The following is a 69,626-nucleotide window of genomic DNA, read 5'->3' as shown; positions in this document are numbered from 1 at the left end:
CTTCAGAACAAAAAATATGCCCTTTCTCATACTGCAAGAAATCAATCAAGTAGGAATTAGAAACATAGAGAGAAGAGTTCAAGGTTTACAGACTGGCTTGAATGTCAGGGACAGTCGTCAGTCATTCAAAGTAGACAATCCCCACCTTGCACAAGGGTGGAAACACAAATATGCTACGCTGTACTATAAATAAATATATACGATTAAGAGCCATTGGTATTTTTAATAGTGTTCTCATCGGAATACTAGGGCCATCTAATCAACCAATCATATCTAATACATCTTGTAGGGCTAAAACATATCAATTAGATGACCTTAACCTTCATTGCAGATGAATGATTCATCTGACATTAACCAAAGAATTTAATACTATTCACAGAAAGACCAAAACTGATGAAATTGATTTTATAAAGATAAAATCAGACAAAAAATCCATGTATGAAAGAAAGTTCTACAAAATCCAAAGTTGCATTCTTAATATCTCTAGGACAATAAAAGGGATGAACACTAGTACAGTCCAGCATTTTAGACCTCTTCTTTATATGGGGCCATAAGGACCACCCAATTTGTGGGCACCGTCTAAGACACCTAGCAATGAAAACAAATCAATCAAATGGTCCTAACCCTCAAGTGCGAATGCATTATACATGTGACAAGCAATGTTTTAAAACGCGGAGGCATGACGTGAGGCGTTCCACTACCTAGAGGCGTGAGGTGTAAACCTCCTTAAGAGGAGGGGCGTTAGGAGGAGGATGAAGAGTAAGGGGGGATCTCATTTTTTCTTTATTTTTAATAAAAAACTTTTATATTAAGAAGAATAAAGATGCATAAAATTAGTTGAAAGGGGGGGTCTTGTCAAAGTGGAGGCGAGCGAGCTAGCCCCCCAGCCGAAGGGGCAGAGGGCAAACCACTTTCTTTCCCCTTATCTTTTCTTCCCTTCCCTTTCTCTCTCTTTTTTTTCTTCTCTTTCTTTTTCTTTCCCTTCCCTTTCTTTTCCTTTCTTTTCCTTTCCTTTTTTTTTCCGTCTTTTTATATAAGATGTGCATGAGGTGCATGAGGCATACGCCTCTAGCACGCCTCATGAAAAAAGCACAAGAGGCATATGCCTCTTGCACCTGAGGCATACGCTTCAAGGCGTTTTGGGCGCGCCTCGCCTGGAGGCCTCCAGGCGTACACCTCCCACGCCTTTTGAAACACTGGTGACAAGCCAAAGCCATATCGATTTATGGAAACATCTACAATCTACACTACACTGGTAGTTTTAGTTCACAGCCAAACTAAAGTCCATGTATATATGTAGATTGCACAAAATCTATACTTCCTATTAGAAGATACGAAATTTTCTTAGAACACAAAGGGATAGCACTCTTGTATTTGTAATAGCTACATAACCTGTCGTGCATATGGGGCCACTGGGACCTTTTGAATAGTAGATGCATCAAAAACATATTCTAGACCAGAAAATTGATAGATGAGATGACCCTAACCATCCAACAAAGGGAAATCCTATCTTGCATACTTCGGTTTTATTTAATAGGCATCTAATGAAACATTTCTAATTTGGGCTGGTATATTTGTAGCATGGTTCATTAACAAGAATGTGACCACAGATGTATGGCAGAAATCAGCTTTATTACAAATATGATATCATAAAATTAGCTTCCTCATAAGTGAACTGAGGAACATATTGACCGGGAAAAATGGCACAAACAAGACATACCGCTTCAAGCTTACCAAGAGCATTCTCTAACTTCTTACCAAGCTGATAATTTTCCTCTCTTAAGATTTCAATCTGAAAATATTAAACACATTGAGAAGACAAATGGTGCATTTGCATAAATAAACACAAGATGCAAAGCAAGACAATAGAAGAAAAATAACCTTCTTTTGAGAGTCTATGTACATTTCCTTGTACTTGCTCTTTCTAACCTCTGATCTGACTTCAGCCAAAAATGTGGTTTTAAACCAATCGGCTCCCTGCTTAGAGATGGAGAAAAATAGGATTTCATTAGCATTGCTTTGTAGTAAAAATTCAAGAAACAATGTTAATAGGAATAACCATTAACTACCTTGGACATCAATGCTTGATACATCTTATCATGTGATTCCAAAAGTTTGATAACATAATCAACTTTGTCCCCAAGGCTTTTCGCACCTAGGATGGCCTCTGTATTCTTTTCACACTCATGACCTTCTTCATCACTTTCACTGGCGTCTATGTTTTCAACCACAGGCTCAATATCCTGAGTTTGAGTAGGCAAGATTGTGTTCTGAATACGTTGAGATCGCCTTGGATTAGCCCTTCTGTAATTCAACATTTCCTTCCTCGAACTATTTGTCAGCTTGGTAAATTGGATGTCTGTTTTGGCTCCTTCCAGGGAAGGATTTGAGCATTCAGGTTCAGGCTAAAAATAACAAGATTTATATGGTTACTGAATCCATAAAAGAAAGAAGTGTGTCCCAAATTATGCATCACTAACAAGTAAAATGTCTGGTAATTTTAACAAGTAACAAAATCTTCAATCTATACAATCCCATAACAGTAATAACTCTTAAAAATCTCTGGTGATTTTAACAAGTAAAATATCGAAAACCAAAATAGAGTTTTAATAATCCGAAAAGGCTCCTCTAAATGGTTATCATGTCCTATCTTGATGCTTAACCAGAAACAGCCTTTGCGACGAGCAGATTATCTACAAAAATGAATAAGCACCTAGGTACTGGCAACCCCAGGTTCACATGAAGTAACTAAAGACATATCAAACTAATATATTCATGAGATATGACTACAATATAGGAAAAGAGGTGAGCATGCAAACCCCCCCATCCTCCCCAACAAAAGCCAAAAAATAAACATCAAACCGTACAGAAAACCAAAATAAACATATTTATGGTGGATAAAGCAAAGTTAGTGAAGGGTTGTGAGAAAAGTATTAACTGCAAAGAACACCTGATCATTTTGTAAGAGGTCTCCTATCACTGCCCCTTCCACTACTCGGGGCCCTTCAATGTTCTTCACAGCTGTTCCTCTGCCTTTCGGTCCTTTCCTACCCATCTTTCTTCTCTCTCTCTCTCCCTTTCTTTGAGATTCTCTGTACACAAGCACTCCCTGATTCTCAGACTCTCAGTCTCGAGACTCTCGACTAAACTAACTCAATCTCTCTATAATACGCACCCCTTGTTTCTCATCGGTCTCGACGAGTGGAAAACTGTTCCAGTTGCCATGCAAATGGGGTTTCTAAAAAAAAGGACCACTGGATAACAATTCAATGGAGTCAAATCGTATCCGTCCCTATCAGAATTAGGGATGATCATTTCAGCCCGGTCCGGCCCGAAAATTCTGGGCTTTGGCCTGAGTTTGTATTCAGGCCCTGCTATCAGACCCACAAATTTTGGGACCGGGTTTGGACTTAATATTTCAAGCCAGGCTTAGCTTACATATATTTAAACTTATACATTTAGTGTATAATATATATATATATATATATATTTGTTATTTTGCATTAAATTATATATTTTATATATAAATCTGACATATATAAATTATATTATATGTAATATTTTATATTTTATAATGTATAAAATAAGTTTATGTACATGTTATGCCATTTAATATAAAAGATTATAGATATGTAATGTTTTATATATGAAAGACATTGGCCCAAAATTAGGCCCAGCCCGCCCATGATCACCCCTAATCAGAATACTCAACATCGATGCTCTCCAAATTTTGATCATTAGATTGGAATCCAAGCTTCACGTACAAGCTATCAAAGTTGGGGTAAAAGATTTTACCCCAAATGTACTTTGAGCCTACAAATTCTGACCTCGGGCTGAACTATCATTCTCCCAAGATCTTATTAAACCTTATAGAAAAAAATAATAAACCAATGTTTTTAAAAACCGATTCAAAATCAGTTTCGATCGACCATATGGATCGGACGAATAGGGGTGCAAATGAATCAGATCATGATCCGATCCGATTCGATCTGAGATACTATCCTATTTGGTCAAATTCAGATCAAATAACATGATCCTATTAGAAATCGGATCAGATTTAGATCACTCCTATTCGATCTGATATATATTATATATTTATAAATATAAATATAAATATATAATACATATATATGTTATTTATTTATTTATAAATATATTATTTATATTATATTTTATAAATTTGTTATATTATTTTTTTATAAAAACATGTATATATATGATGAAAATAATTAAAAAAAATACTTGTATTTTTGTTTTTCCTTTATTTAAACTGGTATATTTTATTTTTCTTTTAATAATTTATTAATTCTTAAAGAAAATAAGTCAGATCAAATCAGATCCAAAGAACCAACTTACAAATAGGATTCGAATTCAAATTGAGACCTATCATATCCAATTGGATCTTCAGATTGGATTGGATTGTCAGATCAGATTCAGATATACCCTGTTTTGAATATGATCCAAATCATTTGCATCCCTACAAACGGATCAATCAATCATTATATTTTAAATTTTTTTAAAAAATTAAAATAAAAAATTTGCCTAAAGCTATTGTTCATAGCAGTGGCCCAAATTTTTGGGTTGGGCTTGGGTTTACCATACACCTGGCCCAACCCACCCAACTTGTACCCCTAATTGTTCTGATCAATAGCTCGATTGCTCGAATTAATGGGTCATTGACCAATTAGATGGTTTTTGGGAAAATAGTGATTTGGTGGTGAAACTGAAAAATTGGGATTTGCTCCTCATAGAGTGCTCTGAGAGCATATCTGGACTTGAAACGGAACTGGTACCCTGACCTCTTTCGGCTACTTTTCCAGATGTTGAGGCTAACAATTTTGTACATTCTGCTATCGATGGTCACAAAACTACAAGAATGAAATGTAATTTTGCTCTTTGTATTTTGTTTGGTTCATGTGATTGGAATGAGAAAATAGGAATATTCACTCGAGATTCCTATTTTCTCATGTTTGTTTTAGGCAAAAGAATGGGATATGACAAGAAGTAATTTTTCAAACTTTGGGACGCACGGTCTCATCAAATAAGTGTAACGCCACTAATAAACAAAAACAATGCAACGAGAGTGAAACCTTCATTTCCCACCACAATGGTCAGAACTCCGTTCACTGAAACCTTCATTCCCATTGAAAGTAGGGCTTCTGGTCGTCACTTTCATCCCCGTTTCACATCTTTTATAAACGTTTTCTTGTATTGCCTTCGCCTGAAAATACCACTCTTTCTCCTTCTAGTTGAGTTCAGATCCCCAAATGGTAAGGAGTAGGTCATAGTCTTCTTATTCTCTGACAAAGGTAACATTCTATATGTATTCCCTTTGTCTCATCCATCTTTTTTTTTGTATTTTTTTTATCAAGATCTCTTTTTTTCTTTTCATGTGTTTCAGGAGACCAAATCGGCCCCCCACAACGTCCCATAGCACATCTCGGCCATGTATTGGGAACATCTCCTGATGATAATCCTAAAAATGAGAATGTCATCATCCAGAGATGTTCCCAATACACAGCGGGGATGTGCTGTATGACGTTGTGGGGGGCAGATTTGAACTCGTGTTTCATTCACCTAACGACCAAGGAGTCTGAAGTTGTCTTCTTCATCCTCTGCAAAGGTCAGATCCATTGTCTTTGAAGTTGTCTTCTTCCCATGTCTTTTTCATCTGCTAACCCCTTGTTATTGTTGTTGTACATCTAAACCCCTTATTTTTTTGCTCTAAACCCATGTTTATTGTCTAGATCCGCTAAGCCGAAAGTGGTTTGCTACAGGTCTGACAAGTATTTAAATTTTTTCATGAGGTATTGGTCCTAGTGACGTAAATTTCTTTTCCATGTTCTCGGATCAACCAGCTCTCAGGTATGAAGTAAATTTCGTTCCTGTTCCCATGCATTTTTTGGTAAAAAAATTAATAAATCAGACTTTGCCCATTTTGATTAGTAGCCATTTGACCATTCGAATGCTCATTTTACTTGATAAGTAAGTCAAAAATCTGAAATGAATTCGATTGTAATAGCCATCGAATGTCCATTTTACTTGTATTGTGAAATTAAAGAATCCTGCAAAATTTTTTCAGCAACCAAACACTGAGAAACATATTTGATGGGATAACTAGTCTCAACAACCAAACACAGAGTCTTCCCATCCCATCCCTTCTCAACAACCAAACGGACCATTAGAACTCCATTTGGGAAGAGTGCAAATGTCAGTTCAGTGCATATATGCATTCTGTTTTGGTTCAGTTTTGCTGGTGTTTGGTAAAAATGCATTATGTACCAAAAGTGAGTTTTTTCACAAATTTCAAATCATGTTTGCACCCAAAATGAGAGAAAAAAAGGGTGTAAACTTTGCACTCAAAGTTGATCAATGTTAGAAAGATATATTTCAATCTCGGGATTTATGTTTACACCCAATATAATTAACTAAAAATTGTATGAGAAGAAAGTAATAACTAAACCATCTTTGCATTAATGCACTTTACATATTTGTATTTATAATCTATTTGCAATCTTCCCAAGTGGAGCAAGATTTCTACAGGAGCAGGAAGAGCCTTAATAATGAGACTTGAGGGAGCAAACATGATTGAGATTGATAGTGTTTGCATGGGCATGAGAATTTGCAATCTTCCTGTGGCTCTGTCCGATGCTCAACATGAAACCTTTGAGACGCTCCAACACAACTGAGATTAAGGTTTGATCGCCTTTGCCACATCTCTTCACAGCACTTAATGTCTAATAAACCAATTGCTTTGCCCCGTAGATCCTTCTAATATCTCATCCGGATCGTATTATCTGACCATCTGCATTTTCACAGTTTCACTTTACCGGCCGATGACCTATGAGTTGCACTAGTTAACTTGACATTGGCAACAAAATGGGGAAATTTTGGATTTCATAAAAATTTAACCAACGCATGATATCATATGCAAACGTTTCTTAACTAATTTACTAATGGAGTGGAGGTCTTTGCCCAATGACATCACCTGACAGGGAGAACATGTTGGCGCATGATAAACCCGAGACCTTCCAGTGATTTTTGAACATGTTAGTGTTTGGTGAAAAAGATAAAACAGGAAATGTGCTCTCCTTGACAAGGGACATTTTAGTCCAGTTTGAAAAATAAGGAGATGTTTCAGTATTTACAAGAAATCTCAAAGGAGATTGAAGTCTTTTACCCTAAGGGGGTGTTCTTTTTTTGGATTTTGAGAGGGGGAAAGTTTGTCAATGGGATTTGGCTCTAATTGACCAAGAAACCCATGTTCTTTTTCTAGATTTATGTGGGGACTAAGAAAATTTTATTTTCCTAAGTATCACTTACCCGAGGAAAATTGGTCAATGGAAATTTGGTTCTCATTGACAAAGAAACTCATGTTCTTTTTAAGTCACTTATTAAGGTAAGTGATACCCATATCCTAGGTGGGTAAATAATTTTCCCACTTAGAGGGAAAGTTGCCAACACTTGAATAGAACAAAAAATGCCTTTTTTAATAATAAATTTTTTATGCCTAAAATGGTCATTACCTTATTTACATGAAAAATAAAAGAAAATTGGTAAATGCACTTACTCAGATAAGTGTTTCCTGGTACCTGGATAAGTGCATTTACTCGAATAAATAACTTACCCGAAAACGAACAGGGCCTAAAAGTTAAATCAAAACATTTTATTAATATCATTAAATGCTAATATGTGGAAAGCCTTGTAGACTTTATACTATGAGAATGAATTATAACCACACAAACTCCCTTGTATTGGCATGTGTGCCACTTTATGATACCATTAAATGCTAAAACTATGATTCGTGGGTTCCATTGACCTTATCTCCCATGAAATGAAACACGAGGTTTCCCTATACCCTATTGATTTTTATAGGCTAATATAACCCTAATATCTTGTAGGAAAATCAATGATACCGGAAAGGCATGATAACGGAAGAGTTTTGACCAATCAAAACCCCCCATAAATTTTGATGAATACTCTTGATTGGTCATTTTTTTATGATACCAATTCATTGGCTATGTTTTTCTAGCATCATGTCTTTTTGATATCATAGTCGAATCCTATCATGTAATGTTAATGAATGTGACCATTACAATTTCCCTTGTATTGGCATGCGTTTCCCTTTATGACACTAAGTCCCACCAGGTCCCACAAAGTGAGAAGCCATGGTTTTTCACTTGCCATATCAAAGACAGTGATTTCTAGATAGTAGTAGGATCCATATAGAGGTGTAAGCAAGTTGAACCATTCGCGAGCTACTCAGGGCTCAAGCTTATCTCGTTGAATATTCAAACTTGATTCACAAATAACCAAGTTCAAGTTTTAACTTTCAGCATCCAACATCTGATTTAATCAAATTGGATGTAAGATTAAGTACCAGACTTTTGAAATCTGTTGACAGCCCTATGAAGTTTATTGGTTATATGCTTTTTTAAGGTATCAGATCTTTCCTGTATCATACTATTCCATAATCTATAATGCAAAAAAGACGTGGTACCAAAAGAGTTTTGACCAATGAAAACCCATCCATGAATTTTGATAAATAACACCTGATTAGCTACCACGTTTATGATTCCAATTGATTGGTCAGACATTTTTTTTTTGGATATCATATCTTAAACAAACTTGTGTAAAGCTTTGGCTATCTAACTACGATAACTATCATCATCAACAGGACTCTCCCATGGTAGCTCACCCAACAATGCATCCATCACTAAACTGTCACAACTCACAAGGTGTAAGATGATGGTGTTGGTGGTGGTCAGAAAATTTCCTCAATTTATTTTTGAACTATAAGTATATAAGTTGGAACTGCCAAGTTTCATTGGCTACAAGCTTCAACTTTCAACCAAGATTCAAAGTATCAGAGACTTTGGAAAAGATAATTTTAAGAGACATATTGCAACATATTTTAAATGCTAATGGATACAGTGGAAAAATTAAAATACACATGGATATGCTAGTAAACTTAAATAAATGCTAATGGAAGAATCAATATATGTATGTATATACCTTAAACCTCAGGGAGTCGATATAATTTGTGTTAATATTGATAAATACATTACAGAAATTTTAAGAATAAAATTTAACACTTATTAATAAACATCCACTAAGAAAAGAGAACTTAAAACTAAGAATTAAAATGCATACAATTATGACAAGCAATTAGAGTATGGAAAAATTAAAATATATAAGGATAATTTAAAAAGACAGAGTATAAGTATTGGGAACACAGAGTATTGAAAAGACAATTTTAAGACATAAAATGTTACGCTTTGGATGCACATGAACATAGTGAGAAAACTAAAATACATAAGGATACACTAGGAAAAGTAAAGTAATCATAAAACTTACATTAATGGCATTAAATTTGTCTTAGACGATGGCATTAATAATAATATAAATACGTAAAAAAAAGCACATACATTAAAAATTCATATGAACTTGAACCCAAAACACACATGGGAAATGTTGAAAAATGATATAACGACTAAAATATATATGTATGTGCTTATTCTTAGGGAGCCAGTATCATTATTGTTAATATTTATAAATATATGGATTTTTAATTTGAATTTGACTAGGAGTAAAAATGAGGGTTAGTGGGAATTAACGAGATAATAAAGAGTTAACAATGAGCAAATTTAAAATATCAATATATTTAAAGAAAGGAGAAAAATCCTTAAACCTCCCCTTAGTGTTTTTTTTGATTTATTTCCCAGAGATTTTCTTATGAATACGTTTAGAAAAATTCAGTAGCGTCGAGATCATAAAAGTTTTGACTTTAAATTAAATGGACCAAATGCCCCCTTTTTGATGGCGAACTAACACTGATTCAACCATTCAAGAAATAAGTAATTACAATTGTTTCCTCCCAGGCGGGGTGATGGAAAAAAGAAAATAAATAGTTTTTTTTTTTTTCACCCAATGCCCATTTTTACATGAATGTCCAATTCTTTTTTACAAACTATATGCCCATTTTGACTAACTTGTAAATGGTCACTAGAAGTAGAAGATCTACCTTCTCAAGTCAGAAGTGAGGCCACCCATGTAGCGTTTAGCAAATCTTATAGCACAACATGCGTCAAATGAAGTTTGGAAACTGAAACTAAGCTGCGAACCGAAGTAAAACACACCAGTTGGTCATGCTTGTTTCATGAGTCACAGCGCTGGCCCGCCCATTTCTTGCCCTGGAGCACAACACCTTGCTCCAAGCGGCGTGCATATTTTTCTTATATCCCCAGAAACAGAGACATCTCCATAAAGCACGCCAAAGAACTTTTACGTGTAGCTAACAGATTCGATAGATTTGTTTTTGGCTGCAAACATCAGAGACCGAGGATAGATAATAACCATATAACCGGTGGGGAAATGAGCAGCAAAATTTTCCCAAGTTAAAAAAAAAAAATGGTGAGATGAACCTCCTGTTAATTTAAGAACAACTTTTACAAGAATCAGTTCTACTGGTACTGGTTGTAGCAAAATCCACGAAAATTATCGACGTATTATCCTTTGTCCTCGAACTTCTTGCTTCATCCAAAATGAAATTAGCAACTTTTTCAGCAAAGTTATCCCCATCTGCAGAGTAATTATCTCTCATCTGTGCAGCTCGTACAAAAAAATTGATTTGTCAGAGTAGAACTGTCAAACGTTTCTCTTTTCTAGGCTTCATTGCAAAACTGGACAAGAGGGGCAGTACGGCTTACCTGAAAGACGAGCTGCATTGCCTTCTTAATGCTAATGACGTCCCATAAGCCATCGCTGCAGATTTATATAAATTGCAATGAATTCATAATTCTATAATGTTGATACAACAAAAAGTTAAAAAAACTATTTCTTTTTGTCATCAGTTAACTGGAAATGTTATGCAAAAGAAATCCAAGGTAAACAATCAAAGTTTACATGGTACAAATTCCTTGCTATAAAAGGTTTTGAACTGTGAGAAGTAGAAAAGAGCTGGAAAAAAATGGGACTATCCTTTCAGATTTTTGAATATCCTCATGGCATAAATTGCATGTGGCACAAGGGAAGATAAGCATCTTAATAATCCCAGACAAGTCCACTGAAATGGCAGACCCAAAAAACAAATGAATTGACTGATTGGTTTATAAAAATAACAAATTTGTCCACTCCTACCCCTAGCAGTGGCATTTGATTGATATTAGGTTGGAGCATTCTGAAGGTGCTAGGTACTAGTAAAGTCTCTCGCTGGTTGTAGCAGAGACTAAACTTGGGAACAAATCCCACCTTCACTGGGGTTTGGGGAGGGATACCCCTGTTGTAAAGCCCATTTACCTACCAAAAAAAATTGAGCATGGGGTAGGAAGTAGCCAATGAGACAACCGGATCATGAAATAGACCAAATGTGGAATAATGGGGAAATCACAAAGAGAAATTATGAATGGCACACACATCAAAAACATAAACAATGCATTGGAAGCAGAAGCACCTTGCCAATAGTGCAAACGCCTTGCTTGCTTTTTCTATATGTACAACTTGGCTGATGTAAGGCTCTGAAGTAAAGCGAAGATCCTGTTCTTTCAAGAATTTGTCACCAAGCATTCGGGCAAGGTTCATACCTGAAACCAAAGGAATCAAATGGAAAGGGTTAACAGATTATTGATTGACCAATTGTCAGTTTGCCACACCAGATAAAAGAACAAGAGGCATCACCACACAGCCGTGTTTCACCATCTCTCAATGGTTCTCCTGTCTCGTTCAGGCGGATCCGTTCAGATTTATTGGTTATTCTATGGTCTTCTGTCATCTTAATCTGTTTCCCACCAATACTGCTACAAATGGAATATCTTAATTAGTAAGGACATCATTCGAGTGAACACCATACAGTTGTAATAATGATAATCAGATATTGTAAATCCTAAAGACACTTTAAATCAAGGATACAAATAGGATACACACAGGAACTAGGCAGTTATAAATAATTTCCACTGAAGTGTTCCAGTTTCCAATTTTTCGTCATGAGAAAAATATATACACCCTCGTTGCCCATTCCAGCTTTTCTTGCTCCATGAAGTGGATAAATCTTAAAGGTAGTTAGACTTAACAGTTTATGAAACTACACGACTCCAATTTCCAACCAACTTGCAACTTGGGTCATGATTCCATGAGGGTGACCCTCACAGTACAACCCCAAAAGAAACAGTTTGGTTTGCCAAAGAGGGGGCATCATTTCAACATAAAGATCAAAATTCAATGGTCTTGAAAAGGGACCACCATACGAGTACCCTCATGGAATCATATTCCTTTCAATTTATGTTGACCAATTTTAGATGAAGATAGTCTTCAAACAATGACTGTCTACTCATAATTACACATGCACACATGCACCCACCAAGCCATACCTTACAAAACAAGCATCTTGAACACATACCTTACAAAACAAGCTGAATCCCCAACATTTGCACATTGAGCAAAGAAATCCTCAGGGCCATGAGCCCAGACCAAAAGCACAGTTGCAGTACAACCCTGAAAATAAGTGAATATTTACAAACTTGTACCATCATGAACTATTCAAGCAGAAAAAGAACTTGGAAAAATTGAGTAATATAGATACACTCTAAAATAAGTAGAACTAAAAGGGAGTACTGTAGTCGAGAAGCCAAACTCCTTTGACACCTCGTCTTTCAAATGCTCTTCAAGCTAGTACTGTAGTGATCTCTCCTACTAGCCAAAGGGAAGAGACTCTAATCCATTTGGGGAACATTTACAGGTTGATAAAATGGTGGTACAAAAAGCAAACCAGGAACTGCACAGGGTTGTGCTAGGGAAGGATGCATGTTTTTGCTTGACAACCAAAACAGGGTAAAGGTTTTCCTGGTGACTCTTCTCTTAACTTCAGTTAGCCTCTGCTATTGCAAAGGAAGCTGGTTCACAAGCAACCAAAGCATTTGTCCATCCCCCTGGTGTTCCTCCAGGTAGCCAGGTCCACTCAGTTTTGGGTACTGATGTTTACCCCTGCCTGTTTCAGGACTACCAGCTTTCTAGCTGCCAGCAGAAACCTAACTGCCTAGCACTGAGAAAGGAAATATGATAGAGGTTGGGAGGGAGAATGGTGTCAAGGGACTATAGATTAAGGACAGAGAATAATGTGAAAGAATTTGGCAGATGATCTGTAATTTCTTTGAAAAGTTAAAGCAGAAAGAAATGGGAGGAAGGTTAGAAACTGCTCCTGGGGTTGAAGACAGTGGAGTTGAAGAGTGTAGTGCTGAAAGTGAAGGAGAAGGGAGGGCAGAGGAAGAGACAGCAGAGCAATCTTTACCCATTTTTGCGTAAAAAATGGGGATCCATATTACAGAAACAATGAAGCCAAGGTGTTTGAAAGCAAAAATGAAAGGAGGGGAAGAAAAAGTTGTCAGACATGGAGAGAGAAACTAAAGAGAGATAGAGAGTGATGACGAGCTTAGTGCAAGAGGGGAAAGAAGGAAAGGAACTCATTAGAAGAGGATTGCAGCTAGGGTCTTTTTTTTGGAGAAAAGTTAACTGGTTTCATTAAGAAAAGATAGGAGTACACAAGAGGGTGTACAAAGGAAACAATACAAATAGAGGGCACACCCCTGAATTTTACACAGGAGGGATCTTATCACAGTACAGAACTTCTAAAAGAGCACCTATTTTTGCTAATCCATCTGCAAGAGCATTAAGTTCCCTTGGAATCCAGCACAGATTTGCGTTTGAAGCTGCCAGTAGATCCCTTGCCTCTTCCAGAAAGTGACTGAGTCTCCACGGCCCAGCTTCCTGTCTTCCTAGCCATTTTATAGTGTTAGCTAAGTCTCCCTCTATGGATAGGTTCTGAATGCCTAGACTGTTGATTAATCGGATTCCTGTAAGTGCAGCCATCACTTCTGCCTTTGTAGAGTCAGCTACTCCTATTGGCCCACTGTACACCCAGCAAGTGTTCCCATTTTCATCCCTTAATACTCCTCTGATACCAGCTGCTCCGGGAGAAAAGGAAAAACCAACATCCCTGTTTAGATCATTTATAGAGACTCCTTTGAACTTATCTGAGATGGAAGCCCACTGATTACAGAGATATGTAATGTGATAGCTCAGATCAGTCTTTGATTTGGCCTTATTCTCAAGCAGGTGGTTGTTCTTTTCTTCCCAAATTCCCCAAAGTAAAGCATGCAATACTATTTGCCAATACACCATACCTCTTTTACTCGATCTTTTGCCTTCCCATTGATGGAGCAAGTCCTGGAGGTGCATAGGAGCAACCCAGCTATACCCAGCTAGCTGTAGAAAATGGTTCCAAATGTCCCTAGTTTCCTGACAGTGGATGAAAAGATGATCAGTTGACTGCCCTTCTCTCAGGCAAAGGATGCAGACACGAGGGGAGATGAAAAGTCTGCCAAAATTCTTCTTTTGCAACAGCTCACAGGTGTTTATCCTATGCAGGCAGGCCTCCCAAACAAAGAAACACACTCTGGAGGGGATGTAGTTGCACCAGACCTTCTTGAAAGGGAAGTGACAGTCCTGCTCCTCTGCAACCAGAACCTTGAAGAAAGATTTGGAAGAGAACTGGCTTATGGGGTGGGGTTTCCAGACACGGGAGTCTAGGGAGGTGGGGGAGATGTAGACTTCTCTAATGGAAAGGAGGAGTTCAGTTAGCTCACTGATCTCTGAATCCCTTAAAGGTCTTCTGAGGCTCAAGTTTATGTTGTTCTCAGTGGGAGAAGAGGGGAAGCATTGGGAGATGGTTGCTTCTTTGTTTAGGGTAAGGTTAAAGAGTCTAGGGTAGGAAACTGCTGAGGTAGAGCTACCCCACCACAGATCAGTCCAGAATTTTATTCTAGTACCATTGCCCATTTTAAACCTTATGAGAGGAGAGAGGTTGTTATAAGTTGTGATGATACCTTTCCAAAGGCTTGATGAAGTTACAAGGTTTGAATGAAGGTCGCAGTCCCAACCATTGGTGTCCAATCCATACTTGTTGGTGATGACTGCAGCCCAAAGGAAGTTTGTCTCTGTAGGGAATCTCCATAGCCATTTTCCAAGTAGCGAAGTGTTCTTCTCTTTCAGGTGACCAATTTCCAGTCCTCCAGCCTCTTTAGAATTACAGGTCTGAGCCCAACTCACTAAATGACTTATTATCTCCCCTCCACCTTCCCAAAGGAAGTATCTTTGGAGTTTCTCAATCTGTGTTCTGATTTTGGCAGGAATCTGCAACACTGAGAAGAAATAGATGGGCAGGTTTGCAAGGGATGCCTTAATGAGTGTTAGTCTCCCTCCTTTTGATAGATAACAGTGTTTCCAAGTGGCTAGATTCTTTTCATATTTTTCCAACACCGGCTCCCAGAAACTTGGACATTTTGGGTTCCCACCCAAAGGCAAGCCTAGATAAGTTAGGGGAAGGTTTTCCACTTGGCAGTTCAGAATTTCCTTGAAACTTTCCAAGAGAGCTTCTTCGAATTGGTTGTCACTATACTATGTGTAGTTAACCCTGAACCCAGTGGCTAGTTCAAAACAGTTCAGAACCCTTTTCACATTTGCTATGTTCTCCAAATTAGCTTCTAGGAAGAGAATAATATTGCCTGTGAATTGGAGGTGGGAAATGTTGAGAGCACCTCTTCCTACTTCAAAACCTTCGATTAAATTTAGATTTTTTGCCTTATCTACGAGCTGGCTAAAAACATCCATCACTAGAGTAAAGAGAAACGGGGAAAGAGGTCATCCCTGTTTAGGGGTGCAAATGGATTGGATCATGATCCAATCCGATCCTATTTGGTTGAATTCGGATCACCCTTGGTCAGATCTTCGGATCAGACCCAATGATCCGATCAGAAAATTGATCAGATTCGGATCACCCCCCTATCCGATCTGATGTGGTATATATTTATAATATATATAGTACATATATATATGTTATTTATTTATTTATAAATTTTTTATATTATTTTTTATAAAAAATGTATATATATGATGAAAATAATTAAAAATATTTGTATTTTTTTGTTTTTTCTTTATTTAAATTGGTTTATTTTATTTTTTCTTTTAATAATTTATTATTTTTTAAAGAAAACAAGTTGGATCAAATCAGATCCGAAGATCCAATAGGATTCGAATTTAGATCGAGTCCTATTGGATCAGGCATGAATATTGTCGGATCGTATTCGAATATACCCTGATTCGAATCCAATCCGATCCGTTTGCATCCCTATCCCTGTTGAAGACCTCTGCTTGCTTTGAAGTAGCCTTTGGATTCTCTGTTCAAGAGGATTGAAAACCAGGTTGAGCTAATGCATCCTTTCATCCACTGTAACCATTTAGCACCAAAGCCCCTCAGTTTCAGAACTTGAAGGAGCCAACCCCAATCAACTTTGTTATATGCCTTTTCAAGATCTAGTTTGACAAGAATGCCCGACCTGCCACTCTTCCTTCTCTCTTTGACACTTTTCTTTGCTATAAGGATGTTGTCCACAATTTGTCTACCTTTCACAAAGGCAAACCGATTAGGGGGGACCAAATCTCCTAGGACTTCTGATCCTTTTTGCCAAATTTCCAAGATTTTGTACACACTCCCTACTAAGCTTATTGGCTTGAAATTCTTTACATCCAAGACACCTCCTTTCTTCGGGATGAGACAAATAAAGGTCGAGTTATTACCTTTATTTACAACAGCCGAAGAGTGAAACTCCTTAAAAACCTCCAGGAGATCATCTTTTACTATGTCCCAACATATCTGAAAGAAGAAGATAGAAAAACCATCTGGCCCGGGGGCTCTATCTCCATCCATGTCGAGTACTGCTTCCCTTATTTCTTGCTCCTGAAATTCTCCTTCAAGCCAGTTCCTCTTTTCTTCTATTAAGTAGTGTCTGTTATCTTGTCTGCATCTTCCACTTCCCTTTGGTCCACTTTAATTTTTGAGATATGGTTTTTCCTGCGCCTCCTGAAGCATAGTTGTAGAAGAATTTTGAATTATTTTCACCTTCCTCTAACCATTTGATCCCAGAGCTTTGTGTCCAAAAAATTTCTCTCCTAACAACATTTTCCTAGGTATATCTCGACTTCTCTTCTCCTCTTTCCTTCTCCATCCAAGATATATGCCTGTTCCTTTTGATCTAGATCCTCAAGCTCTGAGAGGAATAACACCTTTTTCCTCTACAAAGGATTTAAACTCTTCTTTCCCCTAGGATCTCAGTTTTCCTTTTAGGTATTTCAGCTTCTGCAGAAATCTGTGACCAACCCATCCTTCTACTGTATATTCCTCCCACCAGGAGGTCACTTTCTTGTGCAGGTCCACATTTTTTCCAACCTGAACGGGGATTTTATTTTCAGAACCTTATCTGTCCTCAGTACTAGTGGCCAGTGGTCTGAGGTACAATGAGGTCTGATTTCTTGAATGAGTTCTGGGAACTGTTCTGCCCAATCTGGAGATACTAGAAATCTGTCAAGTCTGCACCTTTTCAGATTTTCTTACATGTTTGACCAATTGAATTGGCCGTTGTAGAGGGGGAGGTCACAAAGGCTGTGTCTGGATATGAATTCTGGAGAATTCCCTCATGCTTCTAGTCATTGTTCTTCTGTTCGAGTTTTCTTGTGAGAATCTTGTGACATTTAAGTCACCCCCTAAAACCCAAGGAATATCGTCGTACTCTTGCAGAGAATCCAGCTCTTCCAAAAAGTTTTGCCTATCTGAAGGGTTGTTTGGTCTGTACACTATTGTCAGAATCCAATTGAACCATCAGATTTATTAGTGAACAAAACTGAGACTGTAAACTCTCCTTTATCTATCTCGATGCCCGTAACCTCCTCTTCGTTCCAGGCCAGGATGATTCCCCCTGAAGAGCCAACAGATGGGAGAACTGCCCATTTCTTTCCTTGGATTCCCCAAATTGCTCTTGGCAATTTTCTGTCAACCACTTCTTTCTTGGTTTTTTGCAAAATGACTATATCTGGCCTTTCTCTTCTTAAAGTATCCTTTACCAGACTTCTCTTAACCTGGCCTCCCAACCCCCTGACATTCCAACTTAATATCTTCATTGAGTTCCAGTCACTGATTTTCCCTTATCTGCCCTAAAACCTGAAGTTTTGTTGTCAGTTAATCGCCAATGGAGTCGCTTTAGTTCTCTTTTTGAGCTCTTTTCACCACTCTTCCTAGTGCCGGATTTCCATTTGCTGCCACTTCCCCTTTCTTTTCCCAGATTAAGAGAGGATTCCTTTTCTCTGCTTATCCCTAATTTTCTTGCCATGTCTAAAGTATCTTCATCCAGTTGCCCGTCTGTTCTGTGGTTGTCCGAAATGAGAGAGTCACTGTTCAGCATTGCTTGATGGTTTGGGTTTTCTCACGGTTCATGAAGATTATTTCATAGAATGTGAGAGCTTGGGCAGTGCGAGGAAGAGGGCAGTACTAAAGATCTTTTAAGAAAGGAGAAGCCCGATATTGTATTGATCCAAGAATTAAAACAGATGGATGTAGATAGAAAATGGGGGGATCAAGAGGGGATGGATGCGGAGAAGGGATTCAGAGTGGTTGGAAGATGGCATTCTGAGGTGACAATGGAAAACAAGTCATTCAAGTTGGAAGAGGAATAGACCAAAGATAGTTGTGCTCTGAAAATCAGAGAGAATAATAAGGTGACGATATTGGTGCCGGAGAAGGTCATTGTATGGGTGAAAGGGTTCATGGATGGAGCTATCAACTCGATTAAGGAGGAAGGGTGGAAGAACACCATGGCAGTTTCAGGAAAAACCTTTGTAATCGAAGTAAGGAGAAATATTAAGGGGTGGTTCATTTCTGTGACTGAGTTTTTTGGATTAAGGGGAAAGCAGATGATTTGCTTACCGGAAGGCTGGTTGGTCTTTGTGGAGGCGTTGCAGGCTTTCCTTGTGGCTGTGGAACGGAAGAAGAAAGATGAGAAGGTAGTTGTCCAGAACTCAAAAGCTAGTGACTGAAAGGTTCAGATGAAGGAGGTTATGGCTAAAACCAGTGGGAGTGTAGAGATGCATGGACCATCTGCTCCTGGTGTGGAGGTTGCCTGCTCCTCCGTACATCAGCGAATTTTGGTGGGTGATGGCACAGATTTTTGGAGGAAACGGCTGGTGCTTGTGGCTGATAGGAAGGATTGGCAGAAGGTTCTGGATATTGTAGCTAAGGAGGTAGATTCGGAAAACGAAGTCGGTTTGTTTCCATTTGCAGAGACGAAGGCGATTCTTGATGTAGGCGACTGGAAACTTTGTTTAAACACAGTGGTTGTGGATGGCAGCCTCCTTCAGCTTCAGAACGGGAGCCCTCTCTGCAACAAAGTGGAGGTGGAAGAAGGCTGCTTACGGCTGAAGTTGTTAGGCCTTCCTTCTATCTTTGGTGGGACTCTGTACTTGAACTTATTGCTCATTGCTTGGGTAGGGTGCTGATGGGAATCAACAAAAGAAATCTGGGGGCAGTCGAGATTCAGGTCGCCAGAATCAAGCTTGAAAATGTCCCAAGATCCCTTGATATCAGTTCTAATGGAGCTTGGGTCAACGTGTGGGTGGCGTCTGAACTAGAACAGGTGTGGTGGGGAAGAAGTCCAGAGGTTGAAGATGAAGCTGTGCTGGCTAGGTGGTGGACACATGGAGGAAGGTTAGTGGGAAAAGAAGTGAGTTTGCCAAAATAGCAATAAGCAGTAGGTGGGGGAAGTCTAGGCGACAAGTCAGCCACTTAAAGAAATTAATTCAACTTTTTTTGAAAAAAGCAAAAGCCGGGGGGTTGGCCGGTTCGGTTACTAAACCGAACACTATCTTTAGTGACCCACGTGACCACTTAAAATGTCACGTGGGTCGGGGTAAGGAGGTGGGATCTGGGCCGACAATAGACCGCCACTTGGTCTATCATCGTCTTCCTTGGGTAGTTTTGCTGGGGACAAGAAGCAGCCGCAGAAAAAGGATTCACAGGGGGAGTTGATGTGGTTGCGTCGGCGAGTTCGTGAAGATCCAAGCCCTATGAGATGTTCCGCCAAGAAACCAAACCCTAGATTCGAAAGAGAAAGGTGCGAAGAAGATGCTAGGGCGGACGAAGGATGGGTTCGTTGCAGGGAGATCAGTGAGGACTCGGACGTCAACTCAGTTAGCGGTTCAAGTCTGGGTAGTGTGAAGGACGAGGCAGGTTTTGAGCCTGCACTTGGCGGGCTTATTTCAGGGGGACATAGAAGAGGTGAGGAGATGCAGTCCAGGCGGCTCTGAAGGCTCGATCGGTGTAGTGGGGGGTCCTGGAACATTGGGAGTAAGTGAAACTGATGAACCTTATGGGAGTAGCCCTTCTTCAAGGCTTCAAATTGTGCAAGGCGCAACTAGTGCAGCAAATCAGGAAAACTTGAAGTAGAGCATGAATACATCTGCAAGGGGTAAACTTTGGGGAAAGAGGCCAGATTGCCAGATTAGCTAGAACTCCCAACCAACTTTAGGGGACAGCTAATTACCAACTTCCCAAACCAGTTCGGGAGGCTGTGAATCTATGCCCGGAGGCAACCCCACCACTTCACTTAATCCCAGGTAACCGAGTCAATTCAGTTTTTGCTACTGATGAGTCTTCTATGTCCTTTGTTCCAGACTCCGCTCCCATTCCAAGCTTTGCAGCCCCTGTATGTGAAGTCAGTGTTGAAGGTAGAGGCCTTAGTGTTGCGGAGAGGCTGATGAAGGATTAGGAGGGGGAGCCGTTAGGAAGGTACATAAATGAGAAGGTGTGGGAAATTATTGAAGGAGTTTTTAATGAGTTGGAACAAAACGTCTTGAGGGAGGGTATGACTGAGATCAGAAGGGAGGGGTCAAGAGGGAGTAGATTAGGAAAGGAGAGAAGAAATGAAGGAGAAATGGTACGGGGTGTGTTGGTGGAAGGAAACAAGAAAGAGGATTCAATTGCAGAATTTGTGGGGAAACTGGGTTGTAGATTGGAGAACTTGAACATCCTGAAAGGCGGCTTACAGAAGAGAAAGGAGGAGATCAAAGTGAAGAAAAGGAAACTGAGCAAAGTTGAGAGGTTGAGAAGGGATGTGGAAGGTGATAAAAAGTTTGGGGTGAAAAGAGATAGAAGAAAAGGGGGGAAGTAGTGGGCAGGTGAAGAAGGGACGTGAGAGAGACTTGCTAATGAAGATTCATAGCTGGAATGTGAGGGGTATAGGAAGTGCAAGGAAAAGAGTTACAATCAAAGAGATGTTAAAGCGGTTTGATCCTGACATTGTTTTAATATAGGAGTCCAAAAGAATGGATTTTGATGGCAGATGGGCTAGGAGTTTTTGGAGAGCAAGGGGGATCAATTGGGTGGCTGCCCCTTCATTGGGAGCCTCAGGGGGGATAGTTACATTGTGGAAGAAGGATGTGGTTGAAGGTGTGGAGGAGCTTATTAGGAAATATTCAGTTTCACTAAAGTTCAAGCAGCAAGCGAATGATTTCGAGTGGGTTTTGACAAATGTTTATGGTCCAAATGATTACAGAGAGATGAAGGATTTCTGGGAGGAACTAGCTAATGTCAGAGTACTTTGGGATGGGCCTTGGTGTGTGGGTGGGGATTTCAATGTGATTAGGTTCACGGAGGAAACCAGCATTAGCAATCAGAGGGTGACAACTAGTATGAGGAAGTTTAACCGGTTTGTGGATATTTTTGAACTCGAAGAGATTCCCTTAGCCCAAAATTCATTCACTTGGTCCAATCTCCAATCAAGTCCTATTTGCTCTAAGATGGATATGTTTCTTTTCTCTTTGGACTGGGAAGACCATTGGGGCAACCATGCATCTAGGGCTCTTCCTAGACTGACCTCGGATCATTGGTCAATTGTGTTATGCAAAGAGGAGAGAGGGAATGGAGGCCCTGCTCCTTTGAGGTTTGAGAATATGTGGTTACTCCATCCTGGTTTTAATGCAAGAATTAAGGATTGGTGGAGTGATTGTAACCTGGAATTCAGGAGATTAGAAGAAAGGAAAAGTACATTGATGGATCAAACTGAGTTCCTTGACTCGAAAGAAGAAAGGGGTGAGTTTGGAGAAGTAGACAAGGAACAAAGGAGGGGCTTGAGAAATCAGTTAGAGGAGTGCCAACTTAAGGAGGAAATAAATTGGAGGCAAAAATCTCACTGCAAGTGGCTGCAAGAGGGAGATAGAAATACTAGTTTTTTCATTCTATGGCAAATGGTAGGGGAAGGAAAAGCATGATCTCAAGACTAGAAGTGGATGGTGTTGCTCTAACACAACAGAATGAAATTGCAGGGGCATTTATTGGACGCTTTAAGTCCATTCTAAGAAGGCCAATCAGGAGGGGGATATGGCTTGAAGGTTCGGATTGGCCAAATGTAAGGGAGGATAACAGGTGGAGGTTGGAAAGAAGGTTTGAGCTAGATGAGATTATGGAGGCTGTGTTTTCTATGGACAGAACAAAAGCCCCAGGCTCGGATGGTTTTACAATGGCCTTCTATCAAGATTGTTGGGAGATCGTGAAAGGTGACCTTCTGCTAGTGTTTAAGGAATTTTATAGAAGAGGTGTGATCAACCCGGGGTTGAATTCCACTTTTCTAGCATTGGTCCCTAAGAAGAAAGATGCTTCCCATCCTAAGGACTTTAGACCAATCAGTTTGATAAACAGTTTGTATAAGATCATTGCAAAGGTTTTGTCTCTGAGGTTGAAGGAAGTATTGCCAACAATAATCTCTCCAAATCAAGGAGCTTTTATGAGTGGGAGACAGATTACTTATCAGATCCTGATTGCCAATGAAAGTGTGGAGAACTTCAGGAAGAACAGGAAGAAGGGTGTGGTTTGTAAGCTGGATTTGGAAAAGGCTTACAACTTGGTGGAGTGGTCATTCTTATTGAAAGTTATGTCCAATTTTGGGTTCGGGACTCGATGGTGTAATTGGATCTTGGGGTGTGTTTGGAACGTTCATTATTCTGTGCTAGTGAATGGGATAGTGGTGAGTTTCTTTTCGGCAGTTAGGGGAATAAGACAGGGTGACCCCCTTTCTCCTTTCCTATTCACTATGGTTGCCAATGTTCTGGGGAGGTTGATTCATAGAGCAGATTCTAGGGGACTTGTTAGAGGTTGGAGAATAGGGAGGGGGGATATTCCCCTTACCCACTTACAGTTTGCAAATGATACAATCCTGTGTTGTGAGGGTGGGAACCTGAATTGTATCAGGAAATTGAAGTTGTCAGTACAACTATTTGAACAAATGTCCAACTTAAAGGTGAATTTTGAAAAAAGTATTGTGGGTGTGAACTTGGAGGAGGGTGAGATCAGGGAAAGTGTAGAAATTCTGGGTTGTGAAGTCTCAAGTTGGCCATTGAATTATCAAGGGATGCCTTTGGGTGATAACCCAAAGAAGGAGAGTTTTTGGACTCCGATGGTGGAATGATTTGAAAAAAGACTTGCCTCTTGGATGAAGAATTATCTCCCCCTTGGTGGGAGGATTACACTGATTAAGGCTACTCTAGCTAATTTGCCCATTTACTTCCTCTCAGTGTTCAAAATTCCTACAAGGGTTTCTAATAGGTTGGAGAAGATGATGAGAGATTTCCTTTGGGAGCCGGGAGAAGATAAAAGAGACCATATGGTGAGCTGGGAGGTGGTGACCAGAAGTAAAATCCTTGGTGGATTGGGGTTGGGGAACATTAGAAAAAGGAATATGGCTCTTATGGAGAAATGGTTATGGAGGCTCCCAATAGAAAAGGAGAGACTATGGGCTAGAATTGTGGTGAGCATACATGGTATGGAGCAAAATGGATGGGATGTAGGGATCCAAGCAAGGACCACAAGAATGTCACTATGGAAAGCCATTCATGACTTGCTTCCTTCTTTCTCCCCTCTCATCAGGTATGATCTGAACTCTGGTACTTCCATAAAATTCTGGAAACAAACTTGGGTGGGGAATGCCCCTCTTAAGGATTTGTTTCCTTCTGTGTATGCCCTCTCTGATTTAAAAAATGAGCTCGTTTCTTCCTTTATTACCCCTTCGCCTTCCTCTTCTAGGTTTGATTGGAATTTGGGTTTGAGAAGAGTTGTGAGAGATACTGACTTGGGTTGTATCTCGAGCCTCCTAGGCATCCTCCTTGATAATGTTTTCTTGGATCCTTCTAAGTTGGATTCTAGAATTTGGACACCCACTCCCACTGGCTCATTTTCTTGTGCCTCTTTTTTCAAAGTCCTAAGTCAACCTCCTAGTCCTGTTGGCCCTCCCTTCCCGGTTAAGGAGGTTTGGTGCAGACCTACTCCCCCTAGAGTTGGTAGTTTTTGTTGGGAAACCTATCTAGAAAGAATCAACACTGGTGATTTGCTCCAAAAGAAGACCCAAGACTTGTTTATCCCCTTACTAGTGTGTTCTTTGTAAAAGTGGAGGGGGACCTCTGTTCGGATACTCCTTTCTCTTGCTGTCTCATACTCTTGGCCCTCGTTTCAACTGGATATGAAGAATGCTTTCCTAAATGGGGATCTGCAAGAAGTGTATATGGATCTTCCAGTTGGTTTTTATGATAATGTTGAAAAGGGAAAGGTATGCAAGCTGAGAAATGCCCTAATTGTTTTTGGCTACACTCAAACTCAATCTGATCACACCTTGTTTGTGAAGCGCATGGGATCTTTAGTGTCAATCCTAATTGTTTATGTGGATGATATTGTTGTCACTGGGAATGATCTTAGTAAGATTGATAGTCTGAAGAGGAACCTGCATAAGGAATTTGAGATTAAGGATCTTAGAGAACTGAGATACTTCTTAGGCATCGAAGTTGCAAGATCGAAACATGTAATTTTTATCTCTCAAAAGAAGTATGTCTTGGACCTTCTCCAAGAGACAGGGAAGCTTGGAACAAAGGCAGCTAGCACCCCCATTGATCAGAACCATAGAATCAGTGCATCAGAAGGTGAACCAGTAAAGGACCTTGGGAGATACCAAAGACTTGTGGGTCGGCTACTATACTTGTGTATGACAAGACCAGACATCTCCTATGTAGTAAGTGTAGTGAGTCAATACATGCATGCTCCACGAGACCAGCACTGGAAGGCGGTTGACAGGATCCTTGCTTATTTGAAGGGACATCCAAGCAGAGGCATATTGTTTACTGATCATGGACAGTTGAAGCTAGAGGCTTATACAGATGCGGATTGGGCAGGATGCCTTGATGACAGAAGATCAACTTCAGGAGTGTGCACCTAGTTGGGGGTAACCTAGTCTCATGGAAGAATAAAAAACAAACAGTTGTGGCAAGATCAAGTGCAGAAGCCGAATATAGGGCCATGGCACATGGAGTTTCAGAACTTCTCTAGATCCGTTCTCTGTTAGAAGAAATCGGTGTATAGGTAGAAGAACCTATGATGCTATACTGTGATAACCAGGCAACAATTAATATTACCCATAATCCAGTCCAGCATGACCGAACTAAGCACATTGAAGTAGATAGACATTTTATCAGAGAAATGGTGACTTCTGGAGAAGTTTGTCTTCCATACATTTCTAATCTGTAGCTTGCTGATGTTCTCACAAAAGGCATTGCAAAGAATAAGCTGGAGCATGATCTACGCAGGTTGGGAATGTGTGACATCTAATCCCAACTTGAGGGGGAGTGTTGAGTGGGGCCACCGATTTATGTTGTTGAGTGGGCTGATTTGTGTTTAGTTTATTTTCTTTTAAATTAAGAAGTTGTTGGGCCTTGGGCCCATTAGTTTTTATTTTTAAAAGGGTTGTAACTATTTAGTTTGAGTTGCCGCCCTACTAAGGGCATCTTTGTAATATCTCATACTTAAGTTAAATATAAATAGAATGAGGGGCTGGCGGCTAGGGTAATAATACACAATCCTAGTTGACCTTCTTCTCCTTCCTTCCCTTTTCTCTTTCTATTGCTGAAATCTACAACTTTCTCCTCTTCCTTTCACAAGAAGCTTGATCGAATCAGCAGATAGTGGTTTCTACTTTTTGGAAACAACTCGATCCCTCATGCATCACATGAATGTCCCCAAATTTTTTTGGAGTGATGCAGTGCTTACTTCTTGCTTCTTGATTAACCGGATGCCCATGTCTATCATTGATGGTCATTCTCCATTCACCACATTGTTTCCTACCTTGTCTCCCTTTCCTCTTTCTCCTCGGGTTTTTGGGTGTGTTTGCTTCGTTCATAATCAGGGGCCAGGAAAGGACAAGTTAGATGCACGATCTATTAAGTGCATCTTCCTTGTCTATTCCCGGACTCAGAAAGGGTATAAGTGTTATCATCCCAGCTCTCGACGTTCCTTTGCGTGTGCTGATGTTACCTTCTTTGAGTCTACTCCATTTTTCTAGGGGCCCGATGATGTTTCTTCCTCTTCATCACCTCCTCCCCTTCCTCTTCCAATTGTGGATTTTGTTCCTCTTGTTCCAGCTGTGACCAAGTCCTTGCCTCCGGTGCCACCACTCATTGAACGACCACTTATCCATCACGTGTATACACATCACCACATGTACCAGCTCCATCATTGTTGACAGATCTGATAGTTGTTCCCACACCAGCCCCAACCCTAGTATCTGATCTTGATCTTCCCATTGCCTTGCGGAAAGGTAAACGCAGTTGTACCCTTCATCCTATTTCTAATTATGTTCCACTGACTCACCTTTCCGCTTCCCATCGCCAGTTTATCCCTAAGGATGTCCAACAAGCCCTTGCCTTTCCAGGATGGTGCCATGCGATGGAAGAAGAACTCTTAGTTCTAGCCCACTATCATACATGGGAACTCACCACTGTTCCTCCTGGTAAGCAGGTTGTTGGTTGTAAGTTGGTTTATACGGTTAAATACTTACTTGATGGTAGTGTTGAGCGGCTGAAAGCTAGACTAGTTGCCAAAGGGTATTCCCAAACCTATGGTATTGATTACACTGAGATTTTCTCCCTGGTGGCTAAGATTGGTTTAGTCCGTGTTGTGGTTTTTCTTGCTGCGATGTATGATTGGCCCCTCTATCAACTTAATATCAAGAATGCCTTCTTGCATGGGGATTTGCTTGAAGAGGTCTATATGGAGCAACCATCGGGGTTTGTTGCTCAGGGGGAGGATGGTAAGGTGTGCCAACTACTAAAGGCCATTATTGGGCTTAAATAGTCTCCTTGAGCATGGTTTGGTAGATTTAGTGAGGTGGTAAAGAAGTTTGGTATGAAACAATGCCAAGTTGACCATTCAGTCTTCAATCATGACTCTTAAGCAAGGAAGATCCTATCGGTGGTGTATGTAGATGACATTGTCATTACCGGAAATGATAAAATGGCCATTGACAGGTTGACTTTTCTTCAGGAACATTTTCAAACAAAGGACCTTGGCAAATTGAAGTATTTCTTGGGGATAGAAGTAAGGTCTAAGCATGGAATTAACTTGTGTCAGAGGAAATATGTTCTTGATTCGCTTGAAGAAACATGTTTGTTAGGTGCTAAACCAGCTGAAACACCTATGGAATCAAACACTAAGTTGAGTAGTGATATGAGTGAAGTATTTGAAGACCCTGGTAGATACCGGCGGTTGGTAGGTAAACTGAACTACCTAACCATCACTTGGCTAGACATTTCATTCACAGTTAGTGTGGTAAGTCAGTTCATGCAGAAACCTCTGGTTCCACATTGGGATGCGATTCTAAAGGATTGTGAGGTATTTAAAGGGGGCTCCTGGTCATGGTTTGATATACAGAAGTGGTGGAAAACTTGAAATGGAAGGATATACTGATGCTGATTGGGCTGGTTCTATATCTGATAGGAGATCTACCATAGACTATTGTACTTTTCTTGGGGGTAATCTGGTGACATGGAAAAGCAAGAAGTAGACAGTTGTGGAAAGAAGCAGTGCAAAGGCAAAATATAAAGCTATGGCACATACTACTTGTGAATTAGTGTGGCTAAGGAACCTTCTACAGGAGATGGGATACACTGTTGATACTCCGATGAAGCTCTACTGTGACAATCAGGTTGCAAATCGTATTCCTCTAATCTGGTGTTTCATGAGAGAACCAAGCACATAGAGGTTGACTGTCACTTTGTTAGAGAGAAGGTGCTGAGTGGAGTGATAGACACTACATATGTCAGCACAGGGAACTATTACACATTTTTGTATGCCCTTAGCTTCAATCAAAATGATGTACTTTATGAATTTATTGTAAATGAATAAAAGTGCATATTTGATTCATGTTCCCTTGGTATGTTTCTGTTAATACCCTTAAACTGCACACTTAATGAGACTCGTGCTAGTTTTGAATGTTCACAGCCAGTGGGTCGGTCTAGGGAGACCTATCCTGACAAGGCTGACACTGTGGTGCCACCAAGTCGGTTGGGGTGGCTTGTCTCAGCTACCGGGGTGAGACCCTAGGCACATACAGTGTGGGATTAATTGAATCTTTGAACTGGACCAGATTTCCAGTATTGCCCTAGACCTTGGAGATTGATGGGCAAAACTGGAAAGTTACACCCGACCCCTATACTCGATTAGCACTAGGTGTCGGATTGGGCTGTCTTTGATGTACCAATCAGCGAGATCCTTAGCGGGGGTCAAAACCTGGGTATGTTGGGACAGTCTGAGAATTCATCTGAGTGGGTGATCATAGTGACAGGATCAGCCCCTTTGTCGGACAAAGGTAATGATCGGGGATGCACTCTCACTGATGGAAACCAAGACTGCCGGCAGCCGATTTCAATCGTTGAGATTTGTTTTGCAAAATATATTTTATATGAGATATGAAAGTATATATATTATGGTTTCGAAATGTTTGCAAATAGGTTTTAATTCCCGGGATCCATAAATGAGTGAGTGCAACACTGTTCCTTGCAGCCGAGGGAGAGGTCATCTCTTCTCGGGCAGTGTGTGATCATTATGGGCTGAGAGGTTAAGTGTAACACCATTGAGGATACTACCTGATGGGCTAATCTTGCATATGCCCACAGTCCCCGGGTGTTACAAGGTGGCTTGGCCCAGGGACCACTTAGGGTAAGTGTTGGGCCCATAGAACCCATCTGATGGGTTTCAGGGGGTGCATTGTCCATAACAGTGTATTCGGTCAGGCCTTGTAACAAAAGTTGGGCTGAACCCATGTGGCTGATGTGTAGATCAATGTTTGGGTCTCATGTCATACAAGGAAGCCCAACTGGGCAGCAGTTTGGAAGGCTTAATGAATACATAACCCTAAATGGGCCTTAAGCCCATTTCGAACTGGGCTAATTTGATTAGTCTTTAAGGGGTGAATTCTGAGATAAGATCAGTTGATAGGATTAGGCCCACACCCTATCCACTCAGAGAGTCCAAGATCTAAATGAGACTTAGATTAGGAAACTTCTTAATTAGATTAGGAGTTGGCTGATCTAATCTACAGATAAGATAAGGATTATCCCTTATCTTAAAGAGACTTCTAATCCATATATGATTTGGGTTAGCAACTCCTAATGGGATTAGGAGTTGATCCCTTTAAGTCTATAAAAGGAAGAGGGGGTGGCAGCCTTTAGACACATCATCCAACAGACTCAAGTCTTGTCTTCAGAGCTGAGATCACAGAGGAGAGAATTTTGCACCCTGCAAATTCTTTCTAGCCGCCTCCTTTCTGCAGCCGCCGCCGCCAATAGCAGTTCGATCTCCATTGCTTGGGAGAAATCAATATTGGATCTTGATTCCAATCTTTTGGAGAAAAGATTGGTAGGAGTTGTATTCACAAGCCATCCAGGTGATTCTTGGGAAGAATCAAGTTCTTAGGAAGGACACTGCTGATTCTGCTCCACCTTGCACTGCGCCATCTTCAATGGGAGCAGATTTTGGTTTCTACCTTCGGCGTGAACACCTCCATTGAGAGATACTATTTCTCTGTATCAGGTATTATCTCTCTCTCCTCCTTTTGGTTCAGATCTGGTTCAGTTTATGGTTCAAGAATGATCCTTGAAAATATGATTTTCTAAATAGGGAAATCGATTCCCAGTTGAAGGGAGAGAAAAATTTTGAAATTTGCCCCCTTTATTCCACAATCTTGGGCGTCCATATGATGAATTTCCTGTCCCTTCAGGAATCAGTTGGCAGATTTGTTTACTAAAGGATTGAGTCGGGGTAGAGTGGACTACATATGTAACAAGCTAGGATTATATGATATATACTCTCTAGCTTGAGAGGGAGTGTTAGTGTCGAGTATGTAGGGGTATTCCTGTCTTTGTGCTTATGGTTAGGTGTTGATGTGTAAGTTTATGTTAGATCTAATGCCCCTAACTTAAGTAGGGGCATATGTGACTTTTCCACAATATTTTAGTAATATAAAACAGATTTGGCCGAATGGGAGGGTTGACTTTTCTCTCATTCGAACCAGACCTTTTCCTCCTTGTCCTCTCTTCTACTCTTCTCCTTTCTCTCTTTCTCTCTTTCTCTCTTTTCCTTGACTGTTATTAGTCTAACAGGCAGACCAAACTCTAATAAAAAGAAAATTCATTCAAAGAAAAAAACAATTACAACCTAGACAAATGTTAAAGCAACACCTCCAAACAAAACAAAGGAGAAAACAAGGTGCCCAAAGACCAAAGGAAAATGACCCGAATACAATTTACAGCCCCAATCTCCCCTTGAAAATCCAAAAAGGAGCGAAAAACCATAATTTGAAACAAATCCTTGAGGATAAATTAGGCAAAGCCAAAGCGTCAACACAAAAAATTTCATCCAAACTCTCAACCATTTCCCTCTCACCTATAACCACTATAGACAACCTCCTCTCACTCTTCATCAACAAATTCTGCTTCCCTCCCTTCACCTTCCTCCCAAATCTCACCCCCTTCCCCAACTGCTTTCCTCTTGTTGTAATCCTCCCTCCTATTTTGTTCAAACAGTTCAATTACCTTCCCCCTACTCCCCAAACCAAAAAAGAAAAAAGAAAGAAAGATAGAAAAGAAAAGGCCAAGAGTCTTTCCAATTGGCACTTGTCTGTCCACCAGTCAATCAATACCCACTCCCCCTCTCAGTGATATTTTCCTTTGGAAGCTCTTCAACTCTACTCCCCACTATCTCCTCCCCCCCCCCCCCTCTCCTTTCCTCCTCGACCTCAACCTGAACTTCTGCTTCCATCAAGATCAACCAACATCCCTTCGATGGAATTGCAATGTTCACGAACACTTGACCCACCCAGAGATTGAAAGGGAGGTCCATGAGCTTCAATGAGATCGTATCATCTATGAAGTTCAAACAGTTGCAGCTTGGAAACCATTGCTCCACTAGGAGCTTCCAAGTTTGGACTGCATCCTAATAAGGATACTGGGTCAAATCTTTGGACCTATTCTCATCCTACACTATTGATGGTTTAAAAATAAATTGGAGGTTAGTGGATTCATCTTCTACAAGGAAAGAGAAATCATCAAACCCTGGACTCCGCCCTTGGAAAGCTTCACTAAACTTAATTATGACGGGAGCAGCCTCAATAACCCAGGCCCTTCAAGCACTGAGGGTCTTTAGGGATAAAGAAGGAAATAATAATAGTTATTTTCTCAGGTCCTATTGGTCTAGGAGATTCCATTAGAGCCAAACTGCTTGCTGTCCTGTGTGCGGCTCAAGTAGCAAAGAGTTAAATCTGGAAAGGTTGGCTGTTGGAAGGGATCCTCAAGTGGTGATTAGTTGGCTAAAGGATGTAAAGAAGGCAGCTTGGGTCTACTGAGAAGGGGTTAAGAAAGTCAAATGGTTATTAAGGAGAGCGACAGTAACTTTTGTAATCATTCATGGAGAGTGGGAGACGAGAGAGAGAGAGAGAGAAAGAGAAAGAGAAGAAAAGGGAGATACGATTGAGAGGGGAAAAAGATATTGCTGGCTGCCACCAGTTCTCTATTTATATTAACTTAATAAAAAGAATAGAAATTACAAGTATGCCCCTGGCAGCACACCCTATAACCAAACTAATAAGGAAAAAAGGACAAGTAACTAACTGGCAGTATCTTAAGAAGTCAGCCTACTAACAACAACTATAAAGTAACAATTAAATAAACCTTACAACACTCCCCCTCAAGTTGGGTTGAATATGTTTACCATGCCCGACTTGTCACATAACTCATTGTGCCGTGAGTATGGAAGCCCCTTTGTGAGGACATCAGCAAGTTGTTCCTTGGAGTTGACATAAGAGATGCAAATTTCCCTTTTTTCCAATTTTTCCCTTATGAAGTGTTTGTCCACCTCAATGTGCTTGGTCCTCTCATGTAGGACAGGGTTGCTGGCGATGTTTATTGCAGCCTTGTTGTCACAGTAAAGAGACATAGGAGTATGTCTCTTGACCTTGTTTTCCCTAGAAGAATCTTTAGCCAAAGGACTTCAGCCACCCCATGTGCCATAGCTCTATATTCAGCTCCAGCACCTGACCTTGCTACCACACTTTGTTTCTTGCTCTTCCAGGTTACTAGATTTTCTCCCACAAATGTGCAATACCCACTTGTGGAATTTCTGTCATCCACAACTCCTGTCCAATCAGCATCTGTAAAGACTTCCACCTTTAGGTGATTGTGTTTACTGAATAGTAGACCTGTTCCGGGATATTTCTTCAAGTATCTAAGAACTTTCTCCGCTGCCTCCATGTGTGGTTTCTTGGGAGAGTGCATGAGCTGGCTTAGGACCTCAACGGAATAGGCAATGTCTGGACGGGTCATGGGCAAATAAATCAGCTTTCCCACTAACCTTTGGAACTGTTTCACATCTTTCAGAGGTTCACCAACATAGTCACCTAAATTGTGGTCAACATCCATGGGAGTATCTGTCGGCCTTGCACCTAATTTGCCTGTATCCTGTAATAGATTAAGGGTGTATTTCCTTTGAGAGAAAATGATACCCTTTTCTGAGTGGGCACCTTCAATCCCAAAGAAATACTTCAGAGGACCTACATCTTTCACTTCAAATTTAGATGCAAGGAATTGTTTCAATTTTTGTATCTCTGAGCTCCAACTTCCTGCAATGATGATATCATCCACATACACTATCAATACAACAACCTGTTCCTGACATCTCTTCACAACTATTTCGTTTGCCTTGTGCTTAACCGTGAATACCCATTTACACCCCACGGGGTCTTTCCCCTTTGGAAGATCCACTAATTCCCACGTTTGATTTTTGTGAAGAGCATTAATCTCCTCCTTCATGGCATCTGTCCATTCAGGGCATTTTAAGGCTTCTGCAACATTTTTGGGAACAATGATGCAATCAACTACAAATAGGAAGGCTCGATATGAGGGGGAAATGTGATCATAGGAGACAAAATGGGTAATGGGGTGTTTGGTAGTGCATGACCTGACTCCCTTTCGTTACCGACACCATTAGACTCCCAGGAGGTAAGTCCACTCCCTTTCGTTGAGCAATAGGAATGTCAAGGTCATCCACAGTAGGAGTAGGGTTAGGGAGTGGACTTACCTCCTGGGAGTCTAATGGTGTCGGTTGCTCATTGTTTGGCTGATCCACATCTCTATCACATCGCTGATCTCTACAACGTGTACGTTGGAAGACACGAAAGGGAGCAAGGTCCGGAATAGAAGGAAGAGATACCTGAACCTGCTTCTCGTCTTCCACACTACTACTCTCCCCTTGAGGAGAAGCAGGGAAGAATGGCTCAGACTCAAAGAAGGACACATCCATAGACACAAAAAACTTACGACTAACGGGATCAAAGCACCGATACCCTTTTTGAGAGGAGGGATACCCCAGAAAGACACAAGGAATGGACCGAGGGTCTAACTTACCTCGAGGTGGAGACAAATCATGGACAAAGGCACGATAACCAAAGACTCATGGGAATGGAAAATAAAGGAGACTAAGGGTACAATAACTTATGAGGGGCCATGTAGTTCAGCACTTTGGAGGGCATGCGATTGATGACATAAGCAGTTGCAAGTATAGCATTCACCCAAAAACTTTTTGGAACATTCATATGTAGCATCATCCCGCGAGCTACCTCAAGGAGGTGCCTATTTTTTTTTGTCTGCAACACCATTTTGTTGTGGTGTTCCGGCGCATGAGCTCCTATGAATAGATCCATGGGAGACAAAGAACTCATTGAGCTCCCCATGGAAGTATTCTTTTGCATTGTCGGATTAGAAGATCTGTATTTCAACATGGAACTGCATAAATACCATCCTCTGGAAGTCTTTCACAATCTTTGGAACTTCGTCTCTATTACGCATAGGAATTACCCATGTATAGCGAGAGTAATCATCGATCAATGTGATAAAGTACTTATATCCGCCCTCAGAGATTACATTGGTAGGCCCCCATACATCAGAATACACAACATGAAAATGAACATTTGATCTTTTATTACTTGAGTGAAAAGTTGTTCTACATTGTTTGCTCAACTGACACGTTTGACACTGGAACTCTGACACTGAACATGACTTAAATAAAACCGAAAACAAAGACTTTATTATTTTGAAAGAAACATGACCTAAACGACTATGCCACAAAAAAATTTGACTCTTATTTGACTGACTATGTGACTCTGAGGATGATACCGAGAGACCAGCTTTGTTGTTGAGAATGTAAAGACTATCCACTAGGCTCCCTCTACCAATCGTCCTCCCAGTAGTTAGGTCCTGAAAAACACATGAGTCAGCAAAAAAGGTTACACTACAGTTTAAAGAGCTTGTAGTGCTACTAATTGAAAGCAAATTTATAGGAAGTTGAGGGACATGCAATACACAATTCAGGTTAAGGCCATGGGGAAGAGATATTGATCATTGTCCTGCAATGGAGGAAAAAGAACCATCCGCAAGTCTCACACTATCCCTTCCTAACAAAAGGCTATAAGTCTGAAACAAGTTCGACTTACCGGTCATGTTGTTTGAGGCCCCTGAGTCAATGATCCAAGGGGAATCCGTGGGAGTGACATGGAATGCAGAAGTCGTATTACCTGAATTAGATGCAAATGAAGTAGAGGGAGTACCAGTTACTGAGTTGTCCATTTGTCGCAAAGCCCTACCATAAGATTCCAAGTGCTCTCTGAAGAAATTCATTATATCTTCCTTGGGGTCAGACTTAATAGAGTGGTCCCGGGTACTACCAGCAACCTGAGTATCATGGGTTGCCACATGTGTTGGATTCTGTGTTGTGTTCATCTTCTTCTGACCTTGACTTTTACCCTGTTCTTGATTCTTCACTACCCACTTGGGTTTCCCATGGATGTCCCAACAAGTGTCGCATGTATGCCGTGAACATCGACAGTGGGTACAGAACAACTTATCTTTATCATCAGTCTTCTTAGTGTCACTTTTCATCCCTATGGAGTTATTATTCATTGCAGCCAAAGAAACTTGTTCCCCCTCAGCTGTAACCATCACTTCGCCTACTTTCTTCCGATTGAACAAGGGAGTATACCTCGTGAACCATCGGCAACTCTTTGCTTCCTAGGATCTGAACCCTCAACGGTTCATATGCAGGGTTCAGTCCCAACAAGAAGGCAAACACACGTTGCTGAGAGATCAGCTTCCTGTAGGCCTTAGCATCATCATCATGTTTCCACTCTATAGTCTGATAATGATCCAATTCTTTCCATATGGAGGTAAGGGCTGAATAATATGAAGACAAACTACGGTTTCCCTATTTACAGGTTGAAGATTCATCTTGTAACTGGTAAACCTTGGCATAATGCCTTTGCTCAAAATAGGTAGTTTTGGCCTGTTCCCATATCTCACTAGCGGTGTCTGCCCACATAAAGTTCTTCACATCAGGTTCCATGGCTGCAAGGAGCCAAGACATCACCATACTGTTTTCTTGGTCCCACCTATCATGTTCAGTTGTCTCACCCTTGGGTTCTTTCACCCTTCCATTAATGTAACCAGCTTTACCCCTTGCCATTACATAGAGTTTTACGCTTTTAGCCCACTCCAGGTAGTTCAAGCCATTTAAAGGGGTAATTGGCCTGGGAAAAATCATGTTTTCACCTCCCATACCAGCTGTGTTGTGGGTTGGTGTAACCCCCGACGAGGTTGATTCATAATTCGCCATAGGATACTGCTAAAAAACAGTCCAAACACCACACAACTACACAACAGCCACAAACAGAATACCAACCCTCAAGGAATTTACTTCTAGGATGTGAGGAAGAGAACAAGACACTGCTGAAATCAACTCTAAGATGGTTCAGTCATTAAACCAGCCCGGTAATCAGTTCAACACAACCAAGGCAGACATTACTATCAGTCCGACTGCAACTCATACAGTCTAACAATCCAACATCCAAACAAATATATAAAACCAAGGAATAAGCCCCTCATACCATTGGCCCAAGGAAGACAAAAAACAAGAGCACACCTGTCCAACACCTGTACGAAGGTGCCAACCTGAAATCGACTTCACAGCATCAAACAGAGAAGTAAGGGAGTCTTTATCAGCATCGCCCTTCTCCGACTAGGGTTTCCTTGGTATTACGACCAAGGAAAAAACACAAGAAATGCCGCCAGAAATCTGCTAGGGTTTCCACCAGTAACCTACTAGGGTTTCTCTATCTTCCACATCCAAGAATTTAAAGAAGGAAACCTTGCTCAAAACAAGAGGGATCATAGGTCTTTTACAACCCAAAAAACCTGCTCTGATACCATGTAATCATTCATGGAGAGTGGGAGATGAGAGAGAAAGAGAAGAAAAGGGAGACACGATTGAGAGGGGAAAATGATACTGCTGGCTGCCGCCAGTTCTCTATTTATATTAACTTAATAAAAAGAATAGGAATTACAAGTATGCCCCTGGCAGCACACCCTAGAACCAAATAAGAAAAAAAGGACAAGTAACTAGCTGACAGTATCTTAAGAAGTCAGCCTACTAACAACAACTATAAAGTAACAATTAAATAAACCTTACAACAACTTTTCAATGGGTTCCAAGGAAGGCAAATGGGCTAGCAGATTCTCTAGCTAGGCAAGGGGTTGTTAGGGAACAATTGTATTGGGCTCATCTGTTATTCTGTACTCTTTGGGGTAACCTTACCCCTTTTATTCCTCTTTGTACACTATTGTTTATATCAATGAAACGACCCATCATTAACTCTTAAAAAAACAGAATATATGCAATATCTATCATAAAAAAAATAAAAAATAAAAAAAAAAAACAGAACATATGCAATGTAGATTCAATTACAATGATAACGGGTGTGGAAATCTAGGTACAATTAGGATTGGAGACCAAGAGATATCTCAATCTGAACTGAACTCTTTCATTAGTTTGGTGAGATAATCCCTAACAAGGGAGCGATTGAGGAGGATGTTGCCTACAGAATTAGAGCAGAATAGGTAAAGGAGTGCATCTAGATTCCCATGTGAGAGGAGAATACCACTCAGGCTAAGAGAAAACTTTTATAAAATGATTATAACGCCATCAATATTGATGCAGGGCATCAACCTGTGCTGCCCCAAAATAATCAAATCCCAAGCAGGACACAAGTTGGTTCTTTAAACAGTGGGACCACCCCATCGTGTGGCTAAGGTGTATTCTACCAGCCCTAAGGCATCCTTGTTAGTTCAGCCAAGTGGACCCCATGTTATATTTGGTTTTATTTTTAAAAAGACTTCCAGGTGTCAATTTAAGATTCTTATTATAAGAGTTATTTTGTCAGTTCAGGATTCTTCTTATAAGCGTTGTTGTCAGGTTAGAATTCTTATCACAAGAGTTATTTTCAGTTTAGGACTTGGGAGTCTTTCTAATATTGGTTTTGTTGTTTTTCATGTCTATGGTATGGTCTATTTAAGACAGCTATAACAGATTATATGGCCATTTTTTGGGGTAGGAATAAGACTATTAATTTATTTATCTTTTTCTACTCTTCTCTTTCACTGTTTTCCTGCACAAAACCAGAGGATACCAGCCCTGTTTTCTGTCAGTTTTTTCAGACCCTAGCAGATTCAATACAACTAGAACTCGGCCCCTTCTTTTGTAAACAAGTATTCAAGGGACTGCTTTCATGGACTGTACAGTAGGTTACTCATTGACCCTGCCTGTTACACCTTAAAACAGTAGCTACATCTGATAGCTTGCACTAAGAGTCCATTTCGTTTGCAGTTGTAATCAGAATTGGAAATGGATCGGTCTATTCCCTCCACCTGTTTGGTTCAGACCGGAATCGCAAATTGGATGGAGAGTTTCTGAGCAGCCACGAAATGGAGAGGGGAGCTATAGGTCAAAGTCAAAAAGTTTATATTCGGAGACTGCAGAAACAATGGGCTGATATCATTGAAGGTCAGGGAAGAGAAGAAGGCCACTGTCTTCCTCATTGGTGATGCAACAGAATGGTTAAAAGGTTTTTTAGATGGAGCAATCTATTCAGTAAAGAAGGAAGGTTGGAAAAGTCATCTACTACTCAAATGGAAGAGTTACTTAGCTGAACTAAGATGTAACGGAAAGGGTTGGTTTGTTGTAGCCACAGAATGGTTCGGTAACGGAAAAAAGCAGATGCTCTGCATCCCAGAGGGGAAGGAAAACGAAGGATGGAAAATTTTCACATCAAAGCTCCAAGAATATTTGGTCAACACAAAAGCACATAACACAACCAAATATTTGGAAATGGAAGAAGGTACAGAGAAGAGTGGGGAAAAAGGAAGGTGGAAAGTCAAAAGATTGATGCGAGACAGAATGGAGTCACAAAGACTGATGAAGACGTAAGGTTTGCAAGCAATGGTAGATTGGCGATGTGGGTAGAAGGCTTTAAAGATAACTTTAAAAACCTTTGGATGCTAACAGCATAGCGGAAGATACAAGACTGGCAAAGCCTGGGAGAAGAAGTTAAGGAAGTGTTGAAGGTCACAGGAGCTGTGATGGTTTTCCCATTTGGTGACAAAAAAAAAAACTCTGCTTGATTTCCAACAACAACCAAAAGAAGTTGCAGCAATATCAATTGAAACGACGCAGAGCTTGGTGCTAGTCAGTTGTTGGTCTCCCAGTTGTAACGAAAAGTTGGTGGAGCCAACAAGCTGAATAAATTTAAGGATTCTAGGGCTACCATTTCATCTTTGGTCAGAGGATATCCTCACTAAAATTTCTAAGATGAGCGGGGGAGAAATGGAGCCGTACAGCTTTTCAGATCTCCGGGCAGTTAAGGTGCAATTGGTAGGAGCGGTTCCAGAATCAATCCCATGACTAATAGAGATCCAATCTGCAGGTGTCTGGTACAAAGTCTGGATCACCTCCTCCATTGAAGCACAGTGGTGGTCAGAGGGAGGAGAAGGTGGAGAAGATGATGCTGATGTGGAAAGCGAGTGGACAGGTGTTAGCTTGGTAGGGGAGCAGAAGAAAAGCATGAAGTATTTCACAGATTTGGAAAAGCAATTATCTGGGCAAGAAAAAGAAGCAGATAGGCCCCCTGAGTGTGGCATCAAATCAAGAAAACAGGGAGCTAATCCTACGGCCAGCATCAGAAGCTTTGCCCAAGTGGCTGCGTGTGGCAGTGAACAAAGATCAATAGTCCCTCAGTCGGTGGAACCTTCAATAAAAAGTATTAATCAAAATTTTTTGAATATAAGAGCAAGTCAAGGTCAAGTATGGCCCAGGACCAGCCTGGCTCACTCAGGTTGCTCTTGGGTGATAAAAAGGACCTAGTAGTGCATGAGTATTCAAGTAACCATGTGACCTCAAAGAAGGGGGGGCAAGTTAGCAGACCAATTTCGTGGTCTATCATCTTCCAGCTCGTCCCCTCCTGTTTGGTTGACGAAGAAACAGGTCTCAGGGGAGCAGAAATAATCCCTACAGTGCAAGATTCGAGTGTAACCACTGGCGACAGACCGAGTCCTAGGCATTCTAGGGATAATGTTGTGGAGGAATGAGGTAGTAGAGGGCAAAGAGGAATTGATAGGCAGATTCACGATCTCAATTAAATTCCGACAGGTGGAGGATGATTTTGAATGGGTCTTGACAAATGTCTATGGACCAATGAGTATAGGGAAAGAAATGAGATGTGGGAAGAATTAAGTGACATAAGAATATTATGGGAGGGACTGTGGCGTATTGGAGGAGATATTAATGTGATAAGATTCACAGAAACAAATAATTGGAGACAGAGAATCAGTACTAGCAAGAGGAAGTTTAACCAATTTATCAATACCTTTGAGCTTAGGGAAATCCCTCTAACACACCACAGCTCTACTTGGTCCAACATGCAACTAAACCCAATCTGCTCTAAGCTAGATAGATTCCTATTTGCCTTGGACTGGGAAGAGGATTGGGGAGGGTGAGTGTCCTGAGCATTACCTAAAGTCACCTCTGACCATTGGCCTATTACTATCTTTAAGGAAGAGAGTTTTGGCCTAGAACCTGCACCTTTTAGATTTGAGAACATGTGGTTCTCCCACCCTGGGTTTCTAAAAAAAGTGGAGGAATGGTGGAAAGAAAGCAAACCTAGAGCCAAATGGAAAGGAATGAGTGTCCATAGGAAGTTATGGATGCTGAAAGGAAAAATAAAATAAAAGGAGTGGAACTTGGTGGAGTTTGGGAGAATAAAGGAAAGGAAACAGGAAGTGATTGATAGAATTGAAGGGATAGATGAGAAGGAAACTCAAGGCATTCTGAAGGAGAGAGATAGAGGACAAAGACGGGAGTCAAAAAAAGCAGTTGGAAGACACTTTGAACAAGGAAGAAGCCAACTGAACACAAAAACCCCGATACAAATGGATTAGAGAAGGTGACAAAATTTTTTTCATGCCTTACCTACCTAATGGGAGAAGAATTTTATTTCCAAATTGGAAATTGGAGGTGAGGTTATTGAGGATCAAAGAGAGATTCCAAGAACCTTTGCAGAGCATTTGAGTTGTGTATCAAAGACCCCAAGGTACTAGAAGGTGGATAGAAAGGATGTTTGAGCTGGAAGAGATCAAGGGGGCAGTTTTTTCTATTGGCATATCAAAAGCCCTAGGGCCAGATGGATTCACCATGGCATTCTATCTGGACTGTGGGGACATATTAAAAGAAGACCTAAAGGAAGTTTTTAATGAATTTTTTGACTGAGTAGTAATAAATCCAAGTATGAATGCCACCTTCATTGCATTGGTGCCAAAAAAGAGTGGAGTTATTCATCCAAAGGACTTCAGACCCATAAGCTTGGCGAATAGTTTGTATAAAATCATAGCTAAGGTGTTATGAGGATAAAAAAAAAGTGCTCCCATCCATCATTTCCTCCAACCAAGGGGCCTTTTTTCAAAATAGACAAATTACAGATCAAGTATTAATAGCAAATGGATGCCTTGAAGAAATGAAGAGATCTGGAAGAAAGGGCCTAGTCTGCAAACTAGACCTGGAGAAAGCCTATGATCTAGTGGATTGGTCCTTTCTATTGGAGGATTTTAGTCACTTTGGTTTTGGGGAGAGTTGGTGCTAATGGGTTTGGGGTTGTATCCAAACATGTCATTACTCAGTGCTCATAAATGGATTAGTGGTGGACTTTTTTGAAGCAAAGTGTGGTATCAGGCAAGGAGATCCCCTTTCTCCCTTTCTATTAACCTCATTGTAGATGTGTTGAGTAGATTAATAATCAAAGGGGAGGCTAGACAACTAGTGAGAAGTTGAAGAGTGGGGAGGGATAGGGTGCCAATTACCCATTTACAATTTGCTGATGACACCTTATTGTTTTGTGAAGGGGATGACTTGATCTGGATTAGGAACCTAAAGCAAAAAAGTGTAGCTCTTTGCAATGTCTCTCAATATCCAATTTAAAAGTGAATTTCGAGAAGAGCTGATAGAGAGTTAGAAGTTTGTGCTGAAATCTTGGGGTGCAATGTCTCTCAATGGCCTCTAAGCTACCTAGGATTACCTATAGGAGCCAACCCAAAAGACTCAAGCTTTTGGAATCTAGTCATAGAAAAGGTATCAAAGAAGCTTGGTTGTTGGAAAAAGGGCTACATTTCCTTAGAGATGTGATTCAGACCAATAAAATTAGCAGAAATATTTAGATTAGAGCAGAAAGAAGGAAGGAAGAAGAGGAATACATCAAGAAGAAGAAGGAAAAATGGAGAAGAAAGGAGAAAGAAAGGAGGAGTTCGATAATCTCCTCTTTCCCCTACTCTAATCTTTTATTAAACTTACTTAAGTTACATAATTTACAAGGAGGCCCTTAAGTAGGCGTCCACATCAACAACACACTTATAAACAAAACAGAAGCTAAATGCCCATAAAGAAAGAAGGCCCAATAAGAAAACATAACAAGAAGAAACTAATAAGAATGACACTAAAGGACTAGGGCCCATTCAGCCTAGTCTCTCTACACTCCCCCTCAAGTTGAGCATAGATATCAATCATGCCCAGCTTACTTATAATAGTGAACCAACCTTCCTTTAGGAACACCTTTTGTCAAAACATCAGCCAACTATTCTTCAGAAGCAACAAATGGTAGGCAGACTTCTCTTGAGGCAACTCTCTCTCATAAAAAATGCCTGTCAATTTCAATGTACTTAGTTCTGTCATGTTGAACAGAACTATGTGCAATGTTGATAGCAGCCTAGTTGTCACAATATAACATCATTGACTTCTCAGAGTCTACAGCCAGTTCTTCTAAAAGTGATCTCAACCACAAAAGTTCAGAAACTCCATGTGCCATTGCCTTGTACTCCGCTACAACTGAGGATCTTGCCACTACAGACTGCTTCTTACTCCTCCATGATACAATGTTCCCTGCTACCATAGCACAATAACCTAAAGTAGACCTCCTATCATCAATACATCCGGCTCAGCCAGCATCGCAGCTGACTTCATAAGAGAAGTCCATTACCCGAGCTGGGTAGCCAACCCCGTTCTGGTGAAGAAGGCTAACGGCAAGTGGCGCATGTGTGTTGACTACACCAACCTAAACCGAGCTTGCCCAAAAGATTGTTTCCCGCTCTCCAGAATCGATTGCTTGGTGGACGCAACATCAAAGCACGAGTTGTTAAGTTTCTTAGATGCCTATTCGGGCTATAACCAAATCAAGATGGACCTGACGGACGAAGAAAAGATTGCCTTCATCACAGAGTTCGGTCTATACTGTTACAAGGTTATGCCCTTCGGGTTGAAAAACGCAGGGGCAACCTTTCAAAGGCTTGTAAATAAATTGTTCGAGCCATTAATTGGCAGAAAAGTAGAATGTTATGTAGACAACATGGTCGTCAAAACCCAATTTTCGCATGAATTAATTCAAGATTTGCATTCTGTTTTTGAAATTTTGCGTAAGTTTAATATGAAGTTGAATCCAAACAAGTGTCTTCGGTGTTACCTCGGGTAAATTCCTAGGGTACATCGTTAACCGGCGCGGCATTGAGGCCAACTCGGATAAGATTAAGGCCATCTTAGATCTAAGACCACCCCGGAAGTTGAAGGAGGTCTAGAGGTTGAATGGCCGCATAGCCGCCCTAAGCCGATCAGCAGCTACTAAATGTGTATCTATGGGAGAATGCATAAACTGGTTAATTACACTAACTACATAGGAAATATCTGGTCAAGTCATACAAAGGTATAATAACTTCCCTTAGCAGGCAACAATTCACCCTTAGTAGCTAACAACTTATGATTTAGGTCTATAGGAGTAGAAGCAGGTCGGGTACCCAGTTTACCAGTATCTGCAAGAAGATCAAGAACATACTTCCGTTGAGAAATGAAGAGACCATCCTTAGATCTGGCAACTTCAATTCCCAAGAAATATCAAAGTTCCCCCAAGTCTTTAATTTCAAACTCAGTGTTAAGAAAACTTTTGAGATGAACAACTTCCTGGGTGTCATTACCAGTAACCACAATATCATTAACATAGACAATCAGAAGGATCACTAAGGAATTTCTCCTCTTAACAAACAAGGTATAATCCGACTGAGTCTGTGTGTACCCAAAAGCAACAAGAGCAGCCCAAAATCTGTCAAACCAGACTCGAGGAGATTGCTTAAGGCCATAAAGGGACTTCTTCAGTTTACAAACATTTCCTTACATCTCCTTCTCATACACCCGTGGAGGTAAAGACATATAAACCTCTTCATGTAGGTCCCCGTTCAAAAAAGCATTCTTTACATCAAACTGATGAAGAGGCCAATAAAAAGCAGTAGCTAAAGAGAGCAAAACTCGAACTGAAATCATCTTGGCTATTGGGGCAAAAGTTTCTAGGTAGTCAATACCATACATCTAAGTATACCCTTTAGCAACCAAACATGCCTTATATCTCTCAACAGTACCATCAGAATGATAATTAATAGTGAACACCCACTTACAGCCAACCGGTTCCTTTCCCTTAGGCAAATCTACAATTTCCCAAGTATTGTTCTTATGCAAAGCATCTAGTTCGGTCATCATAGCATCCCTCCATTCTGGTTTGGACAAGGCTTCTGGAACAGATCTGGGAGTCACATGTGTGGAAATAGAGGCAAGGAAGGAATAGTAGGAAGGGGAAAGAAGTTTGTAGGATAGGTGTTTGAAAATGCAATGATGTACATTTTCATTTACCTTTGTAAAAGGCAACAAGGAGATTAAGGTCAGGGAAGGTATCCGAAGTGGTAGAAGATGGCTGACCTGTTACCTCAGTAGTGATAGGAGGAGCAAGAGGCACATCTAAAAGCGTGGAAACGGCTTGCATGTCTCTGAGTCTTTGTCTCTGGTACCACCTTTGGATAATATGATGGGAAGGAAATGTGGGAGGATGAGCAGGAGGAAGGGGGGAGCAGGAACATGAGAAGAATAGTCAATAGAGGACTCAATTGGGGAAGATTCCATAGAAGATTCAATGGGAATTGGAAGAGGAACAGATGGTGACAATGCAAACAACTCCTTTGAATGCTCCCCCTCAGGAGAAGTACCAAAGAAAGGAACTGGCTCTTTAAATGTGACATCTCTGGAAACAAAGCGAGTGCCACGAACCGGATCAAAACAACAATACCCCTTATGTGTGGAGGCATATCCCAAAAAGACACTTGTGTGCTTTAGACTCAAACTTATGTCTTTGATGACTGTGAACATGAACATAGCAAGTGCACCCAAACACTCTGAGAGGAAGAGAGAAGAGATCCTCATTTGGGAAAAGCAAGCTAAAGGGAGTTTTAAACCCAAGAACCCGGGAAGGCATTCGGTTTATCAAGTATGTAGCTGTAAGGACAGCATTCCCCCCAAAATTAACAGCAACATGGGAAGCAAAAAGGAGACTCCTTGCAACCTCAACCACATGTTTGTTCTTCCTTTCCGCCACTCCATTTTGTTGAGGAGTGTAGGAACAGGAATTCTAATGAATAACTCCAGACGTATCAAAGTAGGAGGAAAGACTCTTCTCAAAATATTCCTTTGCATTATCAGATTGGAATATTTGGATCTGAGTGTTAAACTGAGTAAGTATAAATTCATGAAATTTTTGTACAATATTTGGTACTTCATCCCGGGATTTCATGAGGTGAATCTAGGTGTAACGAGAGAAATCATCAATGAAATGAATGAAATATTTGTAACCCCCCATAGTAGGTAAATGATATGGCCCCCACACATCAGAGAGCACAATATGGAAAGGAGAAACATATCTTTTATTACTTACTAAAAAAGATTGTCTACAATGTTTTGCAAGTTCACATGACTCACAATGAAGACTCGATAGGGATATTCCCTTAAACATTTCTGAAAACAAATGACTCAAAGCAGAAAAAGACAAATGACCAAATCTGAAATGACATATCATGACTCTATCAATTGACTCTGATAAAACAAACTCCAAAGCTACTGCAAGGACAGAGGATAATACAAGTGAGTAATCTTCTCTCTACCCGAGAGAAGCTGGTATGAACAAAAAAGGTTGGGTAAGCTAGTTATATGGTCTGATGCAACAAAATCAATAATCCAAGGAATTCTACGATTACCTGAGGTTGTAGCATGATTTGTAGAAGCACGAATACCTGAATGGGCAAAGGCAGATGTAGAGGGGGTGCCTGAGGAGGAAGATGCAATAGTAGACTCCAAGTGATGTATCAACTTCCCATATTTCTCAATTTCTACCTTCACTGTTGCCAATTGTTCCATAGCAGATTTTTCTTCACTTTCAGATATTGTAGAAACATTTGCATTCTTGGGCTTTCTAGATTGACCACCCTTTTTAAAATTGTTGTTGTTCCAAAACCTTTCTGGAAGAAGATCTGGATGAAGTTTCCAACAAGAATCCTTCGTATGTTTCAGCTTCTTGCAATATTCACATATCACCTCCTTTTTTTCATTTACCCCCTTTGGTTTTAATCCAGCATGTGCAAAATGTTCTAGGGGAGGTGGGGTCTGTAGTTGTACCTGTCTCCTACTCTCTTCACTGCTCACCATAGAGTATGCCTGAAAAAGTGACACTTTATCCTTGGCCAGAATATTTTTCCTTGTAATTTCAAATTCAGGATTAAGTCCTGTAAGGAATTCAAACACTCTTTCTTTCCACAAATTTTCTGAAAATTTCTGCATCTTTGGTGCTTTCCCATATGAATGCTTCCATAACACCTATCTCCTACCATAGTGACTTCAACATCAAATAGTAGACAACCACACTCTTTTCCCCCTGTTTTAAAATTTTCACATCATTCTTCAGTTTGTAGGCCCTTGCAACATTTAATTTCTGAGAGTGTGTTTCTATAACATTATCCTAAATCTCCTTGGTAAAGTCATCCACAGATAATGTTGACTTATGTGGGGCTACATAGAATTTACCAACCACCCAATAACTGTATAGTTATCCTGCATCCATTTCTCACATGTAGGATCAGTCTCTTCCGGCATCACCTTACTACCCGTGAGAAACCCCAGTTTACCTCTACTACAGACATGGATCTTAATAGGTTGTGCCCAAGCAAGGTAATTTGTTCCATCAAGTTTAATTGTAGTCACTCCTGTCAAAATGGAATCTACGGGACCAACCCCCGACACCAGGATCTGCTTCATCTCACTTCCAGATCGCTCCATCAATCAAACGAAAATCAAAAAACAATGTTTTCAACCTTTATAGACCTAACTAAGGTCAGTCAAACACTCAAAAGTCCCAAAACTAGGGTTTCACTGTACCTGGCCTCCGGGGAGAAAGAGAGAAGTGGTAGCCACTCAAACCAAAGCAATCCAAACCACTTCTAACTGCAACCACCCACTTTTGGAGATGAAAAGAAACCCTTCAATCCTTGACCGCCACACCCAAACAGCCTCTTCAACTCGTAACTGGAAACTCTCTAGTCAGCTAGGGTTTTGGGGAAAAAAATCTGCAATCCCACTTTCTTGGCAATCTTCGGCCAGCTTCTGACTCTCCAAACCCTCTACCAACTAGGCAAACAAGATCTATGATTGATCAGCAATTTATCTCTCCATACACCTTTCGATTAGAAAAAAAGTGTATGAGAAAAAAAGGAGAAAACAAAGGAGGACCTGCTCTGATACCAAAGTAGAGTAGAAAGAAGGAAGAAGAGGAAGACAACAAGAAGAAGAAGGAAAAATAGAGAAGAGAGGAGAAAGAAAAGAGGAGTTCAATAATCTCCTCTTTCCCCTACTCTAATCTTTTATTAAACTTAAGTTACATAATTTACAAGGAGGCCCTTAAGTAGGCATCCACATCAGCAATACACTTAAAAACAAAACAGAAGCTAAAGGCCCATAAAGAAAGAAGTCCCAATATGAAAACATGACAAGAAGGAACCAATAAGAATGACACTAAAGGACTAGAGCCCATTCGGCCCAGTCTCTCTACACTTAGGAGGTAGGATCACCCTAATAAAATTGACCCTAGCAAACCTCCTTGTGTATTATATGTCAGTCTTTAAGATGGCAGAGGGAGTAAGTAGGAGCATTGAGAAATTAATAAGGGATTTGTTTATGGGAGCTGGGGGGGTAGGGATCATTTGGTGTGTTGGGAGATAGTCAATAGAGATAAAAAGCATAGGGGTCTTGGAATAGGAAATATCCAAAAAAGGAATTTATCTCTACAAGGGAAGTGGTTATGGAGAATGCCCAAATAAAGAGACAAATTATGGGCAAAGGTGGTGGTGAGTATACATGGGCTCTTGGACAATGGATGGGATGCTGGTTCACTGCATGGGGCTACCAGAGCCTCCTCTTGTAAGGTATGATTTCAATTCTGGTAAACTAATCAAATTTTGGGATCAGGTCTGGTGTGGGATCAGGTCTGGTTTTGATTGGAACCTTGGCTTTAGAAGGAGAATAAGAGATTCAGAATTAATAGTGTGCTCTCTTTGCTCCAAACCCTTGAAGGAATTTTCCTTGACCCTGATAAGCCTGACGAAAGAATTTGGACACCTTCCTCTTCGGGTCTCTTCTCTTGTAACTCTTTCTTCAAAGCTTTAACCCAACCTTCCCTTAGTTCCCTCCAATTGTTTCCTGTTATGGAGGTGTGGTGCAAGCCTACCCCACCTAGGGTTGCGACTTTTTGTTGAGAAGTTGTTCATGAAAGAATAAATACTTTTGATTGGCTACAAAAGAAGAGGAAAAAGTGGTGACTTTCCCCATATTGGTGTATTCTCTTCAAGACTAACAGTGAGACTTGCTTTCATTTGTTTATTACCTGTCCTTTTGTTGTTGGCATTTGGAAATGGCTTTTCTCCTTATTTGAATGCAGGTGGACTCCTCCGGCTGATATCAAAAGCCTCTTTGGTCCAACCTCCTGTCCTTGGCCAAGGAAGATAGACAAAATCATGTGGAAGAGTGCTAGGGCGGAAATAATTTGGGCAGTGTGGGAAGAAAGAAATGCAAGAATTTTTAGAGATAAGGAAAGAACAAAAGAGGTCTTAATTGAATCGATAATGATTAGGCTCACTAGCTGAAATCCTTAGAAAGCTTATCACATACTTCCTTAATTCTTTTGATGATATTATTAGAAAATGGAAGGAGGTGGTGGACTCAAATGTCAAAAAACAGCTTGTTATTCCCACCTGGTCCCCTCCTGAAAGAGATTTATCAAGCTTAACTTTGACAGAAGTAGTATAGGAAACCCAGATGCATCAGGAATTGGAGGTGTACTCAGGGATGAGGAGGGTAAAGTGCTTGCAATTTTCTCAGGCCTAGCAGGCGATGGTGATTCACTACGAGTGGAAGTGATGGCAGTTATGGAAGGGGTGCACAGGGCTCGACTCACGAATGTTAGAAAGCTAATCATCGAAGGGGATTCCAAACTGGTAATGGCTTGGCTACTAGATGAGGAAAGCAGGATGTGCAAATACAACAATGAGAAGAAAAAATTCAAGTGGATTGCAAAGGACATGGAACTAAGAACACTTTGGGAGAAAAGAACTGCAAATTCAATGGCTGAAGCATTGGCGAAACAATGGGTAGGGAGAAACCAAATTTTTTGGGCACAGATGCAATTGTTGATTGATATTTAAAGGGGAGAGATAAGAGGGTTGTCTCTCACCGACTTTCTCTTGTACATTATCCTTTAATTTGAATGAAGTTAACAGTCATTGATAAAAAAAATGGCTGAAATGGGATTCTCATTCCCAAGGGAGGAGGAGGGAATGACCATTCCCTCAAATGGGTGAATGCCATTCCACCAGGAATGGGGATCGGATTCTGTTTCCACCCAACCAAATGGTTGGAATCAGAGTGTCCCATTCTGGTTCTGATTCCATACCCTATTCCCACGAACCAAATGAACCCTAAATATTGAGATGGATGAGTGGGAAAACTAGAAGCATAGGATCGAAGATAGACTTATCCAAAGGAACTTGGGAGTAGCTGCAATATGCTGTAAAAAAAGAGAAAGTATACTAAGATGATTTGGACACATGCAGAGAAGACCATCTAGAGCATGGCAGCATGAGTGAGAAGAAGTGATCTGTTAGAAGTTGATGATCTTGAGCATGGCAGCATGAGTGAGAAGAAGTGATATGTTAGAAGTTGATGGTCTTGAGCATGGCAGCATGAGTGAGAAGAAGTGATCTATTAAAAGTTGAAGGGTCTAGAAGAGCTGGGGGCAGACCGAAAAGGGACATGGGATTTAGTAGTGAGAAATTATTCAAAGGCCTATAATTTAACAATTTATATGGCACCAAACAGAGTAGAATGGAAGGAGAGGATTCATGTAGCAAACCCCATATAGTTGGGACAAGGCTTAGTTGAGTTGAGAAGCCAAAGACTTAGTCCTAGGGATTTTCTTAGCAGTAATCAGAAGAGTGACAATCCAAGTAGGCCAAGAGCTTAAAAATGCTCTGCAGCAACACGTTTATGGAGGTCCAAAGAACAACATAATTTGGGATCGTCTCAGAAACAAGCAATGGAATGTGATATTACATATGAAATAAATATGTAAGAGGTCCAGGTAAGATTAAGGTGGCCTTTGGATCATAAGTAGGTTTATGGTAAGTTACTTGTAAATATGTAATTTATCAAATAAATTACTTATCTTCTTTTACTTGGTCTAATTTACTTAAGCTTACTTATCAAAGCTGTTTTATATATGGAAAATCAATTGCAATTTTTTACTCATGATCGATTGATATCAGTAGAAAAATTATTTATCTGTTGCAAAGCAAACACCTCCAAAGTAACAAGTAAGAAACATTTCAAATTGACAGTTGCTCATCTTCATGGCTGCAAATAAATGTCTACAACCTTGAATAGTAAACTAGCTTAACAGTCAAATGTGAAGGAAAGAGAATTTTGGTTTTTCTCTCAATAAGAGAATTTTGATTAATTAATCATCAACATAATATGTTGCACAACATAACCAAGATAGCAGAATGCAACCACAAGAAAAACACCTAAAAAAATGGTTTACATGGGTGTGGAATTCTCATATTCTTTTATTTCATAAATTCATAAAAGCCACAGTATTTAAGAAACCAATCTTTGCCTCTTTGGGGAAAATCAATATGCTGCATTGAATATATAATATTAATTCCTTACAAAAAAATGTATCAACATTTTCAAGCAAGAACAGTTTGCATCCTAGAAAATATAGAGGAGAAAATCTCACTACATACATGAAAGGAAGTGATATAAAATAACAAGTTAGGTTCAAGAACACCGATTTTCAGCAACATGACCTTGCTCGGAGGATATTCTATCTAACAAAATTAATCAGCATACTAAAGAGGACTCAGACAATTAAATACTTGCAAAATGGAAATCACATCTTGTATCATGTCTTTTGACATTCAACGCTGCCTAGAAAATAATAGTATATACAGGGTTAGAATGTGCATACATTTTTTTTAAAAGGTAAGGTAAATTTTATTAAAAGCAAAAAAGAGGGTATACAAGTTGTATAGAATATGCATACAATAATGAAAAAGGGAGAAAAGGTGAAGGCCAGATGCATACATGGTGGCAACCAGGCAAAGCAAACTCCATAGAAAAGAAAGAAGATTGAAGATAGAGGTTAACTTGAAAGCAGGACACATGCTATGCATGCATAAAATTAATAATTCAATTTAAATCATCTAGGGATACATTTACACCCAAACAAGGCTTAGATGATGATAATGATAACGATGATACATTTACACCCAAACAAGAAAGAAATGACAGGGGAAAACCTCATACTGATGATTCATAGATGCTTCTGTTTGACAAAATGCATCTCTAAGAACATCTGAAGCATCACATAGGGAAAGAACCTTCTGTCTTTTTTCGGAAACTGACAAGATATTGGCGACCATCTCAGGAAAAATTCTGCAAAATAAAATAATGAAGCCATTACTAATCTAGAAAAACCTAAAACCAGATAGTATTTAAGGATAGGAAAAGCAAAGATAAGGAATGAGAAAGAAGATGACCTCTTTAAAGGATACGAACCAGCAATTAACTTTTTAAAAATGAAAGATAAAACGTCAAACAATAATATTTGGTGCACAGTTTAGGATGAAATGGATGCACTTTGGATATTTAAAGTTTCTCATCTCAAAATATTCCATAAAACAATTAATGCAAAGGGAAAGAATCCATATATTAGTATATTTACATTTCCGTATAGGTATGACATAAGAATTCATTCCTGAACATTATGCTCCAACAAGAACCAGTTTCAAGGCTTTAGAGTTGGCTTACCTTGGAACCTTTCAGATATAATGGATGGAACACTTAAAGATGTTCTCAATAAATATAATATTGAGGACACTTAAAGATGTTCTCAATATTTCATCTGAACTGAGGACACTTAAAGATGTTCTCAATAAATATAATATTTCAGGTGGTCAAGAAACATATCCTTCCAATCAATAGGTATATTTATTCTGCTCAAGTAATTTAAGGTTAATCATATAAATAATGTTTTAATCATGTCAAGGACATATAAGAGTGAAATTCACGTATAGGGCAGCAGTGTGCTCGTCATTGTGGGAAGAAAAAAATTCATGTATTTTTTTAGACAAGGAAAGAACCCTGCAAAAATTGTTGGACCTAATCCTTTTAAGGGCTGCCCACTGGCTGAAATTTTTGGAGTTGTTTTCAGACTTTCCTGTGGATGACTTGCTAAGAAACTGGAAAGAGATTGTTTCCACTGCTAGCTGCAAGAGGACTCTTTGTCCCTCTTGGTCCCCTCCCCCCTCGGGTTTCATTAAGTTGAACTTTGATGCCAGTAAGGAATCCAGGACCCTCGGGGATTGGAGGAGTTCTCAGGAATGAGGAAGGGGTTGTTATTACTCTATTTTCTGGCCCTATTGGAGAAGGTGACTCTCTTAGGGCTGAGATCCTAGCAGCGCTTGAAGGAATTCGAAGAGCAAAGGAGTTAAATGTCAGCCGATTGATCCTGGAAAGTGATTCAAAGGTGGTGGTTAATTGGTTGAAGAAAGAGGACAGTGGTTTGTGGAACTTCAACAATGAAAAGAAGCAGCTCTTATGGATGTGTAGGGACATTGAGATCCAATACAGCTGGGTGAAGAGGAGTGCCAACTCATTTGCGGATGGGTTGGCCAAGCAAGGGGTGAATAGGGAGTCTGTATTTTGGGCTAGTTTTTTACTTTTTCTCTCTGTATTCTCTTTGTATTCTGTATTTGGGGAGCTAAGATATTCTATCTCCCCTCTTGTATACATACTCCCTCTTTTCTCTTAATTTAATGAAGCTGGTGTTATTGACTAAAAAAAAGCCATATAAGAGTGAAAACCTTGAAAAAAAGTTAACTTTTTCTCAAAAAAAAAAGGAGTGAAAACCTAGAAATCCTTCAACACATTTGGCACAAACTATACATAAAGCTAGAACCTCAACTCATTAATTCACAATATAACATATATTCCAATGCCTTAAGAAGGGAATACAAGGAAAAGAAGACAAACAAATAGACATCTATACTCCTGATGGCAGAAAGCAAACATCAGATTTTTAAGTTTTATGGAATGAATTTTATTAGTCCTAACAAAGTAGCATGCTTGGAAAAGAAAAATACTTGCTAGCCGCCTTGGAAGCTTCAGCTCCACCATGCCCATCACAGATGCCAAACAGTCCAAACTGCAATACAAATTTCCATATGATTAGCTCTTTAAGAAAGATGCATATCTACACAATAAAAGCCATTGAACATTTAGACCTGTTCAACTCCTGGAAGAGGCCATTGGTAATAGCAAACATCTTCCATAGGAAGCTTCCTTCCTCCTCGACGCAAGGCCATGGAATCAGATGCTACACCAACTCCAAATGGGATTTGACATTCCACAAGTGGAGAAATTTCAACCTGCAAAAATGAATATGAATGAGCCTACAGTAGACTAGCATGAAAATGAAAGTACTTAGAGCAAATGTAGCATCTAAAAATGGTGAAGACATCAACATCTATGTTAAGTAGCATAGTTCACTCCACATAACATAATAAAATCAGAACTGGATAAGGGCCCTAATCAATCACATAACTGATGAAACCAAAGAAGGATTACATGCAAAATTAGACTTACGGACAGATACCTTAGAAGCAAGAGGTTTTAAAATAAGGACTAAAGCAGAAAATATGCAATGGAAATTAATGACAATAGGAGTGGAAATCAGGGTACACTTAGGGTTGAAGACCAAGAGATATCTCAGTGTGACTTCTTCCTTTACCTTGGTTCAATAATCCATAACAATAGACCTCTATTTTGGACAAAATCCTTACCATCAATCACTTGGTGTACAGAGGGATGGATCTTGCCAATGTTTGCTGCCTATTTGGGGCTTTAGAATAATTTTTTACCCACATTTTCATTCATTCTGATTTCGCAACTCAGGTCTGGTCACATTTTTTACAGCTGTTCCATAGGAAACAGATTACACTGGCTGATACAACACCTTGTTTGCCGCATGGAAGGCCCGGGGAATTGAGTACTAAGACATAATGGAACTCCCTCCCCTTTGCTTTTCGTTGGGATATTTGAGAGGAAAGAAACTTCAGGATTTTTGTGTCCAAGGCTTCCCCATCTGATCATCAGCAAAATCAAATGGCTCCTTGTCCAGTGGCTGGAGGTCTTCATGTGTTCAACGAGATTATTTTTGAGCATTTTGTATCCCATAGGCACTTATTTTTTTTATTTCTTGAGGTTGGTTAGGTTTTCTTCAGTTACACACTAACCTGTTTTTGTTTCGCTCACTTTTTTTTTTATCAATAACACTTTCATTATCTCATCAAAAGAAGATTTACAATAGGAAGACAAACACGCTTATCTTCCAAGAGCAACAAAGAACCTCAAGAAAAGAAAAAAAAGGAAGAAAACACACTATAGTTACAGCTTAGCCCAAAAAAGTGAATCCCTTTCTACCCCTTGTTTAGCTAAACCGTCAGCTAGGGAATTAGCCGATCTTTTAACCCAAAGTATCTTAACTTCCATCTCCCGCACCAGCCACTTGAATTTCCTACTCTCATTATTGTACTTCCATAAGCCATTGTGATCTTTAATCAGCCACCCTATCACCACCTCTGAATCCCCTTCAATTAAAAGTTTCCTGATGCTCAACTCCTTAGCTTTCTGTACTCCTTCCATAACTGCAAAGATCTCAGCTCTAAGGGAGTCACCCACTCCAATTGGGCCTAAGAACATAGCAAAAATGACCCCATTTTCATCCCTAAAAACACCCCCAATCCCCGATTGTCCCGGATTTCCCCTGCTACAGCCATCAAAGTTTTGTTTCACGAATCCACTAGGTGGAGGGGTCCAAGCCACACTCATTACTGACTTAGTCTATGTGCAATTTGCAATTTCACCCCACTTCCTCAACATGTCATCCACAGTGTAATCTGTGAAAAGCTCCAAAGATTTCAGCCACTGTACCACCTTAATATTGATAGCCCTCAGATCTGTTGCTCCTCTCTGAGCTTCTGAGAATATCCTGGAGTTTCTTTCTTCCCAAAGTGTCCAACATATGCAGCCCTTAGTCCTCTCCACATTTTCCTTCCCCTTTTTATCCGCCACCTGAAAAAAAAAAGGGGAAAAAGGGCCTTGCAAGTCTGATGGGGTATTCCAACTACATCCAAATAGGGACAAAGCCCGTTCCCAAATTGACCTCACAAAATGGCAAGACACCAGTAGGTGAAAACCAGTCTCCCCATCCGCTTTACAAAGAACACACCACTGAGGTGGCAAACAAGTATTGGGTCTCTTCTTTTGGAGTAGATCACCAGTGTTGATTCTTTCAAGATAGGCTTCCCAACAAAAACTACCAACCCTAGGAGGTATTGCTCTGCACCAAACCTCATCAACAAGAAAAGGAGGGAAGGTAGGACTGGTGGACTGACTTAAGACTTTGAAGAAAGAAACACAAGAAAAAATGTCGTTGGGAGAAGGTGTCCAAATTCTAGAATCCGCCCTAGTGGGGTCTAAGACAACGTTATCAAGAATTGCAATAAGGCTCAAAATATTGTCAAAGTCTGAGTCCCTCAAATCCCTTCTTAGACCCAAGTTCCGCCCAATCCCAGAAGTGGAAGAGAACGGGGTGGTAAAAGACAAGATTGGCTCATTTTTCAGATCAGAAAGAGCAAACAAAGAAGAAAACTGATCCTTTAGAGGGGCACTCCCACCCAGGTTTGTTCCCAGAATTTTATGGAGTTACCGGAATTCAAATCATACCTGATATTAGGGGAGAAAACTGGTAGCAGGTCATGAATGGCTTTCCAAGGAGAATTGCTTGTGGTCCTAGCTCTGATTCCAGCGTCTCATCCATTATACTCCAACCCATGAATACTTGCCATTATTCTAGCCCATAACTTCTCCTTCTCCAAGGGGAATCTCAACAACCACTTTCCCAACAGAGTCATATTCCTTCTCCTAATATTCCCAAGCCCCAAACCACCACATGTCTTACTCCTACAAACTATCTCCCAGCTAACTCTATGATCCCTCTTTTCCTCTCCCGGTTCCCACAGGAAATCTCTCATTAACTTCTCCAATCTATTAGCAACCTTCATTGGGATTTTAAACACCGACAGGAAAAAGATAGGTAAATTAGCAAGCGTGGCCTTAATAAGAGTAATTCTCCCACCAAGAGAGAGGTAGTTCTTTTTCCATGACACCAGTCTTTTTTCAAACCTTTCCACCACCGGGTTCCAAAAGCTCTCTCATAGGATTATCACCTAAAAGGCAACCCTAATTAGTTCAAAGGCCAACCTGAGACTTCACACCACAACACTTCAGCACTCTCCCTGATCTCTCCCTCCTCCAAATCCACCCCCACAACACATCTTTTCCCAAGGTTAACCTTCAAGTTGGATATTTGCTCAAACGGTTGTATCACCGACTTCAAATTCCTAATAAAGCTCACATTACCAACTTCACAAAACAGAACCGTGTCGTCAGCAAACTGCAAGTGAGTAAGGGGGGTTTCCACCCTCCCAACTCTCCAGCCTCTAATAAGCCCCCTAGAATCTGCTCTGTGAATCAGTTTCCCCAAAACCTCCGCAATTAGAATGAACAAGAAAGGAGAAAGGGGGTCTCCTTGTGTTATACCCCTACTGGCTGGAAAGAAATCTACCATTGTCCCATTCACTAGCACTGAGTAATGACAATTCCGGACACAACCCATAATCCACTTACACCACCTATCCCCGAACCCAAATTTAGTCAAAACTTTCCTCAAAAATTCCCAGTCCACCAAGTCATAAGCCTTTTCCAAGTCCAACTTACAGACCACTCCCTTCTTCTTATCCCTCTTAAAGTTCTCCACACTCTCATTAGCAATTAAAATCTGATCAGTAATTTGTCTTCTATTCACAAAAGCTCCTTGGTAGTGTGCAATGATATCTGGCAAAACCTTCTTCAGCCTCAAAGACAACACTTTTGCAATGATCTTAGACAAGCTATTAACCAAGCTAATTGGCCTAAAATCCTTCGGGTGGGAAGCATCTTTCTTTTTTGGAATTAAGGCTATAAATGTAGAGTTCACACCCGGATTGACAATTCCTCTCCTGAAAAACTCCTCAAACACCCGCAAAAGATCATCTTTCAAAATATCCCAACAGTCCTGATAAAAAGCCATTGTGAACCCATCCAGCCCTGGGGCTTTTGTTCTATCCATAGAGAATACAGCCTCCTTGATCCCTTCTAAACTAAAGCTTCTCTCCAACCTTCTCCTGTTCTCCACCCCTACATTTGGTCAATCCAGTCCTTCTACACACAGGCCTTCTTAGAATAGATTTGAAGTGCTCCACACAAGCCCCAGCAATCTCCTCTTGATGTACTAGCTCAACTCCATCTACTACCAGTTTCGAGATCAAGTTCTTCCTTCTCCTGCCATCTACTAGAGAGTGGAAAAACCTAGTGTTTCTGTCCCCCTCTTGCACCCATTTACACTGAGATTTTTTCCTCTAGCTAATTTCCTAATTGTGCAGGCAGTCCTCTAACTGTCTTCTTAAATCTCTCCTGAGCTCATTGTCTTCCTCTCCAAGTTCTCCCCTTTCTTCTTTAGAGTCAAGGCTTTCAATCTTATCCAACAGATCTCCCTTTCTTTTTTCTATCCTCCCAAACTCCATCAGATTCCACTCCTTGATTTTTGCTTTCAAAAATTGAAGTTTCTTATGAAATTTCATCCCCTCCCATTCCACCAATAGGTTACACTCATACCACCACTCCCTCACTTTATTAGTAAACCCTAGGTGGAGTAACCACATATTTTCAAATCTAAAGGGGGTAGGACCTCCACGCCTTCTTTCCTCCTTACATAACACTATGGGCCAATGATCGGAGGTCACCCTTGGAAGAGCTCTCGAAGCCAAGGTTCCCCAATGATCTTCCCAATCCATAGAGAACAGGAATCTATCCAGTTTAGAGTAAATGGGTCTAGATTGGAGATTTGACCAAGTAAATGTCTTATGGGCTAGGGGGATCTCTTTAAGCTCAAAGTCATCCACAAAGTTGTTAAACTTCCTCATGCTTTTTGTCATCCTCTGGTTAACCTTATTGGATTCCTCTGAGAATCTAATCACATTGAAGTCCCCACCCATGCACAAGGGCCCATCCCACAACCCTGTAACATCTGCCAATTCCTCCCACAACTCCTTTCTCTTTCTGTAGTCATTCGGTCCGTAAACATTTGTGAAAACCCACGTGAAATCACCCTCATGCTGCTTAAACTTCACGGAAACCGAGTACTTTCCGATCAACTCCTCCAGGCCTTCAACCACATTCCTCTTCCACATTGTTACAATTCCCTCGGATGCACCCCATGAGGGGGCAGCCACCCAACTAATCCCCCTGGCTTTCCAAACACTCTATGCCCAATTGTTATTAAACTCCATTCTCTTAGACTCTTGCAATAGCACAATGTCTGGGTCAAACCGTTTTATTACCTCTTTTATTGTCGCTCTCTTCCTTGCACTCCCAATTCCCCTCACATTCCAACTAAAAATCTTCATTCCACTTCTTATTTAAACCCCTTGCCACCTTCCACTACTTTCCCCCTTTCCTCCTATCTCCTTTTACCACAAGAATCTTGTCTCCTACATCTCTCTTCAATCTCTCTACTTCACTCAATCTCCACTTCTTTGTTCTGATCTCCTTCTTCCTCTTCTGTAATCTTTCTTTCAACACATTCAAATCTTCCAACCTACAGCCCAACTTCTCTACAAATTCTACTAACAATCTTTTCTCACCGAGTCCTCCACCCCTACCCTTCCTATAGAAACCCCTCCAACTCTGCCCATCTGCCCGTTCTTCCTCTCCCTTGGTCCCACCTCTGTTCTTTCCTCTCCATCCAACTTCCCTCTCCTATTACCTCCCTCCTTCCCTGTTCCTTTCCTTCCATCTCTACCCCCAATCCTATCCCTCATCTCCACTAACCCCTGCCCTCTTCCTTCTTCCCCTTCCCTCCTCCAAATCAACTTTCCTTCCACTTCCTTAAACACTTTTTCAATGATTTCCCGCACTTTTTCACTCCTATAACTTCCTTCCCTCACCTTCCCACTTTCCTTCATCCCCCTCTCCCCCTCCTCGGAGAGCCCGCCTTCTAGCACGACTGCATATTCATGGGCTACAGAACATAGAACAGAAACGGAATCTGGAGCCAAAGACACAAGAGACACATTAGTAGCACAAACTGAATTCACTTGGTTACTTGGGATTGATGGACAAACTAGAAAAGGACTACTCCTGGCCTCCCTCTCTTGTTACAGAGGTTGGTAAACATTTGTCTCCCTTAGTTAGTTGGGAAGTACTTTTGTCCTTTGGTCAACCCAGTGATCTTTCCCCTCTACCCCTGGTTCACCCCTAGATGGTGTGTTCCTACTCAGCTTCCTATTCTCTCGGTTTACCCCTTCTGATAATCCTTGCACACTCTGTAATCTTGGAAACGAGTTGACCCGATTGCAATCTACACCCTAATATAAGCTTGCAATATTCCACCCATCCAAGTCACCACCAACACAACTCCCTCCGTCGCTTACACTGCCCACGCTAGTACCATCAGCAGAGCGGACCTCCATTTCTTCATCTCCTTCACTGCACTACGCCCAGCCTTCATCCTTCTCTTCCCTCTCTTCAGTTCGTTCCCTAGCGAATCTTGGATTCGGCCTTTTTGAGGAGCGTTGCTGTTGACTATGCTCCTCCAAACTTCGTTGGGAAACCCATTGCAACACCGGTTTCTTCTCCAACTTCTGCCGCTATGCACAAGCCCCCCCCTTTCTCACGACTTGGGACGATGATAGACCATTACCATTGTCTATCAGCGCCCAAAGGGAAACCCCTTTGCCCCGACCCGCCCACGTGACCTTTTAAGTTGTCACGTGGGCCTTTCCAAAACTGTCCCGGCTCAACCTTCACCCCGCCCAACCCACCCGCCACCTTCAATAGCTCAAACTAGACCTTTCGGCTCCCCAACCCATCCTGCCTTTTCGCCACATCAGCAAAGGAAGAGAATCCCGCCATTAAGTTGTTTAATTCAAACCTATTTGAAATATTTTCCTTAAAAAGATTTCTTGTCATTTGGTTTTCCCCAACCAGCTCAGTAACCCCAAAAAAACATTTCATCTGCTCCACCTTTTCAACTCCCAACCTAAGCCCTCCACATGTCCACCACCCCACCAGCTCATCATCTTCTACCTTAGGAACGCCTCCCCACCACGACCATTCAACTTCAGAGGCCACCCACACCTTGTACCAGGCTTCATCCGAGCATATTTCAATGACCCTCGGCAGGTTCTCATGCCTAACACCAGCAACCTATAACTCCACGGCACCCAGAAAACGTTTATCAGCTTTCATCAAGATGCCTCCCAGACAAAGCACGATGTGTTCAAGAACAGAGTTCCGCCAGAGGTGAAATGGAAGGCCTACAAGCTTCAGCCGGACACAGCCATCTTGGACTTAGACTTCATTGCATAATGGACTCCATTTCTAAACCTGTATCAGAGCTCCATCCACCACTACTGCTTTAAAACTTAGCTCCTGGTCGCCTACATCAAGCACGGCTTTCGTCTCTGCAAAAGGGAACAACATAGCTTCACTCCTAGATCCTAACTCCCCTGCCACTATACACAGAACCCTTCTCCAGTCTGTCACTCTTCTATCGGCCACTAACACCCTTCTTTTCTTCTACTGATCCTTCCCTGCTCCTACCGATAATCTTCGAAGACTAGAAATGCAAGCAACCACCACTTCAGTCGGAATGCCTTGCACTTCTACGCTCCCAGAGGAACTAATCGAAACTGCCCCCTCCTGAGCTTTTTTACCCTGGTCTTTGGATTTTTGACCATTTCTCTTCACCCCCTCTTCTCTCTTCACTTCCAAGGCTACAAGAAAAGACTGTAGCACCTTCACAAAGTCCATCCACCCTTTCCGTAGCCTCCCTTCTGGCACACACAGCAATTGCTTTCCACTTGTTTCAAAAAGCTCCACCACAGAGATAAACCATCCCTTTATGTTTCTTTTCAATTCTGTTACATATTTCTTACCTGGGACAGCCATTGAATTTGTCCATCCAATCACCTTACCAAAGTTGATAGCCCCATCTATGAAACCTTTCAACCAGATGATGACCTCCTTTGACGCCAACACAGTTGCCCTGCTATTCTCTCTGATTTTCAATACGTCCTCACCTTTGATCCTTTCCTCTTCGAACTTGAAAGTCTTGGCTTCGATCAACACCTCAGGCCACCACCTTCCTACTACTCTGAACCTTCCCTTGTCCTCCATTGTTTCGCTCACTTTTTTGTACATGATTTGTGGATGTCTCTCAATATTCCCTTGCTGTACATGCTTTTGAGGAGGTTTCCCTCTTCATGGTAATACACATATTTACCGCATTTATAAAAAAAAAAAGGGAGAGATCAAAGAGGATGATGCCCATAGAATAAGGCTAGGATGGGTAAAAACAGAAAGGCCTATCCAAATTCTTATGTGATAAGAGAATACTGCTTAGGCTAACCTAAAAGGCAAATTTTATAAAATGGTTATAAGGCCAGCAATGTTGTATGGAGTGGAGTGTTGGGCAATCAAGAAACAACATGTCCAAAAAATGAATGTGGTGGGTATACGCGTGTTGAGATGGATAAGTGGGAAAACTAGAAACTCAGACAGGTAGAGGTTGAACGGGACTATGTTGGTAGTGGGATGGATGATTAATAACAGTCAAGGACTTTGGGTGTAGAGATAGGTCATGAGGGAAATTAGAAAGTTAGAAAGAGAGGTAGAGGCCACTTTCACAAGGGTCAACTGATCAGCAAATCAGCAAATGGTTTAGCTGACACTTCAACTAAACAAGGGGTATCCAGGGCACAACTGTCTTAGGCTTATCTGTATGTGTGATGGGATAAGGAGGTTTGATTTTCAAGTCAAACTTCATTATATCATCTTAGGCTTCTATTGTATAAGTGGTAAATTCTTTTGTTTTAAGCACATATATGTTAGATATAGATTAAGAATAGAGTAAAGTCACTTTCCTATATATATTTAGCCTTTTAATATACCTATATTTATTTTTTTGACAATTTTGTAAAAAATAGAAATAATCTTACGATTTACAATACGATTCACGATTCGATTCGATTCAATTTTCTCTACAATTTACAATACGATTACGATTTTCAAAACATTGGCTTGGATTGATTTCTCTCCTGCTGAGGAAGCAAAAGAGGTTTTGAGGGAGAGGACGAAGGAAGCTGGAATAAGGGCAGGTGAAGCTGAACCTGAAAAGTTTGCAGGTGATGGAAAAGGCGGGTTTGAAGACAGTGACGGGGTTGGTTGTGATTCTTCCTAGGTGGAGTGTTGTATTGTTAATAACAGTATTTTTGACAAAGTGTTGGTAGGAAAGTTAGGTGTGGATTTGGGAAGGAGGGTGGCAGAGGTTGTTAGGGACACAATTGTTTAAGTGGCACCAAAAAATCTCGTGGAGCTAGGAATTCACACATTGTTCACATAACCAATTCTCGGTTCAAACTTGGTTTGGTGGGGGCAAGACCTACAAAAAATTACAAAAAGGTTTATAAAAGGAGAGAAGGGAAGGTATCAATGCCAACAACCGAAGAGGCTAGGGACATGAACTCCCGGGCATTCTAAAGTGGGGTTTTGTTGGCATGAAAAAGACAATGGAATTGGCATCAACTTTGAAGTGACAAAAAAAGTATTGGCTTGTTCTTTTCGGGAGGTGAGGAGTTTGCTAATAAGGCTTTTGAGGAGTTTGAGAGGAAGAAGAAGGAAGAGAGGTTGAAGAAAGTGGTAGTTGGGGAAGGAGGAGAGACATGGGATGAGGATAATGATAGGCAGGAGAAAGTGTTCAAGGGAGCGGATTAGGGAGTTGGATGTCTGGGTCCTGAGTAGTCTCATAGTTTGTGGAGGTGGGTGTAGGTGTTTGGAATTGGTGCTTTAGTTTCTTTGTTTTGAATGATTTCGTAATCCGTTGTATTAGTGTCTTTTTTTCTCTCAGGTGATTTACTGTCACCTTCCTTTTGTATTCTCTTTTTCTTTTAACGAATTTTCTCTTTATTCTTCAAAAAAAATTACACATTAGAGGGGAGGTGGGAATAGAGCAGGATGCACATGAGGTCCACTGACCTTACCACAGAAAGCGTACAGTTATGCAGGTTTTGGACCTGAGGGCATACACTTAGGGGTGCCCTATTTGTTGGATTTTCGGATCGGATTCGGGTCAGCCCCCTATCCAATCCAATCTTGTATGTGTGTGTTATTTAACATATATATAAGTTGTTTATTTATATATATTATTTATTTATAAATATTCTTATAAAGCATTTTTATATTATTTCTTTTTTATAAAACACATGTATGTATGTGATGAAAATAGTTAAAGAAAATACATGTATTTTGTTTTTTATATAAACTGTTATATTTTTTAAATTTTTCATAAATTAAATCTGGTTGGATCATATTCGGATATCCAACATTTTTAACGGATTTGATTTTGAATGTGTTTGTGGGATCCAATCGGCTCGGATTCGGATATACCCTGATTCGAATCCAATCCGATCCATTTGCATCTCTACATACACTGTCTATAAGGTTTGATCCTGTAACTCCATGCTTGGAGGGATGCCAAGTTACCACTCAGCTACTGGTCATCAACTATGTAGTTCCAAGCCACAAGAACCACATCCTACAATCATTTTTTATCAAAGGTGGATTGCAGGACTCTTGCATGTTAGGAGCAGGTGCCTCCAACACCTCTACTATTTTATCATTCCAAACAAGCAAAAAAGCAAACAAACAGTGCACTATCATCCATAATAAGCAATAACGTCAAGAACCGAAATCAGTTAATAAAAAATATGATGGCACTTCAACTCACAGACACTTTTGACGTTGTGCCAAGAGTTATAATGTCTCCACTTGCAAGCTCAAAGGGCTCACTCTTATGTCTACTCCCACTATCAGGGTGCTGGACTGCCTGGGAGTTCAATAGTGTTCCATTTAGACTACCCATGTCCACAAGCTCCCATTTCAGTTTCTGCCACCAGAAAACACAAGTCCAGTGGTAAGGCAACCACAAAAGCAACACTTAAAGATCATGGATGAAAGTCAAGTAAATTTTCTGTGAAGGCATTTACATTTGTGTTCCAGTTAATCAGAGCATGCTTCCCAGAGACCTCTGAATCCTTCACTAACAAATCACTTGGAGAAACACGGCCAAGGGTCACTGGAAGTTTAGCAGTATTTGTTGACAGAAGGGAACAACGAAGCCCACAAGAAGGACCAGATATAACTTCCAGGCTCAGGCTGCTTCCTGCACTTCTAACAAAATGATAGGATTACATATTTTACATATACAACAGTTACTATAAAAGGTCCATAGGCAGTAAGCATTTCATATCTCAAAACATTATAAAACTCCTACATGAATGGATGAGAGAATACTTTGAGCTTCAATACCCGTAAGCCCAGGCTCTTGAGGACTATCATTTTCAGAAATGAATGGCAATTGATTATTTGTCCTTTCTCTCTTCACATGTTTTCGCTCTTCAACTGGGCACTTTGCCACCAAAGTGCGCTTAATTGTATGACCAACTGGGACATCTTCTGATGGATCAGAAATTACATCTAGAACCAAGTTAGCACCTGAAAGAAAAGCCTAGGAATGAGAGAGCAATAAGATAAGTGACAAAAAGAAAAGTGTCTAAAACTAGCAATAAATGAATAAACAGATGACAAGAAAGAATTGCATGCCTTGATTAGAATGTTCATCCGTTGATGGGAGCTTCTGTTTACAGGCAAGTCCCTGTGTTCTTGGTGAGCTGATATTCTCTTCAGCTTGAGGATGTAAAACCTCTAAAAGCTGATTTGTTGGCAAGTCATTGACTTGACTTTGGACAGAACCTATATCATCAGAAATAAGAGGCCTTTCTAGGTCTCCAACCTGCAGATGGGGCCACCAAATAGAACATTAGTTATTAACCCAGATGTTTAAAAAAAAAAGTTTAAGGTCAATATACACTCTTTCTTTTTTCCTAGTGGGTAAGTCTGAATTGAACCCATGATCTTAAGAATGTTGTTCAAAACATTAGCCATTTTAATAACCAAAATATTAACCAATTTATTATTCCAATAATGCCATGCATCTCATGTGATCATATCATAAAATAAAAAGTCCTGGTATACAGAAATGACGAACAGGAAAAACACATAATACATCCCAAAGTGAAATATCTTGGATATACAGCCAATCAAGAATGTTCACCTGGTAGGTCTTCAGTATTCATTTCGTTCCTCGAGTTGTTAAAAAGGGAGATAGTACGATAAGGCATTAAGAAGTTAACTTTAAACAAAATGGTACTCCTATAGTGCAACTTCACAGAGTACAACCTCCTAAATGGTAATATGGAAGCACATGTGATCTTTAAGATTTCTCTGCAAATACTTGACAATTTAAAGAGAGTGTTTGGTATTGCTGCCATGTGAATATGAGACATTGGGATCAATTCACAAACATAATAGGAACCAACTGGCAACATTGCCAATTCGTTATAATAACAAACACGGTTCTTATGTAAAAGGGAAAAAAAAAGATAGAAATAAAAAGAACATGGGAATCTTTTTAAATTCAAAATCTCAGCTTCTAAAATAAAGGGAAATCTTATAAGTTATAGAAAGGCAACACTAGAACGTGCAGCTCATAAAAGCATCTTTGTTTTGGTAGGTGAAAGAAAACCAAAATAATTAACAGGTCTTTGTGTGCCCCCTCCCACCAAACCACAAAAAGGGTCACCCCAAGCATGTAACCTATATTGAGTGAGAGAGTAGAGAGGGATAAAACCTTAAAGAGAGAAGCTACAGATAACATTTGTCTCTGTAAAGATCAGAAGACATGACCAACTTCACCAGTTCAGCTCAACTAATTCTTGCCCTCCAAAGGATTCAAGTAAATAAGAGCTGTGATGGCCAATAAAAATATACTATATAGTTATGACAATTGGAGAAGGATCTAAAAGAAGGGAAAGCGTATTGGGTCTTTGAAACAGTTCAAATCATTTGAACAACAACCTGATTGATCTGTTAATAGATAATTCCACTCAGTCTGCGTATCCCGTTACTTGGACATTTTAAGTACAAGGCTAGATTTTGCTTTCATATTGTAACCACACCTCCTTGAGAGTAACAAAGGTTGATTGTCACATTTTTTTTCCTTTATCTTGCATTAGTTCAAAACGAGACTTATTCACATTTTTTCCTTTAGCTTGCATTCATTAGGCCGTTTAGCAATTGATAAAACTCGGACTAGGGATCCACATTAAGCATTTCCGGAGTTTCTAAACATATTTAAAAAGAAAAAGAAAAAACGATAAGCAGTGTTGATAACCGGTTTCCCTCCTTTGACAGCCAACCAAAGAAACAAATGCACGTAAAAACAAACTAGCTCGCCTATAACCCCGGCACAAATAATCCAGCATCGATTGTATCGAATAATGTAGGTCCGAAATCATTTTACGGTTCTACTCCAACATCTTCTTCTCCCTTTATACTGACATAAATAAAAAGACTAATTTACAAAGTCTAACACAAAAGAGAATCCAAATAATGGTTATTCACGAGAATTGGAGACACTCAATACACTCAAAATCCATAACTCTTTACAAACGACGAATTGTATTTTGAAATACACGAATATACGAATCAAGTACGGAGTTCAAGAAATTACAGAATATAAGGAACTAATTAATTAGAGAAAAAAATGGAATGCTAGTTTTGTTTTACAAAACCTAACACAAAAGCAAATCCAGAATAATGCTTATTCAGGAGAACTGGAGACATTCAACACTCTCAAAATCCATAACTCTTTACAGACTCCGAATTGCATTTTGAAACACACGAGCATTGATGCATAACGAAAACCAAGCGAATCAATTACATAGTCCAGGAAATTGGAGAATTTAAGAAACTAGTTAATTCGAAATAAAAACAAAAAAAAAAATGCTATTTTTGATCGGTTTTGGATTTTGTTACCTTGATCTGACGATGTTGAGGTGAGGAGAAGAAGAAACGCCATGGCCTGCAGGCCAGGAGAATGAAGAGGATGATCAGAACCAGCATAAGGATGACGACGAGACCGACAATGCTCTCTGCCATCACCATCGCCATTGCCCCCGTCGAAAGCTAGTATGGATGGAAGAGCGGAAGAGCGTGAAGGGCGCTCTGAAATGGTCGCATTTTATGCTTATTATTTAAAAGGGCATACTATGGAGTTAGTGACAATTAGCCCCCTGCATTTTGATTGACGTCGAGGGCCACCCCTATATTATGGATCAGTGATAATTACCCCCTTCATTTTTATTTGTGATAAAAAGCCCCTGAACTTATACGTTATGACAAATACCACCCGGCTGTTAAGTGAGAGAAGAGAACCTATTAAATTACTAAAATACCCATCTAATCTTTCCATATTTTTCCCTTGCCCTTCTCTCTTAAACCCTAATTGACCCAAAAATACCTCTATTTTTTTCTGAAAATGGACATTAGCTAAAGTAACAAGAATCTTTTCATTGACATAGAAGTTTTATTTCATTGACATGTAAAGAATGCAAATTCTGGTTTAATTTTGTTTTGAATTGTACTTTATTCTGCTTCAGGTCTTATTACTTTACTTTGTTTGTATTGCAATCAAACAAAATAAGGTAAATTTTGAACTAATAACAAATCATAATTTGCACCAAAATCATTTGCACTATCATGGTTTTGCATAAGTGCAAATAAATTCACATTGCAACCAAACACAGCCTAAGGGAAAGATATGCATAGAATTCTTTCAAACTGGTGTTTGATTAAAGTTTAATACTAAAGATTTATTTTATTCTTATAATGAAAGCTTCTTATCTGAAACAAAGTGTGAAGAATTGAAAAGTGTTTTGAAACTCTAACTTCTAAGGGAAAGATTTGCATTGACTTTCCTTTCCAATTGGTGTTTGATTAAAATTTCATACTTGAGATTTATTTTATTAAGGGAAATTTTTTAAAACTCACCATGAGTTTTCAACTTTTCCCTTAAACTCACCACAACTTTTCAATATGTCTAAAATTCACCATGTCATTATTATTTTCCAAAACTCACATTCCGTTAGTGCACCGTTAATGCTTCATAGCAGAGGTGTCCATGTCAGCATAAATAACAATTTTCATGACCAAATTACCCCTGTATAGCAAGTTAGAGAAAATGGTCTTTTTTAGTTTTCAATTTTATTGTTTTTTTTTTTGCATTTTTAGTGTTTTGTTATAATTTCCAATGTTTTTTTAATTTTTGTTTTTTTTTTACATTTTATATTTTCTACAATCTATAAATTTTCCTGTATTTTTTGTTATTTATTTGTAATTTCTGTGTTTTTCTATAAATTTTGGTGTTTTTCTACAATTTTTATTTTTTGATTTTGTTTTTCAATTTCTATAGTTTCTATAATTTGAAAATATTTTTTATTTTGCTTGCAATTTCTACAATTTTTATATTTTTTGTAATTTCTATGTTTTTTATGTATTTTATATATGAAAATATTTTTTGAACTTTTTCATTTTTTTCATGTCTAAATATTAAGATGGTAATATATTAACACCCACTAATTTATTATATATATATATATATATATATATATATATATATATATATATATATATATATATATATATATATATATATATATATATATTATTTTTTTATGAAAGTTAAAATGGTAATATATTAACATCCATTAGTCTGTTTAACGTCAAGTTATTGGCATGGTGACTTTATACGTTTTGAAAAGTTGTGGTGAGTTTAAGAGGAATGCTGAAAACTCAATGTGAGTTTTAGACAATTCCCCTTCCCTTTTATTAAACACTAAGAAAGTTAGTTGAAAGCCATCCATGGATTAGATAAATCTTTAGGGTGGAAGAGATTCCAATGTTTGGGGTTGGGAGGATCAAATTGAATCATTTGTTATGGATTTTCTCCAAATAGTAATATTTCCGTGATATACAATTGTTGAACATAGAGAATTAAAGTGCTATTATTTGTTGATTTGGTCGTTTTGACCAATAGGATGAGTGTTGGTTTTCAAATAGAAGAAAACACACTTATAAAAGGCTACCAGAGTTTTTTTGGCATCAATGCAGTAGTGATATGAAGGGGCAATTAAATTTTGACTGATTCAAGGTTGAAGATGATTTTTTTTCTCTTTAAATTGGTTATAAATCAAATTAATTCCAAATTTAACCCAGGGTGTGTTAGTCATTTTCCTTTCTCTATTAGAGATAACGGTTTGCAAATATGAGAGGGGAGGTCTAAGTCCAATTTGAAAAGTGAGGGGATGTTTTATTAGTTATGACTTAGGCGAAATGTTATACGAGGTTTAAGTCTTTTACCCTAAACTATTAAAATTATCTACTCCTTTCTCTAATAAATTAGGAAAAACCAAACAAAATCTTAAATTTATATCTATTG

General features: G+C 39.9%; 2 protein-coding genes across 14 annotated transcripts in view; both read right to left on the bottom strand.

Annotated features, from left to right (window-relative positions):
* The window catches only part of LOC148861835 (uncharacterized), a 3,705-nt gene extending 320 nt beyond the window's left edge, over window positions 1–3,385 (bottom strand). Inside the window, exons 1-5 of one of the 6 annotated variants that reach the window (XM_088986804.1) lie at window positions 2,951–3,385; window positions 2,070–2,405; window positions 1,882–1,977; window positions 1,721–1,792; window positions 1–31 (exon numbers count right to left, since the gene is read on the bottom strand). The exon at window positions 1–31 is cut by the window's left edge and continues 320 nt beyond it. In XM_088986804.1, coding sequence (XP_088842930.1) covers window positions 1–31; window positions 1,721–1,792; window positions 1,882–1,977; window positions 2,070–2,405; window positions 2,951–3,055 — 640 coding nt within the window. In that variant the 5' untranslated portion in view covers window positions 3,056–3,385. Of the gene's footprint in view, window positions 32–1,720; window positions 1,793–1,881; window positions 1,978–2,069; window positions 2,406–2,938 lie in introns of all 6 variants that reach the window. The other 5 variants (XM_088986809.1, XM_088986803.1, XM_088986808.1 and 2 more) reach the window with 5 other exon arrangements.
* A 6,428-nt stretch (window positions 3,386–9,813) lies between these two features.
* LOC148861834 (protein phosphatase 2C 70-like) lies at window positions 9,814–67,360 on the bottom strand. 8 transcript variants are annotated; one of them, XM_088985275.1, is made up of 14 exons: window positions 67,166–67,360; window positions 64,892–65,081; window positions 64,583–64,783; window positions 64,276–64,451; window positions 64,017–64,175; window positions 53,353–53,496; window positions 53,212–53,273; window positions 51,367–51,502; window positions 12,395–12,489; window positions 11,677–11,792; window positions 11,453–11,582; window positions 10,710–10,764; window positions 10,425–10,603; window positions 9,814–10,322 (listed from the first exon to the last, which is right to left on the bottom strand). In XM_088985275.1, exons 1-13 carry the CDS (start codon window positions 67,298–67,300, stop codon window positions 10,436–10,438), a joined length of 1,767 nt encoding a protein of 588 aa, XP_088841401.1. In that variant the 5' UTR covers window positions 67,301–67,360; the 3' UTR covers window positions 9,814–10,322; window positions 10,425–10,435. The 8 variants fall into 8 exon arrangements, with proteins under 8 accessions (XP_088841401.1, XP_088841399.1, XP_088841404.1 ...); XM_088985273.1 differs by having other exon boundaries at window positions 11,677–11,795; window positions 67,166–67,356; XM_088985278.1 differs by having other exon boundaries at window positions 64,598–64,783; window positions 67,166–67,356.
* Window positions 67,361–69,626: the final 2,266 nt, after the last annotated feature.

The sequence above is a fragment of the Nelumbo lutea genome, chromosome 4 (genome assembly GCF_056320005.1).
Source record: "Nelumbo lutea isolate HS-2025 chromosome 4, American lotus-T2T, whole genome shotgun sequence".
In the NCBI taxonomy this organism is placed as follows: Eukaryota; Viridiplantae; Streptophyta; class Magnoliopsida; order Proteales; family Nelumbonaceae; genus Nelumbo; species Nelumbo lutea.
This window is presented reverse-complemented; position numbering and strand designations above follow the sequence as displayed.

Bases quoted from the DNA above. Each gene is read 5' to 3' on its own strand.
- LOC148861834 (XM_088985272.1), bottom strand. From the start codon at position 67,300: ATGGCGATGGTGATGGCAGAGAGCATTGTCGGTCTCGTCGTCATCCTT. The intron at 64,452-64,582 runs GTATTCTCTCAT...TTAGAAGTGCAG, and splicing joins TACGGGTATTGAAGCTCAAA to GAAGCAGCCTGAGCCTGGAA. The intron at 12,490-51,366 runs GTTTTCCCCTGT...ACTTATTTTCAG, and splicing joins CTATGAATCATCAGTATGAG to GGTTGTACTGCAACTGTGCT.